This window comes from Adiantum capillus-veneris, chromosome 19 (genome assembly GCF_014529385.1).
Source record: "Adiantum capillus-veneris isolate H3 chromosome 19, ASM1452938v2, whole genome shotgun sequence".
Lineage (NCBI taxonomy): Eukaryota > Viridiplantae > Streptophyta > Polypodiopsida > Polypodiales > Pteridaceae > Adiantum > Adiantum capillus-veneris.
In genome coordinates this window covers 73,890,089-73,962,177 of record NC_140949.1, presented here as the reverse complement: position 1 = coordinate 73,962,177, position 72,089 = coordinate 73,890,089, and positions in this window count along the sequence as shown.

The following is a 72,089-nucleotide window of genomic DNA, read 5'->3' as shown; positions in this document are numbered from 1 at the left end:
TGGTTACAATGCCATTGGGCTTATGGAAAATGAGATACATAGTACCTGCACGAGAAGACTTAAACAACCAAGTTGACGGTCGTGCTCTAAGAATGAAAAGCACAGAAGGGATATGTAAGTTCCTCGTGGATGATATAATCAACCATTATGGTTGTGTGGGACAAATAACAACGGACAGGGGTGAGTTGGATGCTGACAAGGGAGCTTTTTACTACTACATATAGTTCTGAGAGAAATGGTAAATCAGAGCCTGGGCATCCTCCTATCATTAAAGCTTTGGCTAAGGCGTGCAAAGGTAAAATGTGAGAGTGGCCTAGGTTGTTGCCTTAAGACTTATGGGTTGATCGTACAACTCATAGCTCAGTTACTTGCTATATGACTTTGAGTTGATGTATGGTCAGAAACCTATAATGCCAATTGAGGATGTAATTCCCACATGCAATGTATTGCCTTGGGAAGATGGACCGAGTAGGGAAAACCTTCTTGCTTTGCGTATAAAATAGTTAGAGAGAAGGCCCCAAGATATTGAGATTGCAGTATCACGATGAAAGATGCAAGGTTAAAGAATAAAGACAGATTTGGCAAGAGGCATAGGCTCCGACCTAAAGCTATTGAAGAAGGCGATTGGGTGTTGGTGTATGACAACAGTCTTGACAAGCAACATTCAACAATAAGAAAGATTTTAAAGGAATGGTTTGGTCCTTATGTGGTTCAGCATGTACATGGGAATGCAACTTATACCTTGTATGAATTATATGGGACAAAAATGAAGATTCCCATCGCATGGAAAAGAATCAAGTTATTCAAAAGAAGAGGTGATACAAATCCATTTGATTCTCAGGAAAATGGTATGGATGTGGATGAAAACCAAGAGGATGATGCGTTAGATTTTGTTGAAAGATCGACCTGTATGTGGACTTAAATGAAGACTAAAACTACAAAAGATATTTATGGCACATGCCAAAGGATGTGCAGGTTTAGAGGGGGTGGATGTAGTGTCGTGGCACTTTCATAATGTGAAACTAAAATATCTACCTGAATCTCAATGCTTTTATCATGTGGGACCAAATGCTATAATGTACATAGTGTGAAGTATGCGAAAATACATACCACGGCTATAGTTGTGTACATACCTTGCCGGGATGACGAGGCCCTAGATGTGGCACTATGGAATGATTTTTCACATAAGTATATGTCTATTTTGATTTAGAAATGTACAAATGTCAACTGTATCAAAATGGCACGCTTGTTTTCCCTAGAAAGTTCAATGCGGACGATATTGGCCAAAAATAGCAGGTTTCATGCGCTGGCATAAACGACGTATCCAAAGTGCTTAGCAAGTGGAAAAATGAGGTCAACATGAGTCCAAGGGATATCTCCACACATTTAGAGATTTTTCCTAGCTCGTTTGGGCTTTTAACGGACAAAAAGGGATATTTTTGGACTAAAAATGGCTAAAAATGGTCAAAAATAACTTAAAAATGGCTCAAAATGCCACATCAATGACCGTTCTGTCATTGCTCAATTTGTGTGGAAAATTTTAGAGTCAAGAATGATATCATTTGAGCACATGATCAAGGAGATACAACCATTTCTTTACAGGGTGCTAGTGCAGTCCCGTGCTGCTTCCACTACATGGTTGAGGCTGTGAGGCCTCCAATTAGGGTTTCCCCTCCTCAAATAACTACTTGGACTTCTCCAATGAAGTACTGAAGCTTCCATAAAATGGTCACGACAAAGAATCAAAGCGTAAATTTAGGGTTTTTAACAGGTCGAATGAGCACTGCATCTGTGTAATTGGGAGCGAGGCTACACCTAATCTTCACACACACAAGAGTTTTGAGTTGATCTTGGTTCCTTTTCAAAGTGAAGCTTAAATGGCTAGAGTTTTGTTCTTTTTTAGTGTGGTTTTGGATTCAAATCATCTATGCCTTGCTTGAATTTACTATGAATCCTCACAGTCAGACGCCCCACGCTTTCCTAGTCACACTGCGCACTTCTTGACACCAAATTTCAAAGAAACATGTGCATCGTGACAAGAATTCATACATCCCTAGAGGCACTTAGAGAAGATTAACTAATCAATATTGAATTTGGGTAATATCTTATGATAAACATAGACGAACTCAAGACAAGATTGGTTTACTATGAAGGCTAGCTTGCTCTATTTTAGTGGTGAAATCCTTGGTGGTGTCTTACAAACGTAAAAGATGTCTGCTATGTTCACATTCTGCAAGTCTATCACAAATAGCAAAATAAGTGCAAAAGTCGTAATAACTATCCACTTTCACAAATAAAACACTTTTTCCACTTATTCATGCTAGCTCCCTTGTTTATTGTGCCCACAAATTATCAATGCATATTTATTGTTCCCACTTATTCATGATATCTTCCTTATTCTTAAATTTCACAAAACAGTTAAACAATTTCCATTTTCATATTTTAATTTCCAGATTGTTGCTTGCCTCTATTGAATCTTCTCACAAATGGTAGATGATGTTCTAATAGCATGTATTGATGACTCCAATGGTTTGCAACTTAATGTTGAGTGTCTCCCATGTACCACCGTTAACCCACCAATGGCTTTGTACTTCAAACTGCAAGAAGAGATACTAAAGCTATTTCAACAGGTAGTTGACAAGGATGGAGATGAGGTTCTATTTGAAGTGTTCATCCATGTAGGTCACAATGGAAAAGAATTTCATTTGGGCATTGCGTTTGATACTAAGTTTAACATTTTTGGATTCCCACATATTGGTTTGCAAGAAAATACGTCACTTTCTAGCATTATTAGAGCTTAATTATAGGGTTACTTTTTAATGATACTCTACATATATAGCCTTCAAGTTAGTTTCATCATTTCACGCACGGATCGATGAAATGCTAAATGTATAGAGAGAACATGAGAATATTGTGCACACAGAAGCTAGGCCCAAGTATAGAGAAGGCCAAAACGTTATTACTAGAAGATTAATCAGTAAGGACATGTGGAGTATAATTGGTTTTTCAATGTCACTGGAATATGAGTTGCTGCATGGACATGTTATTCATCAAAGGAAGTATGTTAAGTTTGTTTTGGACACTCCTGGATCAAGGAGGATAGGTACTCCATACACCGTGACAATATATGTGTTCCCATCATGTTCGTGTGAGGAGTTTATTTGTAGGTGTGGACCAGAGCATTACATGCCTTGTAAACATATGTATTGTTTCCTTCTATGTCACTTCCTTAATGTGGAAATCCCTAAACTAGTCCACCAGGCTGCTTATAGGAACTCCACACAACCCTCTCAAGAGGTTGATAACCTAGACAGTACTAGGTTTGGCACCTTGGTGACTTGGCCATCTTTTTCTACTTCAAATCTCCTCTTTTTTGTACATCAAATTCTCAGGTGATATAATTAGAATACCATTATGTAGTTACCAATTTGGGTTCCTTGGCCACTGTCCATCTCTTTTACTTCAAATCTCCTATAAATTTTTTTTCCTCAGACTCCAGGCTAACCAAATTAGTATATCAGTGTTTACTATGAAAATGGGTGTTTTAAAGAAACCCTTTACTATCCTAATGAGTAACAAATTTTATTGAAAGTTTATGATAGCTTCTACACTCAAAGGTAATGGCATTTAAAAAAAAAATCTTTTTTTAAATTAAAAACTCTTTAAACCTATTTTCTACTCAAAATATGATCAATTATGATCAAGATTTTCTATCACTAAAGGAAAGGGATTTTGGCCCTTGGCTCTCTAGCCTGTAGGTTTTAGATCAAAAAATGGCAACCCCCACTTGAAAGGGCACTTAAACATCAAAACAAAACTAGGAAAAATGGTCCAAATGATCTCTATAGTAGTTTTGTGCATGCAACTAGAAACAAGAAGGACAAGCAAACTAAAGTTGTTCAGTAGGTATTACAAGAAGCAAAGGAATGAGCTTCGAAGAAAAAGAAAATGTTGGAAGATTACAGGAAGCAGAAGGCAACTTGAATTTACTAGCTAACGAGCATAGAGGAAGACAACAAAAGTTTGGATCCGTATATTTCTACGGATCTTGGATCTAGGAAGTTATCAATCCATGCACTACTGGATTTAGGAGTGCATCTGAATACCATCAATGGGGATTTATATCACGAGATGGCTCTACAACCATTGAAAAGAATATTTACATTATTCAATGGGACTATCAATGTAGCCCTAGGTTACGTAGAACTTATGTTGCATCTCAAAGGTCTACCATGTCTTTAAAACTTCTTTATGTTGCCTCTAGACTCTCTTGATAATCAACTAATACTGGAAACACCATGGCAATGCAAAGTACCAGGCATATTGGACAAAAAACCAGGTATATTTTACAGTTGAAAATAGAGTACGTCAGATTGCATTCCCTTCCATGGAAAATACTAGGTATCACTTCAAGCATGGTAACAAGAAACCAAAAGAATTAGCCAATAACATCAACGCACGAGAAGAATAACAAAATATTATGGCATTCACCCCCAAAATGACACTTACAACATCTACCAATGGCATCACTGTGCATTTGTAGTTGATTACTTCCCTTTAGTACACGTCCTGGAGACATGGTCACCTTTCTCTGTAAATGAAGAATCAAGAAGGCTGCAACGGATATTTTAAAAAAAACTGGGTACAACAGAGCTTTGATGGAAGCACCATAGTGGTAGAAATCACAATCCAACACACTGATATGGCGTCCTAAAATTCAGTCCCAAGTTGAAACCATTTCGACCCTCAATGATTAAAAAAGTGATCCAAAATTAGAACATTTGTCGCATGAGATGTGCTCATTAACTCAAGCACAAGTAAACCTCGTCGACAAATGCCTTAAGCACCTTGCTTAGGCCCACCTCTTGCACAACATTAAATTTTCCATGCAATGAGTGTGTATGCATACATAGGCCCACATTACAAGGCTTTGCTTAAGGTACGCCTTTTTTTCCATGCACAGCACAACCTTGACGGCCCATTATCATTCAAGAGAACTCCAAATAGGAAGGGGGAGGCATTCTAAATGAGGATCCATTCATCAAACAACAAAAAAGGGTATTGTTTTAAACTTTTTGGTGTTATAATTTGCATTTGATTTTTCTTTTGACAAAATTTTTATTTTTTTTCTTAAAGTGACGAGGTAGGGTCAAATATCAGATATGAGCCACCTTAGACGTGCGTAAATATATACATAATAGCGCTTTTTGTTGATTTATTGGATCATTATACAATACTTTATTATTTTTATCAAAAGAGAGAGAGATTTTTTTCATGATTTAAAAGTTGTTTTTAGAAATATTTTCTTATTTTCTTTATTTTTTGATTATTTTGCTAAGCAAACAAATATTAAAAGGGAGTGTGTGTGTGTGTGTGTGTGTGTGTGTGTGTGTGTGTGTGTGTGTGAGAGAGAGAGAGAGAGAGAGAGAGAGAGAGAGAGAGAGAGAGAGAGAGATATTTTCATGCAACTTTTGCGAGCTCCATACAACCATCATGCTTTGAGCTTTGACACTAGACATAAGAGGAGTGACCCTTACCTATCAAAGTACACTTCTTCTGGGTGTGGTCATAGAAAAAGTCACCAAAAAACTTGTGGGGAACAAACCTTGCAAAACACATACGAATCTATAACTAACACTTTCACACACCCTCCCCCCCCCCCCCCCCCCCCCCCCCCCCCCACAATTACTACCAAAACTTATAGGCATGGTTCCCATAGATAGGCTAACATCAGAATTTGCAAAAGTCATAGGAAAAACCCCTATAAGAGAAAAAAATGATTTTTTATAGGGTCCAATGGGTACCAAAATTATCAGCAGCTTGCAATCAACATATCTACCAATTCTTGTGAAGGAGCTTTAGTGAAAACAATTGTATGCATGACCTAGCAGGCAAGAACGGCTTATGAGTAAGATAAAGCATTAAAATGATAATGGGCAATGCAAATGATGTCAAAATTATTTCAAACTTTATATACGGCTTCTACATGTGTACTTCTACAAGTTTATGTGCATTGTGCCAAGCAATAGCATGTGGTTGACTTCTATAGTTAGAGACTCTTCTAGAGAGAAAATGGTTAACAATAGAGACATTTGTATCTAGGTATTGAAGTGACACCTCAAGAGGTCTCAAATGAAGTATATGATCATGCTATAGATAAGTCCCATTCTTGAAAACTCGTGCTTTTGTATAAGATAGAAAAAAATCATGATTTTTTTTTTGGACCCATCTCATTTTGACCTATTTGATGTTACCAGTGTGATATACAAGCTTGATTACCTTTGTCCTTGAAGTTTCACCTCTAGTGAGAATGTTTATCATCACATACGTGGTATAGGTCACAAATATTGCATTAAAATGACCTATACCACGTATAGGACATGTCCGTTGCTCTATAAATTGTGTGGCTCTATAGCTGGTGTTTTCACCCTACTAGAAGTCCAAAATTGGTCCAACCCTTGTTCAAAGTGACATATTGGTGATACCGGCTATCACACATCACTCATATAAGGAGAGGATGCCCACACAACACGTAAATCAACTCAATCATATTTCTCATGTTGAGAATAAAATTGCAATTTTTTCCCTACATGCTTGGACACGGCCAAATTAGGTTTTTGGCCATATGGAAAGTTTGTTATGAGTCTCTAGACCACTTCTTTATTGCCAAGTTTATGAAAAAAAACATATCTCTTGTGAATAGCATCCAATTTTGAGTGTAGCCAAGTGTGAAAACCCTTGTTTCATCAAGACTACTTTTGCAAAGTTCATCATATTTGAATAAGAGCCTATTTCTATAATGTTTATCAAGCTCATGTAGTCAAAATTGAGGAAAAGTCAATATCTACAATAGATATGAAAAAATCACGATTTTTTCTTGATTTTTAATGAATTATAGTTTTTCATTGTTTTGTGAATTTTACATGAATCATATAGTCATTCTAAGTCACTTGGATGATCAATAAGTCAAATGGATGCTTGAAAGCATGAAAACTGCCAATTTAGCTCTAAAAGTCATGAAAAATGTTATCATCATGTGATCATTTTATAGGAGCTATGAAGATTGACAGCAAGGGCACACCCAAAAAGTGGAGTGGGAAGAAGAAACTCAAACAATTTCCAGCTTTCACTTTCGTAAGAGACTCCCTCAGGGATAGAAACTTTGATGATAGGTCCGAAGAATGGAAAGAGTGGAACTTTTTTGTACCTTATTTTTTTACCCTAAAAAAAAATAGTGAGGCAAAAGTAACCATATATTTTGATCACCAACCCATTGAAGTTAACAGAGAATTTTATCTCATGCCCTACAAAAATCCCTACTTTTATTTATATGCAATCAACCATAAGAAATGGTTGTTTTGGGAAAAATTCATTGGTCCATCAGCTTTGGAGGCTTGTTGTGACCAAGGCATGAGAAATTTTACAAATTTCTCACTTTTGCCATATGTAGTATTCTTTGAACTACAAGCTCATGAAAGAATTTTTCAAAATGAGTGGATCTACTATGGTTTTGGAAAACCTTTCCAAAACCCTGAAAGGACACCTTTATGTCCTGTTAGGTTACCAAACTAGTGTTAAAGATAAGAGGCCAGCCCATTTCACAACACCCAATAATAAAGTGGCTACGGCTTACACTTGGGTGTATCCTCAGGGGGGTTCATTGTTCAATACCCTCTATATAACGTGCATTCGTGGGGTATTAACAAAACCCCTCTTTTAACATGTGTGAATGAATAAAATGACCTCTTATTATAGGAAAATTTTCAAAATTGAATATAAAAACCCCTTACTTTAATGTATCTTTGTTAAATTTCCTAAAAAATTTTTATTTTAAAAACCCTCCTTTTGAACTCAAATTATACACTAACATGATTACATAGTGCACCCCCCGAGGGTGCATCAGAAAAATCAGGCAATCACTATCAATCACACACAATATATGTTGAAAATTCTTACCAAGAAGAAGTAGAACGCCACAATCACATACCTGGGTCTCTAGATACCAAGAAGAATTAGAACGCCACAATCACATACCTGGGTCTCTAGAGATCATTTCATCATTATCAATCACACACAATATATGTTGGAGCTTCTTACCAAGAAGAATAAGCATGCCACAATCACATACCAAGAGGAATGAGAACGCCACAATCACATACCTTGGGGCTCGAAAGATCCTCACAACAATTGCCTATCAAGAAATTGGAGCATACCAAAGGCTTCCCAAAGCACCAATGCAGAATACTTGTCTCATACTATTTCCAGATTCAATATCTAAGAGAAGACTTCAAGTATCATACTTAGATGAGGAGTAAGAAGAGAAAAAGGGAAAGAAGCCAATGATAACCACCCAAAAGGCTCAAAAGCAAGTGAGGTTTGAATGTCAGGATGAGTTTAAGAAACAGAGAGTCGATGAAGGGGATTGCTTCGATAAGTGGATCCCAAAGAAGCTTAGAAGAAAGAACCCATCAGCTCCTCCTACCACTCAAGAAGAGTTAGAAGAGATTTACACTTAGATGGAGTAGGAAAAGAAAGAGAAGGAGGCAAAAGAAGCTACAGAGGCCAAAAGAATGAAGGAGAAATTTCAAAAGGTGGAGTCAAAGACCACAACCTAGCGTTCCAGCTCAAGAACCACCTTTGATGAGAAGCTACAGCCGATAGTGCAAGAGGAAACATCACAGCCCAAGGCATCAAAAACGTAGAAGAAAGTCTAAGAAACACAAAAAATATATCCTTGCAGAAACAACAAACTAAAGTGGTCCAAGAAGATATTCAAAGGCCTTGAGCAAGAGGCCGAAGAAATTCATCCTTAGATCATACCTCAACAGCATGCCTTGACCAAAACCCAAAGTGCTCTAGCCAAGGAAAAGTTATGTATCAACATACACAAAGACACAATTGAAGGATTAGATGAATTCATGAAGAAAATCTTAGAGCGCTTGGAGACATTGGAAGGGAAGCTAGCCATAGAAAAAGTGTAGATAGAGACCATGGAGGAGGGGATGGCATCACAAAAGTGTCTAATTGAGAGTACTAAAGCTAACCTCAAGATTTCGAGGCTCTTTGATGTGGGTGTGACATCTTCTGCAGTTGAAGATAGGATCAAAGAGGTGGAGAGAGTATACAGATAGAAGAAAGGATGCGATCAGACACCATAGTAGTAGCACTAGCTCAAGAAGATGAGTTATAGAGAGAGAATGAAGCCTTTAAGAAAGAAAACAAAGATCTAAAAGCAATGTAGACAAGAGTAGGGAGTCAACCACAAGAGTTCCATCAAGGAGACAAACATGAAGATGGCAATGAACATAGGGAAGTGGCACCTCAAGGACCACCCACACAACCACAAAGTGAAAGGTGAAAGGTCCCCCACCCTAATGCCTCTAAAGTTGGGATGGGATCCTTGAAAAGTTTCTATGCCTTAAAAAAACTTATGTCTTTAAATCTGAAAAATCCGAGGAATGGACCTTTGCCATTGGCAATGGCTCGGGACTATAGCCCAAGAAAAATACATAGTCCTATCTTGCAAGCAAAAACAAGAAAAAATTTAAAAGATCCAAAAACAAATTTGGCCTTTTAACCTCTGCAAATGGGCTAAGGAATCCTTGTCCAACACTTTTTTCTCTCTACGTGAGTGAGGGTACAGCCGTTGGTTAACTCCTCTTCTACTGAAGAAGTTACTTAAACTTCAATGGGCCGGAATGGATAGTTACCAGACTAATCCAGTCCACTTGTCCATGATTGAAAACTTTAGTCAATCCCCACTTACCATCCGACACTCACACATGTGTCTTTATTTTCTAATTACTACCACATTTTTTCTACACTTACAATATTGGTTCCTTTTATTTTTCAGTAGCAATGATTCCTTAAAACAAGTATTGAAAACAACATTGGAAAGCATTCTTTAACAAACAAACATCTTTGGACTTAAGACAAGGTACATTCACTTATAATAATCCTTGAAAACTGGACTTTTACTTAGCTTGCCTCAAGCACACCTATACATGGGTGAAAAAAGACACCCTTCCTTATTCATAGTCCAGGGTGGAAAAGTCATCATCGAAAGTTTGGAATGCCCATACACCAAAATAGTTGCCAATACAACCGGGCAATTCCCCTAAGATAAAAAACGGTATCCTGATATATATAAAAAAATACACATGCATGGAGTAAAAACTCTTCATACATGGGGGTAACTGACTTATTATTGCCTAAAAAGCCTTCATTACTCATCACCTGAAGTGAAATATTTCAAGGAATCAGAGGTGTTTTAAAACAAGTTGTCTTAAGAATGATCAACCATATCTTTCCTAGTTCAATTAGGCCAACCCAAACATTTCTTTCCTAGTTTACAAACAAATACATGATGTTTCTTGGAATGTACCCTTCCATTTTTTGTAAGTTTAGTAATTTTTACGTAACTTTTGACTCTTTAACGAATGCAGTGTTATCACATAAAAATAAATTGAGTTACTTATGAACTTTATTTATAACCAAGATCTACATGTGACCGATCAAGAATTTGTTGAGGCTCAGGGGCACGAAACACTCTCATCCATCGGCCTGCTACTCAGACCAGCCTTGTGGTCGTATGTGTCCCTAGCCCTCTTTGTGTTGCTATCATCCTCTTTGGGTTACTGACTTGTGCGGGTCCTTTTGGGACCCATGGTCTTTATCCTTATAAAAGGATGCTTATCCATTAGGTAAAGTGTCAAAACTCAAACTTACCATAGAAATTTCATAAATTAATTTCACTTTTCTAACACTATAAGAGGAGTTGTCTATAACTGCTAACATTGCCGTAGAAAAACAAATGAAAAAGGAGAGAGAAAAATTTGCAGGGGCGGCAATAACCGGGGTAGTGGTTTCTCAACAGTAAGCGCGATAATAGTCGCTGCAATATACCCGCTGCTATTACTGCGACCTTTGCTAATGTTATTACCACGCTTATTACTGCTACACGCCAATTCAAAAATAAAGGTGCTCATTTGGGGGGGCCCAAATGAGAACCTTTATTTTTTACCTGCATAAAACAATAAAATATCAATTGTTTTTTGGAAGAGTATAAAAAATACCAAAGAAATGAAATTGAATTTACTTTACCTTGATAATTAAAAATGTAGAAGATCAACTATTTAAAAATTTTACAATAAAAAGTAAATAGTTGTATATATACATTGTGCCACATCGGGACTTTACGAAAGTTTTGACAAAACAATTTTTTATCTAATCCTCGACGTCGTCCAGAGGCACATATGGTGGATCACTTTGACTCTACATAAACCCAAACCAATTAAACAATTATCCATAGCTCAAAACAATTGATACAGTTTTATGTCCTTGGACACTTTTGTGTCCTGTTAAGTGACCATTTTGCTTGAATTATTTGAAGAGAATGAAAATGAATTTCTAGGTGCTATATATCCACAAAGTTGCCTTATGAGCTAAAAAAAACTTAGCATTTATTTTTTAGTATCGATCTCACCATTAACCTTACTCTTGCAACGGGTCCTGTTTTTGGCTTTTTATCAATTTTTGGAAACTATACCACTCTAAACTTCATGTTTGTGAGTTTTAGATGGCTACAGGTTAGGCCTTCATAGTTCTCAACATGTTTTGATGCTTGTAGGGAGAGCTAAGTGTTAAAATTGAAAGTTATGACCAATTTACAAGAATTGCATAATCCTGTTTTTTTGGCCAAAATTAGCACTTTTATGATTTTTTTGGTGGCTTTCTTGATATCCAAATTCAATTTTGATTGTGTAAGTGTAATGTATAACATAAAGCTAATCTTCCTTGAGTTTTGAGGGACCTAATATGCTATATAGCATAGTATATGATCATGGTTGAGTTTTTTGATTGCTGAAGAATACGATACATTTTAGAGTAGCAAGTATAACTTTCTCAATATTGCTAGTTTCTTAGGCCAATTGTGTGTATTTTGTAGGTAGTAACCATATCTAACCATAGAGTACAAACTTGGCTAGATATTGAGTAGTTTCTATGGGTTTCTAGAGGTCATAATGCTAAACCCAATTTTTTCATGTTTGCTGTATTTAGCACTTTATCATTGCCCGCAAGGTTCCAATTGTAAGAGATCCATTATCCTTTTGACATGCTCCATGGCTCCTTTTGAATCCAGAGGCCCAAAGGAAGCTAAGAAAACATGTATATAGTATTTTTATTGAGAGTGACTATAGAAACTTTGATGATAGGTCTGCAGAATGGCAAAAATGCAAATTTTTTGTACCTATTTTTTTTGCCCAAAAAAAAAATAGTGAGGTAAAAGCAACCATATGTTTTGGTCACCAACCCACTGAAGTTAACGGGGCATTTTATCTCATGTCCTACAAAAATCTCGACTCTTATTTATATGCAATCAACCGTAAGAAATTACTGTTTTGGGCAAAATGCACTGGTCCATCAACTTTGGAGGCTTGTAGTGACCAAGGGATGAGAAAAATTACAAGTTTCTCATTTTTTCCATATGTAGTAGTTATTGAACTATAGGCTCATGAAAGGATTTTTCGAAATGAGTGGATCTACTTTGGGTTTGGATTTTTTTCCCAAAACCCTGAAAGGACACTTTTATGTCCTATTAGGTTACCATTCTAGTGTTAAACTTAATGCTTATAGCGGTCCAACCGCCATGTTGAATTTCTTGCGAGAGATGTGGTTGTTTTCGAACAACCATCGTCAAGTATCAAATTTTGTATGCCAGTTAATTCCCAGCTTTGGTAGAACTCCAGATTATTACTTTTGACCACTCAAAAACCTTGGCTAAGGTATAAAAGCCAATTTTTGTAAGTTTTTGGATAAGAAATACAAAGCGTGAACTAGCGGCCCTCACTTCTCTCCTTCTTGTGCTTCCTACTCCCTCTCCGGTTGTCACATTGCGAATGTGTTTGTTGCATTGCAATCGTAGGTAAGAACTCTACGCATTGACGTAAGCCATTCATAGTATTTTGTAGCTTCTAGCGTCGTCGACCCGTGGACTAATTTTATCATTACTAGGGATTTACACTTTTAAAACAAAAACTAAGCATAGACGGGGTATTGGGGCATCATTGCTAAGCATTTAGATGCATTCTAGGTCGAAAACAACTAGGTCAAAAATCCACTGTTGTTAATAATCACGATTTTGGAACTTGACCTAAAGTGGGATTTGAGACCATAGGCATATGTGCTTAGGTCTTATAAACTTGTCTTAGAAGTTTCGTTACATTATGATGTCATTTGATGTTGTAACGGATGTGATTTGCTTGCCGATGAGCGATTGGCTTTTGGTGACTTCAGTCACTTGAGTGTAGCTTGAGTTAGATGCGAGTTGTTAGTTGTTTTCTGAGAGATTGACAACCTCTTGTAGCCTCTATGCACTAGTCGAATGAGCTTCGTCCCATGGTTTGACAAATTAATCGTGGTTCTCGCTAATACTGCAATAAGATAGGATGGTGAGGTTAGACATTCGTCCCACATTTGGCGCCGCTTTTTGGGATCGAATAGACCTAAACTAAAGAAAACATGAGCGTCTTGTGTAATTGTCCTTTAACTTCCTCTAGGTTCACATAGAGTAAAACTTTCTCTTTTAGAAACCACATAGCTTAAGAGTGTCGTCTTTTGCTGTGTAGAGGTAGCTTGGAAGTAATTGTACTCGCTAAGTGCCTTTAGGACTATAGGATTGTAGATTTAGATTAGGAATCGAGGAATGATTGGAAGACGAGACAAGTCTTAAGATCAAGACTCTGAAAAACATAAAAAACACAGAAAAACGAGTGTTTGTGGACACTTTCCACAACCCCATTGCATGAGAAACTAGGAGTAGGGTAAGTAGGATCCGAGGTGGATTTTAGAACATTGCTCTCTCTGAGGGAATCAAGTGTGAGTTATTATACAAAGTTGTAGAATTTCAGGTCTATGGCTAGAAATAGCTTGAAAAGACTCAAATTCACTCAATCCGACTGGACAATAAGCCTAAGAGTTGTCCGAACCAGTGGGTAAGCTCAAAGACACTTCGAGGTAAATTTTTTGAGAAGTTGACCAAAACTCAGATTATTTACTTTTTCTTGATATTTTAGGCCAAATTAAATTTTGACTTGATTTATAGGCTTAAAATACATCATGTAAAGACTGTCTTTGAGAAAATTGCAAAAAAGTGCTCATTTCAAGCTTAAAGTTAATATACGTGATTATTAACTTTCTGCTCTAAATTGGCCAAGACTTATACCATTGACTCATTGCATGTGTACAAACAACTTTTGTAAAGGCCCAAGAGATTTGGATCACTAAACTGGCAAAAAACTAGGTAAAAACTAAAGTTTGTACTGACTTTTTGAATCTTGAGTGTGAATTGAGGAAAAATTGATCCAAACTTGTTGAAAATTGATTCATAGGCTTATATTGATGTGATAAAAATGTATATATGCTCAGTTGACCAAAAACTTGTAAAATTTTATCAAATATAAATAATCACGATTATTTAGATCTGCCCTAATTTTGAACTTTTTTGACCAAGTTGGCATACCACTAGTTTTACCATGTTGTAATAAGCCCACAGACCCAATTTGGTAAGATTTGAATCATTGGATTGAAAATTGTGACTAAAATTGCAAAGCAAGTCTGCGAACAGATAATTGATGACCATTTGACCAAAAATTATCCAAACTTGATGAAAATTGGCTAGTGACCTTAACATAAGGTGCTTAATAGATCTGTGTCAAAGTTGGGATAAAAATTTGCAAAAAATTGTCAGAAGTAAATAATCGCGATTATTTACATCTGCTTCAAAACTTGGTGATTTTGCAAATTTGAGCATACCAGAAGGTTAAGCACATCAAGTAGACCCCACAAATCAATTTTGGTGAAATTTGGACCACAAAAGTGAGACTTAAGTTAGACTCTCGAAATCAGAGTGTGCGGACACCAAACAATTGATAAACTTGATCAAATTTTGTCAAAACTTGTTGTAAACTTTCTAGAGACTCCAAAAAGTTGTATACTTGCCAAACCTATCACAAAAGTGGAAAGAACTGACAAAAGTAAATAATCACGATTATTTACTTCTGCTATTCAGGGACTTGAATTTTGGCTTTTAGACTTATACAGTGTTAGACCAGTCTAAAATAAGGCCATAGGGCAATTTTGGGTTCAATCGGATCAAAATTGGTACAGACACACTCAATTTACAGGTTATAGATTAGACTTTTGATTTTGCTAAGCTGAATCTTAAAGTCAAAATCTTGACTTCCATAGCACGAATTGAAGTGATATACAGAGACCGATCATGGGGGTTCTCAAGAGCTCCAATGTCCTTATAGAAAAATAGCTAATTTGATTAACTTTGTACAGGAATCAGGTTGCAGACGAGGAATTAGTGGCTTGATAGAAAGTTGCAATTGAATCGAGTGGAAATTGACGACAAGTCAATCCAAGGTGAGTACTCTATCCAAGGCTTCATAAGTATATATGAACCTTAGATCCAGTTGTGTAATAGGAAATCAAGGCCTATTCATAAAAAACACCAGTAGAGTATCCACTGAAGAAAGCGTAAATCAAGGCAACTCCTTGCACACAATTCCTGAAGAAGTCTCGGACACTTTTTCATGCTCAACATCCGAAATGTCTTCTTACTCCAATCTGGAAGCTTGTAGCCCCGGCTCATTAATTACAAGGTTTACCAAGAAAATAGGAGGTACAATATTTTTGATTTATCAAAATAATAATTATTTTACAAGGAGAACTCCGAAAAATGGTGTCTGCGTTAGTTTGCTGCTAACAGTATTCCTTGTGGTATATTATGATCTATAAAACAATATCAAAACATGCATGGGTTATTTTTTATTTGCGTACAATAGTTTCAAGTACTTTAACTGTTTCTACAAACCTTTTTGTGGTTAAAATGCCCGATCTATTGAGACAACACCGCATCCTTGCCTTGCACTCCAGTGGCAAGTCCTTGCCTTGAGCGTCCTGCTCTTCTATGAAAACTATCATCATACACAAGCATCTTTCAACAATTAGATTTATCACAATATTGCATATTGAGACATGGGCAAAAGCATCTCCATGGCGTAAAGAAGTTATCATCTAATTCTTGTCCATTTCTAGCATGGCTTCCCCATAAGTGAATTGAGTGGCTATTCGCTATCTGGGCCAAGGGTGCCACGAGGATACCCATGTTTTCTAAACCCAAATGTCTTCTGGTCAATTGGAACTGCTCCTCTATTGGAAAATTGGCTTCTCCAGACTTTGCTTCATTGAATAGATCTTTGATTAGTTGACCCCCTGAAGTGAACTGTGTGTCGTACACAGATGTGTCAGCAAAGTAGATGTTTTTTCCACTCCATCCTCCACAAATCCCATGTCTGTCTCACAAAAATTAGCAATTGCAGCTAAGCAGTAGTCCTCTCATATATTCAACTCATGCATAATATCCGTGAGGACAATGTAGTGCACCCCGTCGGCCATAGAAAAATTGGGAGCACAATTCAGAGGCAAAGACCCTTTGTCATTTGGGATTTCTTTCTTGCTTCCAAGTGTTATATTCGCAAGAGAAGCAAGGTTTAAGCCTGCAGCAAACGTCTCCTTCATTAACTCTACCCACTCTTCTTCTGGGTCAAACTGTAACTCCACATCTCCTACCTCTTCCTCTTGTGCTAATGGGCAACTACCAAAATATGACACCTCGGCAGTCTCTAACTCACCATCTGTCAACAGGTACAAGTAACATACAAATCCATGGTTGAATTCCACTAAGCAAAACCTTTTAGAGTGCTTAGGACATATTTCTTTGACAAGCAGTGCATTGGAGGGACACTTTCCCAGACAGCGATTCAACCTTCTTGGAGCATGCTTGTTAGTATCAAGATCCGTTGGATGCACAAATCATTTACCATCAATTGATAGAAAGCTATCACAAATGACTACTTCATACTATTGCAAATGTGTTTGTAGGTAATCCATTACGCAATCAATAATTAAACATTATTGATAGCTCTGGTGCACGGTCATGAACACGGGCGTGAACAATTCTTCTTCACATGTATCCTCCCCTACATCGTCCATCTCTAGTACTATGTTCCACATGTTTGAAAGAAACATCAAGACAAAGCTATTATTATATAATGACCATAACCAACGTAATCATCTCGATACTATTCATGGTGTACCCACTCCCATTTGGGGTCAAAACCAAGCAAATAGAGGGCTTGAAGGATTCTTTGGGCCCTTCTTTTCTTGGTTTTGACCCAAGATAATCAGTACAATTCATCGTATCTCCGCATCCATTTGGCACAAAGGATTAGAACCAAGCGAAGGAGTCCCTTGTGAGATTATTGAGGCCCCTATTTGTTGGGTTCTGAGCCGTGCATTGAGAGGCCTAGTCAGAACCGTGCAACAGGCTTAGTTTTTCATTTAATACTTTAAAGGTATTTACTCGCTTGGTTTTGACCCGCTTGTTTAGTAGAGTCGAGTACATGGCAATAGTAAGAACCAAGCGAGTAAGGGCGTAAAGAATCCCTTAGGGCCCATATTCGCTTGGTTCTGACCAAAGTGATTGTCTTGGTACCATCACGCATATTTGGGGTCATAACCAAGCAAGGAGAGGGTTTGATGGATTCTTCAGGCCTTTCTTCGCCTGGTTCTAATCCCAAACTCTTTGCTTAGTTATTCATTTAATACTTTGTCGATTTGGCTTAGTTATCAATAACTGACAACAAAGCCTCGTGTGCCCATAGTCTATCTAACCCATTCACTCATGATGCCTGAACACAACATTAAATGAGCAACCATAGCCTTGCAAGGTCAGACAAGGGGTCGTTATTACACTATGCTTTGAACCTCACAACTATGCATGCAGAAGCTCAACCCATTGTTACCGTGCTCCGACCTTAACGACTACTCTCTCCCTGTGCCCTAACCCCGTGACAAAGGTGCACATAGACGTGAAACACATAGGCAGAGTTGGGGGGGGGGGGGGGGGGAGAGAGAGAGAGAGAGAGAGAGAGAGAGAGAGAGAGAGAGAGAGAGAGAGAGAGAGAGACCTATCTGTGCAATATCCAATGGCACTGAGGTGGATGGGGATGCCAAGGTAATAGCAAATGCAAGGCTTTGGAGGTCACTAAGAGCACGATTGCAAGAGGTGGCTGAGAGCAAGATCACAAAAAGGCAAACAAAGGGGCGATGGAAACCTAGCAGACTCAAAGATTTGGAGGTCATTGAGATTAATATCGAGAGAGGTGGTTGAGAGCATGTTGGACGGGAAGCTACTCACACACCCATGAAGTGCATGCAAACACTACCTAGATCAACATAATGTCAATCGAGGACACAGATGACACGATAGGCACACAGAGGAAATCTCTTAAGCTTGTCAGGCTGAGACCATCCTACACATACAACACTCAGGAAGGCCAACTAAACCACAATCAATAACCTCATTGCTCTCAACTACACCACCTAGCCACATACACACATACAAAAGGTAACTCACCTAATCATGCCCGATTAGTACGAAACTTAAGGAACACCATCCCCTCACTAGGATACACCTGCCCCTAAGCTTCTACACTCAAAACCCTCACTCAAAACCCATCTACGGAAAACGCGTAGGATGACAGAGATGAAATTTTAATGTGCCCGAAACTGAAATTTATGAGTACCTATGCGTAGCTTATGTCGCCACAATTCTATAGACTACTAGCACGCAGAAAACAGACATCGTTTGATACACTTACGGCCACAAATAGCTCATAGATGCGTCGGCGTGTGCGCTTCGTCTCGCGTGGAATGCTTGGCGTTGTCGCGTAGCTCTCCCCGAGCCTACATCAATGGTGCAGTCGGATCTCCAATGTGTTGAGCGAGCGGGGTGTAGCAAGAGGATGAAGCTTTCACTCACTCTCTTTCTCTCTCACACACAGTAGACAGCAGCGCTAAAGTTTTTGATAATGAAAAAGTCTCTTTAAAAAATGACCTAGGTACCTTATATACTAAGGCTACCTTGGGTTTAACCAGAAATGGGGTTGAAAGGGTCAAATGGCATTGTATTTACAATCTGGAAGTGCCATTGCACCCCGGCTTCTAAAACTAGAATAACTACTCATTACAAATGACGTTTATAGCCATAATCCGCAACATTTCATAGCTCGGAAAAGATAAAACTTTGGTATGAAACTTGAGTTATGTTGTGTTGTTGACCCAACGGTCAACATTCCCCCCTTCCGTGTTCATGTCGTCCCCGACATGACCTGATTGTCGATGGCGATGTGGTGTTTGCTTTCGTTTTGGCTTCATCTATCGCACTACTTGTAACTTTGTCGAACCACAGCAAGAACTATGATCCATTAGAGCAGACGTCTATCATCGTAACCATTCATCTTTTAAGATCCTCTGATTACTTTTATGTCTGCTCTTCTTCATTGGTAACTTCTTTGTTGTTAGTGTTGTCTGCAGCTTTGTCAATGTAGGCCATTCTTAGACTCGCCATTGAGGAGAAGTATGCTATGATCTGAAATTGGTGCTCCAATTCATTTGTCAATTGATTTGAGTAGCATTTCCTTATGTTTGATGTAGAAGGAGTATGTACAAGAGAATGGTGATAGGTGTTTTTAGATTAGGGTCTAAAGTCTGGATGACCAAAGGGACAAAACCCCGTGGGAAAAAAATGCCTTTGGTATACGCTCTTATTGGAGTTGAGCAGCTGAACATGAAGTACATGTTCATGAAAGGTGAGTGTTTGGGTGAAACACGGAAAGAGTGCCTGATGCAAGTGCCAGTTATGGGACACTCTATATGCATATGAGAAATTTGTCAACAAAAGCATGCCATGTGAATGAAGGAAATGATGGGTGTTTCGAGGAATAAATGTAGCACATGTGAGATCAAAAGATGTCTCAATAGCTTCCACCTTTCCAAGAAGGGTTTTCGATGTAGAAGTTTCTCCACTCGTATCTCACTGTGCTTAGTACGTGAATGTCTTTTGGACCTTCTCCTTCACTTCACCAGACTTAAGTACTTAGACTTTGACTCTTTTGCTCACCTATACCAGCATGAGCGACACAACGTAAATATGCTCAACTCTTCCATCTTGAGCAGTACCTAGAATAGCTAAGACGCTTAGACCACAGATAATATTACTTGAAGCTTTGGGACTAACAACTCACTCATTTTGTGGCTAAGCTACTCGACTCTGACTTGTATGACTTGCTTTGTGACAAGTTCTTCGGCGGTTGTAGTGGCTGCTGAGACATACTTCGTGAGGTTTCATCGTTTCCCTGTACCTTCTTCTCTTTGTAGTGCTCAGGCCTCTCGTCAGTCTTTTCTTCATGTGGATTATGGATTTTTAAATTTTTTTTCTTAATAATAAAGAAAGAAAATCTTAAAACAACTCAACAAAAGAAAAATCATTCAAATAGAAATCTAAATGCTATGTACACTATACACATGTCCCTAGGGGCTCATATATGGATTTTGTCCCCATACACCTCTGTAACACTACTATGAGGGCATATACTCTAAATTTTGTCAAAAAATTATCACAATACAATGCAAAAATTCAATGCATCTCACAAAACATTTCCCCCTAATAGTCATAATATTAGGTCCGCATTCAGAATGCCTCCCCCCTTCCTATTTGGAGTCATCCTTTACGACAGGGTATCGTAAAGGGTATGTGTTGTGCTTGGGCAATTAAAAGTTGTGCCTATGCAGGCCTTGTAATGTAGCCTTATCATGCATACACAGTCAATGCATGGAAAAGATTTATGTTGTGCAAGATGTGGGTATAAGCAATTTGCTTATTGGCATTTGTTGGCGAGGCTTCCTATTCTAAGCAATGTAATAGTCTTTGAAGCTCCTGTATCGTTGCTTGATTGAAGCGACTTGCTCTCTTCTAACTGTACTGTAGTCGTAGGAAGAATTGTAAGAATTCAAGCGGCAATGCACTGACAACAGTTTGGTTGTTCTTCTTTGGGACCCATTTCTTAGCGTTTATTGGCTGTTTTGTTGTTGCTGATGCTCGTTTGGGAATCCATACTTGCCCGTGCTTTGTTTGTGTTTGAAGAGACTTCTTTGGGATCCACCTTTTTGTTGTGTGATTCGAAAGTGGTTTTTGCTTCAGCCCTTGTACGCATGGTTGGTGACTGGATTTAGGCTTTGAAAGTTGATACTGTGGTTTTTTTGGAATCCAAATGAACTCCTGACTTTTTGGTGCTTGAATCAACTTCTTTCGAGCCCAAACCTGAGTTTTGAAAGCTTGCGACTTTGTGATATTCTTACCCGTTCGTGCACGCTTTCCTTGTTTTTGTTTTGGTGTTGGATCTTGTGATTTGTCATTAGAGATCTTTGTCTTCTTCATCCATATCTGTTTTTGGCCGATCTGGTTTTTTGGTATCCACATTTGTCGAGATTTTTGGCTTTGACTTGTTGTCCTGTTCTTTTGACATGTCATGGTTGTTGCTGAAAGGGTTGGTGATAGTGATGGCCTGAGTTGATGATAGGGGATGTCGTAAGATTCATCACTATCGCTACTATCCTCCGCAAGGTTGATTTCTTGTACTTTCCTTTGATTTTTTGGTTGGTAGTGGAAAGTTACTATCTGTTTGCTCATGGGTGGTAGTTTCTTGGAGGACTTTTCTAGCCCATTGATTAGAGCATTGTTAGCTCGCTGCTCTAGTCGTATTCCTCCTAGCTGAGTCTTTGCATCCTTATTAGGAGCCATGTATGAGGATGTTTGTGGTGGTTGTGTCTTCACCGAGGACTTTGGAATCCACTTTTGATGCATTTTACTTGTATAGCGATGACATTGATTCCCGGGTCGTTGATCTTCTTGAAGCTCGAAGTGTTCTACAGAGTCATAGAACTCGTCGTCTTCTTCATCTTTTGATTGTCTACATTTCTTTGTTTGCTCCTTAGTTCGAGAGCTTGTTGATGTCTGGACCTCTTGGTTTTCCTGGATTACACTCACTGCAAAATAAGGAACGACATCATAGCCATTTTCATCACAAAACTTTGTTGTGGGAGCATCCTTCACGGCGTACGCGTCCAGAGTAGCCAAGAAGTGTTCCCATACAAAAGGCTCTAACTCTTCTTCAGGAAATGGTTCTGGGATATAGTCCTTATCCTCTATAACCCGTTCTAGGATACATTCCTCACGTTTCAAGCTACCACATTGTGAAGCTCCACACATCCACAGTTCTTTAGGCTTACCCAACCAAGCTGGAAGTTCTGATCCTGCTACTGTGGCGGAATCAAACTCTTCAACCGGTGTTCTCGTCACATCCCTATAGCTATGGTCCCTCAAGTTTATCTTTGTTATGGTTTCCATATGTCTCACGTATATATGGTCATAACCCCAATCTTGAACCATTTTCAATTGTTGCATGAATGGTCTTCCCAGAATGATTTCATAGTTGTTCTTCTTGCAAAAGTCGACAACAACAAAAGTGTGTTCATATTCAATGCCACAAGAAGTAACAAGTACTTTATCTAGCAGTCCTATGGGCTTTTCCTTGTGTCTGTCTGCAAGCTGCAGGGTCATTCGTGTGGATCTCAAGGTAGGTTTTCCCCATTTTTTCCAAATCTCTTTGGTTGCAATGGCCACACCAGCTCCATTGTCAAGGATTTCCATGGTTTTTACACCATTGAATTCCACAGGAAGGGTGGTGTTTCTATCTTCTCCCTCGTAATACTCGCCTACCTTGTTTAATGGCACTGGCCTAGTATTTAGTTGAGGCACTTCAAGCTCTTTGATGCCTTCCTCGATTTGAGTCATTGGGGTTTTTACACCAAATTTCTCTAGACATTTACCCAAGTTAGCCCACATGTTTGGTATTATTCTGAGCAACTCGGCTAATATTATTGTACAGGTGACGGGGGGTAGATAGAATATCTACTAGCCCCTTTGAATCGATGGCCTTGTTGGGAGACAGTCTCTTTGATGGGACTGCAACCACATCTGACTTGGTCTCGTACTCTCCCATGTAGGACGGTAGTGTTCTTAGTGAATGGGGTTGACTATCCATAGATTGTACAGATCCTTTGTCGCCCCAACACGATTGCACGTCTAAATTCATTTGAGATCCAGTCTCAAATTCCTCTATTGGTAGTAGAAACACTCCTTGTTCATCAACACTCTTAGGTCATCGGCTTCATTGGCCTCTCTGACTTGATTCCACAATTCGTCAAGACCATCTATCTCTTTACAATCCTCAGGTATAGCTTTGTGAAATCCCTCGGAAGAGTTATCCGTGGTTTTCAGTACTATCCTTGGTTCTAATGCTGGGTTTTTGAGGTTTGGTTTGTGCTCATGACTAGAATTTGGCTCTTTTAGTTTCTGGTTTGGTGGGATTACTTGTTTAGGCCTGACACGGCTCACATCCTCAGGTTTTGCAACTGGTGGTTCTAGTAAATTTTGGGCTGTTTGAATCACTTTCTTGCACATTTCAAACCTTTGCTTTTCTAGTTCTGTATAGGGATATGTCATCCACCTTTGTTCTTGGGTTTGGTTGTTTTTGAGCCTCTCATCATAGGCTTTCAAGAGGTCATCTAATGTCTCGTTACCCTTCTCTGCCAAAACAGATCCTCCTGAACTAGCACTTGTCGGTTTCTCATCTGTGGATGGTTCTTCGAGAGGTTTAACCATCTGTGTAAGAGAAGGTGCCTCCTTTTCCTCATGTTGTTTTATCTTCTCCTGAGCTTCGGTAAGCTTCTGAGCTAGGGATTTTTCCTACGTGCTTTCATCCTAGTCTTTCTAGCTTTCCAACTATTTCGTTTGCTCTTGGTTTTCTGACTAGGTGCGTCCGTCATTGGTCCATCATCTGTCTTTGGACTCGTGTCACTTTCCGTGTTCTTTGTCTCTGGATTCTCATCAGCTTTCTTTTGGGCTTGTGCTCTCGTAACCACTTGAATTGGTACAACATTTTCATTTTCTGAGCTACTAGGGAGCTGAACAATCCCTGATACATTTGTCGTGATTTTCCTGATTTGGTTTGGGTTTTTCGGGCAATCGGGGATCAAGTGAGTGATGCCACACTCAAGACAAAAGGCATTTACTTCAGTGATCTCCGTATGAGGACATTGTTTGACCAAGTGGTTGTCACGATTTTTGTGACAATCTGTCTCTGGTTGAGGAGATTCTTTTCGCATTTTCTCTTGGCTATAAGCAAGCTTTGACCTTGATAAGCTGCTATTTGCAATGAATCGCAATGTCCTTTCGTCCATTTCATACCTTCTTTCTTTCGACTGAAACCCAGGAGGTGGAGGTTGTATCGGCCTCACCACTCCATGTGTTTCTCTCACATTTTGTTTCTCCAAAGGGTAGTACCCACTTTGGTTGCTATACCACATTGTAGCTGGTACTAGCGTTGGTTTATTTGATGCTTCCATCATTGGCATGTATCTCATGTCTACCTGCATTCTAGCACCTGACAGCGGAGGTTGTTGTCCTAAGACAAGCTGTGGCCTTAAAACTCCTACTGGTCTTGGCACATTCCCCGTAATGTATCTAGGTGGAGTAGGTGCTTCTGGAACACGTTATACATACCTCTCCCTAGCATTTTCCATGCTATAATAGCACTCTTCCTCCGTATGGTTCGTTCATTTTCTCTCAATTTCACACCACTTTGGCTCTCCCGAATCAGACCTTACAAGACGAATCAACCTCTTGACCAAGTCGTCGATAAGCTTTTCTTGATCAATAGGTGCCGTTGGCTTGGCAATGGACTCGCTTATCTGTGAAATACTGTGCTGAGAGGATGTGTCATCTCCTTCACTCTTTAAGTCCTTTTCTTTGTACGCCTCACGGTTATCCACTAGATAAAGAGCTTCTTTGATCAACTCGTTTAGCGTCATCCTCCTTATCATATGCACATCCTTCTGAAGGCCCTCATCTCTCATTCCCTAGATAAAGATCAGCATCAGTCGTGATTGCGTAGGTAATTCCTCTCTTAGACACAGCTAAATATATCTCTTGAGCCGTAATGATGCTTTGCGTACTAATTCATTCTCTTTCTGTTTGAATCTATGGATTTGCGAGATCGTGTTGTGAGCGATGCCTTTTGGCGAGAATTCTTCAATAAACTCCTCAAACAGCTCGTCTAGGGTCTCAAAATCCCATTTTTCCACTGAGTCAAACCATGTAGCTGCATCATCTTCTAGAGTCAATCCAAATCCAGCAAACTGTGTCGCAAAATCTGAAACTTCCTCTGCTCTCATCACTCTTCTAAAAGCCGCTACGTGATCTCTCAGATTTTATCTCCGGAGTATTTTCTATTTACCCATGTCTGGACTTGGGATGGTCTAACTCGTCGATTGTCTACAAGTCTAACCAGAGACTCTCCCAATCCTTCTCTCGTTATCACTCTTGAAGGGAATCCTGGTGGCTCTCTTCTTGGAATTCCTATAGGAATTCTCATGTTTGGTGGAGGAATTTGTGGTCCTTCATTGACCAAATATCCACCTCTTTCTAGTACAGTCTGTGGATTTGTGCTTTCTACAACTCTATATTCTCGTCCATACTTGTCGACAACTATAGATCTCCATTGACAGTCGACTCCATATGTGTAGACATATAAGAGCTTGTAATCCGTTATCTCTTCTAGGTATGGATCTGAGCACCTATAAAGATTGACCTCATTGTCGTCAATGTATCTATATAGTCCTTCACTCTCATGACCACTCATCCAAACTCTCTCAACAAGATGGGTCTTTATCAATTGCAAGTTTGGAAGATCCATTGTGGGAGGATATTCCTCTATCGTCGGGATCTCCAAGCTTGTGTAAGCTGAGTTTGAATCTAGGGTAGACATGATTTCTGGGCTTAAGAGCTTTTGCTTGGTTCAAGTAGACTTAGTCCACTGTGTTCAAGTGCTTTGGTTAGGAAAAAAGTCGAAACTATGTCCAAAACCGCAACCGTTTCGTCACAATTCTCGCAAATTGTCGCTTTCAGACACCCCTAACTTGCAGATGAATTTTGAGGCCTTAAACGATGTTTTTTTCAAAGTTGAACTAATTGGTTGCCGTGGGTGTACACTTAGTTCAAGTTTTGCTCTAAGATCTGTAGAGCTGCTCTCAGGCTACGTTTTGATATAAAAACTTTTCCGATCTGATACCGTTTGTGAAAGTTATGGCCAAAACAGTGAATTGCAGTTTAGAATGGTCAAAATGAGTCCAAATTCAATTTTAAAAGAAGATTTGGGATCTCTGTGACACTGTGAACACTTCTGTATGGTCAAAAGTACAGTTGGACCCTAAATTTGGTCTAGAGACATCCTACGCGTAGGATGTCTATATGCTCAGAATTTAACAAAATTTGGTCCAGAGAGTCCCCTTAAGTCCAGCAACACAATGGTATGCTCAAAACTTTATTTGGATTTAAAAATGGCCTTGAGACATCCTATGCGTAGGATGTCTTTTTGCTCAGAATGACTTGAAATTTTCACCCCAGCTTCTCCTTGATGTGCTGATCACAGTGGTGTGCTCATAGGTTGGTTTGGAGTTCTAAATCAAGCTGGAGACATCCTACGTGTAGGATGTCTAACTGCTCAGATTTTGTCCAAACTTGCACTGTAGCTTCCCCTTGATGTGCTAAACTCACAGCTATTTTTACTTTTTGATTCTGACACCTATAGGTTGGTCAAATGATCAAGAATCTGTTCCAAAAGCCTAATGTCTGTCTTGATTAATTCCCAAGTCAAATTAACTCCAAATTGGACCAAATTTTTCTAGGAGGCTTGCCTAAGGCTGTATGACAGCATGGTATGGTTACAGTAGAATTTTGGTTTTAGAATTATGCATTAGACATCCTACGCGTAGGATGTCTTTTTGCTCAGAATTGCCCCAAATTTGAACCATAGACTCTTCTTAGGGTGATGATCACAGTGGTATGCTCAAAATTAAGTTTGGAGTGCCAAATCACACATATGACATCCTACGCGTAGGATGTGTTTCTGGCCTGTTTGACCCCAGACTTGTCCCACAGCTTCCCCTTGATGTCAGTAACCCAGTGGTATGCTTAGATTTGAGTTTGAATTTCAAAAGTCCCAAATTTAGCTGTTCTAGTCTTTTTCAGTCAAAAGTGCTAAAGTCCGCTCAATCTTCCCTTTCACTGACCCAAATGAGATGAAATTTATCACATGCACTCAATACAACATTTAGAACATGCCTATGGAGTCACCCTATGGTTTGGTCTCAAAAATTATGCCTTGGGCACAATTTGGGTAGGATGTCAGGCAATTTTCGTCTTTTGGCTTTGATCTGTCAAAATTTGGTCAAATTTCCACTTTCCAGGTGAAAATAGGATAAAACCTACCTTCTAAACACACTGGTAACCTCAGATTTTCAAAATTTCCACCATATCACCCTGTAGACATCCTACGCGTAGGATGTCTACTACTGATTTTTTGAGACTGAAGTGTCTCTGATGCTTCCTTATGCTCTCAGCAAGTGCAAGTTTGCTTCACAATTCCAAAAACATGCAAAAATCACTCAATTTAAGCCTTTTCTGAAATTTTACATTCTCTGACTCCGCCTTTTGGCTTTTGGTCAACAAAAATAGGGAAAAACACCCAAGTCAATATGAAAATAGGGTAAAACCTACCCTCTGAACCCACTGGTGCAGTCAAAATTTTCAAATTTGGTCTCCAGAACCCTCTTGAGACATCCTACGCATAGGATGTCTATGTTTACAGAATTGCAGGTTTTCTCCACAGAACCCTTGCAAATGCTGTTTTATATGCACAACATTAGTCAGTCATACAAAAATATCCACAAAAGCTTGTTTAATGCATTTTTACCCTCAAAAGCACACTTTTTTGTGATTTCAAATGCAATCAAGTACTTTAGCAAATAATTCAGTGTTGAATAGCTCTAGATCAGAATCGGATCACTGACCTAAAGCTACTCCTACAAGTCATATGGGGTTTTGCATCTATGAGTAGAAAAACGCTTCACTGCCACACACGGACTAGTAAACGCTTTTATCACCTCACAAATCACTCGACCACCAACAACTACTCTAATCCACAGATCCTAACTAAACCTATCTAGTCGCAGACCCTCGGCAAGACACACGCTTCCTGGCTATCCACTTGATCGTGGAATATCCTCTTCCAGATCCACTTAAGAAAAATGCTTTCTTCAGTCGAAACTAAATCAAGCAACCATCACACGAGTGTTAGTAGGAAACCTACTTAGGTCCTTGTGTCCCCGACAACGGTGCCAATGTTGGATGGGAAGCTACTCACACACCCATGAAGTGCATGCAAACACGACCTAGATCAACATAATGTCAATCGAGGACACAGATGACACGATAGGCACACGGAGGAAATCTCTTAAGCTTGTCAAGCTGAGACCATCCTACACATACAACACTCATGCAGGCCAACTAAACCACAATCAAGAACCTCACTGCTCTCAACTACAACACCTAGCCACATACACACATACGGAAGGTAACTCACCTAATCATGCCAGATTCGTACGAAACTTAAGGAACACCATCTCCTCACTAGGATACACCTGTCCCTAAGCTTCTACACTCAAAACCCATCTGCGGAAAACACGTAGGATGACAGAGCTGAAATTTGAAAGTGCCCGAAACTGAAATTTATGAGTTCCTATGCGTAGCTTATGTCGCCAAGATTTTATAGAATACTAGCACGCAAAAAATAGACATCGTTTGATACACTTACGGCCACAAATAGCTCGTAGATGCGTCGGCGTGTGCGCTTCGTCTCGCGTGGAATGCTTGGCGTTGTTGCGTAGCTCTCTCCGAGCCTATAGAAATGGTGCAGTTGGATCGCCAATGTGTTGAGCGAGCCGGGCGTAGCAAGAGGATGAAGCTCACACTCACTCTCTTTCTCTCTCACACACAGTAGACGGTAGCGCTAAAGTTTTTGATTATGAAAAAGTCTCTTTACAAAATGACCTAGGTACCTTATATACTAAGGCTACCTTGGGTTTAACCAAAAATGGGGTTGAAAGGGTCAAATGGATTTGTATTTACAATCTGGAAGTGCAATTGCACCCCGGCTTCTGAAACTAGAATAACTACTCATTACAAATGACGTTTATAGCCATAATCCGTAGCATTTCATAACTCGCAAAAGATAAGACTTTGGTACGAAACTTGAGTTATGTTGTGTTGTTGACCCAACGGTCAACAAAGCAAGATCACAAAAAAGACAAGGCCGATTTGTTTCTCCTATTTGGAGATGGTGATGCCGACCGCTAACTCCAAAAGGACATGTGGATTGGCCATCACACAAGGAAAACTAGTGTAAACCCAATAAATGGACTCATATTCTCATGCAATATGGTCCCCCAAACGTCATGAAAATAGAAACTATGCACATGGTCCAAAGTTTAGAGGCAGGTAGCCCCGCCTTCGAGCGTTATTCTGCTCTCGACTTGCATTTTAACTCTACCCCTATCCCAGCTAAGCCTTCGCATAGTATGAAAACAGTAAAAGGACAAGTACTCCCGCCCACTTGCTGCATCCTCTTCTGCCTCAACTTGTCAATGTAGATCTATCTCTACACAATTCTCAGGTATCCTATCATTCTTTTTTGTAGTTCAAATTTGAAAGGTCACAAGCGAATAGGGGCGGTAGAACTGTGTTTCAGGTTCTGATTCGCTTTTCGTACTAACCATCTTCCTTACAGTTGTGTTCCCATTATTCTATTTGTAGATCTTTTATTCTTTTCGTCAGTTCAAATTTGCAAGGTCAGTGCCAAGTGAATAGGGGCTTCATTATTGTATTTGATGCTCTGGATTGCTTGATACTGACCATATTTGTAGTTGTGTTTGACGCATGGATCCCCTTATGTGAAAGTAAAATTTGCTCACATAATATGGTTGTTTCTTTCTTAGGTTGTTTGTAGATATGTCTCATGGAAAGGCCATATCTAGAAGGGCAACATGTGAGTCCTTGCATGATCAAGCAAGAAGACGCCGATACGAAGCCCACAAATGCATCCTACAGGAGTTGCGTAGGATCAAAAGGCACATGCAACCAGCCAGTCCAAGGATTCTCTTTCAACAAGTGGTGCGAGAGATATGCAAGAATTAGAGAGTGGACATGCGATGGTCCAACAGTGCTCTTCTCTGCCTGCAAGAGATTGCAGAGGATTACCTCGTTGAATTTTTCCGTGATGGCTACATCCTGGTGGCCCATGCGCATAGTGTTACGATTATGCCCAGGGATTTTGACACCCTCTGTAGGCTGTGTTTTCACTAGGATAGGCTGCTTTAGCCAGTGCCAATCCGGAACAACAGGACAATGGATATTCTTAACATCCCCCCCCCCCTCCATCCTCCTCCACAACACGAAAAGCATTCAAGGGGTGATAGCAACAAACAGACAAGGTCACGTGTCGAGAGGGAGGAGCCTGAGCACGTCACGGAGGAGCCTTCACAGGTAGAGACAAAGCCCAAGCCCGCACAGGTAGAGACAGAGACCACCAAGAAAGAGAAACCGGGTTAGAGCATGAGCCAATGAGAGAGGAACTTGCAAAGGTAGAATGAGAGCCTAGTAGGGAGGAGAGAGAGGATCGCACAACCCATCAACCAGAGTCGACCAGGGAAAAGCCCGCCCAATTCAGACCCTGAGCCGATAAGAGAAGAGCCCAGTGAGGTAGGGCCAGAGACTTCTCAAGAGAAGCAACAAGCAAATACCTCTTTGATGGGTCCAACCAGTGAAGAGCAAGAACGTGTCCAAGAAGACTGGCATATTGTAGATTAGATCAACAAAGAAAACAAACAGTAACTACAAATTCTTGTCAATTAAGCACCTCTTTGAGCACATAATCCTCTTCTCGGACGATCAGAGGAGGCCTCCATTATCAACCTCGATGGACAGTATTTTCTCTGCATGCATGACTTCTCCAATGCCAACGCAACGGATGTAGTCGTCCACACTGCTATGTGGTAAAGATAAGGTTCATTGTGTGACGCTTTCAAGGTTAGTACCAATTGAATAGGGACCCTTAAAAAATTTACAAGGTTGCTATTCGCTCGGTATTGACCTTAGTTTGAGGTCAGTACCAAGTGAATAGAGACACTTGGATATCTTTAAGGCAACTATTTTCTTGGTATTGAACTGGGTCAGAACCAAGCAATCAGGGACTTAGATGACTGTTTCAAGATCCATATTCGCTTTGTTATGACCTATCTCTATATATCCAGTAACCAATCTAAAGAAAATTTCTTTTTCATGTCAGGCATGCTATCTTGATTTTGCCTGCAAATGTGCAGGACAAAATCTATATAATAGATCCACTTATATCGCCTATGCTTCAGAACAATGGAATGTCATTTCTAACACTGTTGGGTTGGTTCAGCAGAGTAAACTGGGATCTAGCATGCTTTCTGGTCACTGCAGTAACCAATCTAAAGGATAGTTCTTTTTCATTTCAGGCATGCTATCTTGCTTCTGCCTGCAAATGTACATGACAAAATCTATGTAATAGATCCTTTTATATCGCCTATGCTTCAGAAAAATGGAATGTCATTTTTGACGTTGTTGGGTTGTTTCAGTAGAGTAAACTAGGATCTAGCGCGCTTTCTGGTCATTCACTACCTACAATCAAACGTGGGTTTTGTGTCGGTATGCAAAGCTATGTTGGATTTAGGGTCTTGCTATTTCTCATTGTTGATAGTTTTGATGTTTTCTTTTTGTGTAGTGAACGTTGGAGTCTACTATCATTTGACATTGAAGCGAAGGTCATCTAATACAAAAACTCGGAGAAAAGCAGGGGATTCCATGGGCGTATAAAGGCGTAAGGATTATCTTTATGCTTTTGCATGTAGTGTCTATTTCTAATGCCCTACTGAGCAAGTGCTTATGTAAGTAGTTCCATGAGAAAATTTATTTGTTGTGTGGAGCACATTTTGTTAGAACATGATGTAGGTGCTGGCCCCACTGAGCATCAACGCATCAGCATGTCCACTCAGATTGATGATTTTAGCTGTGGATGGAGGATGTGTATGAATGCTATGCTCCTTCTAAGTCAAATTTTGGATGTACCAAACGTAAGTAGGCATATTGTTTAAGTGTTGTATCATTGCAATGCCTTTATGAAAAGAAGATACTTCTTTACTTACTTTCTCATTATCACGCATCTATAGGACCTTCAGTTACACAACTACAACCCTTATGATGTGCACAATTTTTTTGTATCGCCATTCAACATATTATAAATTTGGTGCATAGTTGGTCAAGAGAAAAAAGCGCACGAGCTGAGGAGTTTGAACAAGCCCACATCGAAGAAATGACGCAGAGGTATCAACAGACTCAAGATGAGGTTTGAGACATGGAAGAAGCAATCAATCAACATTATGTGGACACCACAGAAGTAGAGGATTGGGTTACACATCAACGTCAAGAGAGAGAACAGAGTGAAGCTTCACAGGTTCAAGATGCATGGGACGCCATGGACGAAGCCCATGCATCCAAGAGACATGAAAGGGCACCCGATACCACTGTCCCCCGAGGGATAAGGAGCAGCAATCTGGGGAGAGGGCAAGGGAGCAGTGGTAGCAACAGGGGACGGGGACAGGCGAGTAGTGGTAGCAACCGAGGCAGAGGGGCAGGGGAACAGTGGTAGCAACACGTCCAGGAGGTAGTAATCATCGCCCCTTTGTATAAATTTTGAATAAAAAATTACAATGTATAAAGCCTTGAGAAAATAGAGAGCTTGTGATCTTGAGACAATGTATGAACGTCACAAAATGTCTTTGTATTAATCATTTTGGGGTGTACATCTTGGGTGCACTCATTGCCTGCACATGGTTTGTGACCTAGCCTCCGGTTGAAGCAATCAAGTGAAGTGTATTTGAGAGGGACTCTTTGCACAATGTTTTTCTCTCCTTGCGTCTTGGAACGTGAGGAAATCAAAGTGCTAGTATATATAAATTTAAGGCATTGAAAACAAGTGAAATTTCTTGATTTAGTTAGAACCTTTCTATTGTTGAAACTAAAATGCATACACTTGTGGCAGCAGTGGCAGATCTTCATATGTAAGATCTACCCTAATCTGTCCATTAGTTGTACTTGACATTGTGTCCATCATAGTAAATAGGCTCTCTCGAAAGTAGATCTCCATTGCTAAAGGTTTGTTCTCAGTTAGACTCTATATCTTGGTCAAGTGGATTAAGATGCCCACTAAGAAGATGATGTCTAAAATAGTAAAATGATACTATGAAATTATGAGAGATTATTATGGACTTCTTTTGCAAAATACAGATTTTGCCATCCGACTGTTTTCTATCCCATTTATCATCTAAAAATTCTTAACAGCTCTCAGACTTGAAAATGAACATTGTTGTGGTCCTTCTTATTTGCTCATCAAAGAATAAATCTACAAACACTTCAATAAGCATAAATAAATTGAGCCTAACAATCTTTGTAGCAATCGAATACTTGAGGGACTTCTGTATATCATGAAACAACCTATTCTTGAAGCTTTCACTAGTTTGGGATGCTGGCAAAGACCAATCCTCCACCTCTTAGACATGTAAGTTACCATGTGATTTCAAATGAATGGATTTTTTTAGTTGCCATAATTTCAAAATTCTAATAGGATTATATCAACAGAAGGGGTTTTTTAATTGATTTTAGAGAAAAAATCATAATTTTTTGAAGAAAAAGGGGTCATTTTTTTTAACCTTAAGCATGTAAGTAAAAGTTCTTTTTAATACCCTTTGAACGCACGTTATATGGATAGTTTCTTAAAGGTGCACCACCCCGAGCGTAATCTACTCTCCTCTCTAATCCCAAGATGAATGGTCATAACCCAAGTAAAGGTTTTGAAATCTATTCTTTGAAAAATATTTTGGGGTTAGAAATCTTTGTTCTTGTACACTTATCTAGATATTACAAGTCATGTCAAGATTGGTAATAGTCATATTCTCTTGATCATCAAAGGAATTGACTCTTTCATGGGTGAGAAACTAAGATTCCTCCATCCACTATCTAGATAAGCAATCCAGCATAGTAATTGAAGACAAATGACATGCTAAGTTGCCTCCTACATATGACTCTAACGAGAGAATCAGCTATCATAAGGTGGCCATAAATAATACTCCTTTGCCCAATTCCATACTCTTAGATAGGCATGCACAACAAATCTTGGACAAGCAAGATGATCTGACTCATCTCGATTAGCCATGCCAACGTGAGTGATTCCCCCATATAGGTAGCACAAGTTCGGGCCATCAACTAAAATTGTCCAGTAGTAGAGTGAGACTGGACAATAAGGCCATGTTCAATATCCCACGAAGCAAGAGCAAGCTCCTCAATATGTTGCAAGGGATTCTAAATAGGGTCAACGTCCTCAAGGGCCTCTTCAACATTGTCATCCTCTTTTTTTGCACTTCTGAATTATCCATAAACACCAAGTCGCTAAGATACTTACCATCCCCTTGGCTACATGCAACGTTTCCTTCACCTCTTGATGAGACACCACCATTGGTAGGCTTGGAACCCTACTAAGTGGGGGGATCACTAGGGGTGGTAGATGGTAGAGATTCTAGTGGGGCTGGATGGTCACCACAATAGCCATTGTATGTGGTGTATGCTCCATGTCATGTGAAAGACATGTACTTATGCATCAAAGATAGACGGTGAAGTTATGACATAGGTGGGTGAAAGATAGAGAAATGTGTAATGGGTGTGTAGCAAAAAGGTGGAGGTGGAAAAGGGAATACAAGGTGAGGGTGAGGAGAAAGGGGTTGGTGCAACGACAGATGGGGTAAATGTACGGATAGAGTGAATGGACAATGTGAAGGAACTGGTGGGAATGGTAGGGATGGAAGTGGAGCAAAGAAGAGGTGGGGATGAGCGGCAAGTGGGTTGGGTGGAAGAAATAGGGGAGGATAGGTACTATGCGGAAGAGATAGGGGAGGAGAGGGACTATGTGGAAGGCAAGGGGCATGAGGAGTTGTGTGATCTTCCTCATTTCATAGAGTTTGAAGTAGTCGTGACTTGTACTTGACATTGAAAAAGTGAAATTGGTATCTTTTATATGATAATTTGATGCATATTTGCAAAACAAATCCAAAGCAACAAGCCAAATTTGAAAAATCAACATTTTTGGCAGTGGACAATAATCACGATTATTATCATCTCTCATAAACCTATACCTAGGACAACATCAGTGCATGTTAGAAAATTGTACAACACCATCCATGAAGTTGGTGAGTGATCATATACCATATTTAATGTGCTCAGTCAATATTTGTTTAAAACGACCTAGTGGCATAGATTGCTTTTTTGTAGAATAATCAATTTGCATAAAAAGTTGATTTCTCTTCACAAAGGGTGTTGACAAACACAAGACCAAGCTCCATACCAAACATGGTTCATATTTTACTCTAAAGAAATAACTACAATTATTGTCTTGAGATGAGATTTGACAAATCTTGATCTCAATGGTTGTCTACAATGTTTGCACATCATTTGGTAGGGTGCTTGCAAAATTGTTTGTCAATTGGACATTAAACCAAGACAAAACACTAAAAATTGCAAAAAAGAGACAAAAGTTGGGAGAAAAAGTGCATTTCAATAACAAAACATGGTCCAAATTTAGTGAAACTTGGGCAAAGTGGTTCATTAGGAAGAGAATGGGGTCTGGGAGGGCCTCTTTATTTGGCAGTTTAAGAGAGTCAAATCTTTAGTATTAAGAAAGCAATCAAATGACAATATTTGAATTTAAACAAACAAAACGGCTAGTTTATTTGAATTCAAACTTCCCCCCCAAAATGAAATTTAAAATGTAGCGGGCATAACCATATCATGTAACATATCTATGGAAAGAGCTTGGCGTATAGAATACAAATTATAATCTCCGCTCAAATCGAAGATCATGTGAAGGAGTTATGGAAGGCTAAAAAGGATAAAGTTGTTCGCCCCACCCTTTTTGGGGGGAAAAGTGCATCCTTTGACCACTCTTACACACCCACCATTTGTGCACACATGGCATGTTTCTATTTGTCAAAATGTTAATCACCTACATAATCTCATGGCAAATAAAGAGGCCCTCCTAGACCCCATCCTCTTCCTAATGTTAAACGTCAAGAGAAACTAGGTGACATTGTTTGATTGTCCATATTTACGAATGTAAATAATCATGATTATTTATAGTCCTACATGGTAGCATATTTTGACTTGACAGTCTTGTACACAAGATCATTACAAGTACCCTTATAAGTTTGTGGGTCATTTGGAGTCAAAAATCAATCCCATACCCTAAAGGTTAGACAATTGTAGAGTTTTTGGAGAGACACTTTTTGGGTCTAAATCTAGACATTTTGAAGTCCAAGATCTGTGATAGTTTGTACAAGGGCTTACAAGGGTAGTGCTCTGTAAAAGGTGAATATGACTTGACAGCAAGGTAGTATACATTGAGACAAACTTGTGGTGAAATTTTGGGATTCAAAAGAGAGAAGCTCTAGAAACTCAACCATTTTTTTAAAAACTATTCAGACAAACCATAAAAGGTGCATAACTTGAGATCCAATTAATCAAATCACTTGGAAATTTTCCAAGGCCATATACTAGACCTAAGGAACACCATGGTGAAGTCAAAACTATGCATTGTGTGTAGAGACATATTGGCGATTATTGTCAGCTCTACATAATGACCCATCTAGACTTGACTAGAGTGTTTCCCATAGTGTATATAGCATGTGGTTCAACTTCAAGTCAAACATACCAAAAGGAGAGCAAGTTACAAGCAAAAAAAGCTTCAAAGAATTTACAAGAGAAACAAGTCTAGACTTGACTAGAGTGTTTCCCATAGTGTGTATAGCATGTGGTTCAAATTCAGGTCAACCATGCCAAAAGGAGAACAAGTTACAAGCAAAACAAGCTTCAAAGAATTTACAAGAAAAGTAGTTGATTTTGCAAAGATTTTTTGTATTTTCTTGTAAATAATAGGTGTGCGCTCCTTGCCGCACTGTCGAAGCAAGGGACTTGCCAATACACCGTATGCGAGCCACAAACGGCTCCAAGCACACAACAAGCCTAAACTAGCAAGCTCAAGAGAGCAAAGGGTGTGTCACTCACCGCTCCACGCTCGCCTTCGTGGTGGATTCCTCGCCGCGATGAAGAAGAAGCTGCAGTCGTGCCACGCTCAACCGCTTCGCCGCCGTCGTGCCTTCGTAATGCTCGATCGCACACACACTCTCCCTCTCTCTCTCTCTCACACACACACACACAAGGAGGTGAAGAAGAAGAAGATGGAGATGGAGATGGAGCAAGAGCACTCTTCTATTGCACAAATGAGAGAATGAGTAAAAATTAGGTTTAGTTGGCTTTTATAGGAGCTCATCCCATTCACACTTGGGCGCCCATGCTTAGCCAACTAATCCCTTGAATGTCCCAGTTAGAGTGCACCTGTCATCGGCGATCACTCTTACCCTTTTCCTATTGGTCCGACAAGCCCGGTACCTGACTCTAAATAATACATAATACGCGTCCATCGTAGGCGATAGGGTGTCCGTGTGCCATGAGGGTTAACATGCCCCCCTTCCTGATGTAGATTCCATCCTCGGAAGCTATTGAGTTGAAGCTAGTTCGTCGAGGTGGAAGAGCATTTGAGATGAATGTCCTTAGCCTTCTTCAGTCACTGCAAAATCAAACAACATTGGCACAGTAATGGCATTCTCTTAAAAAGCATATGCAGTTTTAGGTAGAAAAATTGATTGGTCAAAGAATTTCAAACAATTTGTTAGCAATGAACATTAAATTTCAATGTAATCAAATGCATAAACAGATGTAAAGGTAAAAAATTAAACAAGTATGGGGTCGCTAATTTGACGGTCGAAAGGCACTAGAGATCGAATATTAATACCATGGGTAAGCTTCTTAATTTTCTGTGGTCAATTAAATTGTTTAATCGCGAGAGCCAAGTATTCATGTTCGAGGGCTGACTAGAGGCTATATCTAGAAGACCTTGTAGTTAAGCTACCATAAAGGGAATTTCTCATGAAATCATCGCCTGACTGATTACTTTTTCTTTGACCCCCCAAAGTCTTTTCACATTGATTCAATTATGATGTGTGTGCTTATTTTGTATGCCTTGGGTTTTTTGCTTTTCAAGGAAAAGCGCCCACACTGGGAACCTCTAGGGCTCTAGTACCATAGGCAATACACGTGAGTGAAGTACCAAATCAAGCTGAGATTTCTCTTCCAGCTTAAAATTTTACATTGTGACACTTTGATTTTTTGCTTGTTCATTTTCAACATTTTAATTTTGTAACTTTGGGGGGTCATATAACACTGTTACCCTCCCCAGGCTCATCACATTAGTAAACTCCCTTTATAATACTTAAGCTAAAGGTCACTAGGGTTAAGCCCACTAGAAAGCCCTAGTACATTTCATACAATGCTGCCTAAATCGGATTAAGAACCTAAGTAACCATTGATTATTAGGAAGGCATTCCCCATGGTATTAAGAGAAGATCTCTAACACCTAGCTTGGTCAAACTAGCTTAGTCGGACTGCTTGATTTTTACACCTAAACAAGTGATTATGACAAAACATTACATTGAATTAAATGTTTGACACTAAGCCAATGCGTTGAATATTATGCTACCAATCACAATCAAGGCAGACAAACATGGATGCAAAAAGATAAGGGCAATGCTAATGGACAAGAAACACCTGTTTGTGTTGATGGTCGCGCTTGATCTGAAGGTTCCATGAAGGTCCAAATCCTAACCACAGCAACACGTTCCTGTACACACTATGAAACACAAACAATACCTCTAGGAGGCACATCAGTGGGAAAAGAGAACTTTTCTAATCACTCAACTCTAAAACAGAAACACTCCTATCGTACTAATCTTACCTACCCTCCATTACTCAAGTGATGAGGATCAAAGGTGTTTCATGGCATAGGTTTCTGTTTCACTGTACCAGATGTGACATGTGTAGGTCTGAGTCAATGTTTTGACTTTTAATGTGCATACTCGTTTGCTAATTGCTCTTGCTCTTTATTTTTTTGTTTTTTGTGAGTATAAAGCTTTATATGTACATTCCCTAAGATCGGAGATTAAGAGGTCAGGGAGGAAGGTTGAGAGGGAAGCAAGTGAATAATGGATGTCCACAAACACTCCCCCCTTCCTTGGGTAGATCATACCGTTTGAAATGAGCTTGTCACCCTTTGAAACCAATTGTTCCAGTTGGTAATAGGTGAGGATTTTTGCCAGTAGTTTTCTATTACCCTAGGTGCCTTGTCAAGTTGCAAGGGTGGTAAGGTACTCTCCCAGGATCGAACTTGAAGTGGTTCATCAGGTGATTCTTGAACACTGGGAGGTGTGGATTCTTTGGTAGCTTCATGGAGGTCCACTACTATAGATGGAGGCTGTGTAGAAGCTTTTACCTCTATGGATGTATTACATGAGGAGCTAGAATCTTCATGGGACTCCCCCCTTCCTGAGCTAGGTGGAACAAATCGTTCTTTCTTTGGTACCCAAACTAGCTCGGGAGCGGGTGTGTAGCATTCTGTGATTTTTTTCTTTTCACAATCATTGATTCGTTTTGGAGCGACGGGATTGGGCTCACTTGGGTCAGGTGATAGGTAAGAGCACAATCTACGTTTTGGCACCGAGATTTGATCATTTCCTTGATAGTAGCCTTGGGCTTCCAATAGTCGTTTAGGGATCCATCGCAACATTTTCTTACTTTTATTGGAGCGAGTGGTACGTTTCTTACAAGGCTTCTGTTTTTTAGCACTATCTATGGTCACTAAAGAAGCTTTAGGGACCCACTTGTATGTTTTCTTTGTTACATTAGGATGAGTCTTGTCGGAAGGGATATGCATTGCTTGTAGCATATTTAAGGGTATAGGCATTTCATACCCCTCAGGTGTTACCCAGGTCGTCCCCCTGTTTCCCCAAGTGTCTATGGTTGATGCTAGGTGTACCCATTCTACGTTGTCTAATTCCGTCATACCCGGTAACACATCCATGTAAGGAGAATCGTGGCCAATGTCTGTATCCTTCTTACAAGTGTAACAATATTGTAGTGGGGCCGAGTGAACTGTGGTGTCAGAGCGATGATCAATAATGGTTTTACTCCCTAAGGGGTGTACCTTACCAGTCACCAAATCCACTCTAAGGACAGAGTCTTGGAATTGCAAATAGACATGATTTTTAGACCAATCATGAACCATTTGTGCTTCCCTCATGAATGGTCGTCCTAAAATCATTTCATATGACATAAGGTGTTTAGAGAAATCCATTACAATGAACGTATGTCGTACCTTGTGTCCTAGAACTTTGATCTTAAGATCCTTGAGCATCCCCATAGGTTTGGCTATGGTACCATTTTCCATCTTTACCACAATGTTAGTAACACTGAGGCGGGGTTTTCCCATGGATTCCCAACAATCTTTTGTAACGATGCTAACTCCCGCACCACCATCAAGAATTCCCTTTATAGTTAATCCCTTGGTAGTGATGGGTAGGGTCGCATTAGACTCGACGCCTTCAAAATACTGCCCTTATTCGTTAATGGGTACCTCGATCACAGACTCATGTCCATCTAAGTCAAGTGATTGCACATGATTTTCCTCATCAATCATAATCGAGTCAGGCCTATTTGGTTGCGCAAACTGCGGTAATCCCGTTCGTAGCTCTCCGTTAAGGAATGCTCGAAGTGCAAGGAATAACTCAGGATCTCCATACAGCTTTGCTATGATCGTGGTTCGGACCTCAGAAGACATGAAGTCCACTAGTTTGGCAACATTCATTGGCGTTTTGCAGGGTGTAGGTCCTTGACTAGGAACTGGTGAGGATGGAATCTCATATTCCTCAATGGGATCAGGTATTCCTTCGTTAAACATCCTTTCCAACAAGAAGGGTGTATGCTCACTTTCTGATGTCCCATCCTCACTCCCTTCTTGGATGATACTAGATATGGCTAACGGTCTATGGTTCATGTGGGGTGGATAAACTTGCGTGGGAAACACTGTGTCATGAATTTTGACATGCATGGGTTCTGGTTCTAGTTTCCTTTGAGTCTCCTCCACTAAACCTTTTAGATGTTTCACCTGCTCAATCTCGTCTACTGGGTTTGGGTACGTCCCAATCTTCTTTTTACGATTTTTCCCTTTTTGCCCCTGCGGTTTATCTTGGGGGTCTTGGATTGGATTTGGAAACACTTGTGGTGTTTTCAGAGGCTCTTTATGATTTTCTCTTATTCGGTTTTCATTTGGTTCCATGTTACGGTTTTCTTTGTCGGTCTTTGTCTTTGTGGTATTGGTTCTAGTCTCCATTGTCTCGACTGAATCTGAATCATCCTCAAGGTCATTCATATACATGGGGTCATCTCCTGTTCCTATGTTTGTTTTGGAACTTGGCTTTGAATTTTCCGTATTCTGCGACTTCTTCCTTTGTGTCTTCTTTTTCTTTGCTTGGATAACTGACGCGGTATCTCTCTCTTCGAGGATATAGCCTAACCCTTGAAGCATGGACCGTGTAATCGCATAAGCGGGTGCGACGGGTGGTATTGGCGATGTCACACTAGCAATTTTGACCAAATTCAAGGGTGTGATTTTAGGCGCATTTGGGTTATAAGGGCATTGGGCAATCAAGTGATCTATGCCACAACGATTACATGTGAGTATTGGCATTGCAGACGTGCTCCCTTGATTCACTTGCATCTGTGCAGCATTCTTTTGCAGCCTAATAGGGCACTCCGCTGCTCGATGTGGTCCACCACACTCGTAGCATTGAAGAGGTGTCCTCCTAGCCTGGGTGTTGATATTTTGACCTCTGGATGCGAGAGTAGCAGCTTGATAAACCGGCTTGACTTGCCCCCAACAATCTTCCATGTAGTATATAGGACACTCTTCCAATGTATCAAGTCCGTAGGCAATACTAGTGTCTATTTCCTCCTCACAGCCATCTGGATAAGCATTTGATGGCTCGCAACCCACTTGGTTATTAGGGGCGACTCTTGGATGCGGGGGCTAAGGTCCTAGCACAGGAGGTGGTAGCGGTGTAGCTTGTACAACATTTTGAGATCTAGGGACCATGTGTTGCGGTAGTTGCTCAACAGGTGGAGTAGGCATCAATACAGGAGCTCGAGGCGCATCCGTCCAGGCTACAGGTGGTCTATTTGCCATCATACGTTTGATCATTAAAAAATCCTTAGCTTGGTGACCATACCTACCACATGCGTTGCAAGTTCCATTAAATTTTACTCTAAACGTAGGGCACTCACTAGTGCTATGTGGACCTAAGCAAGTGGAACACCATTGTTGCTCCCTTCTTGGATACAAGTGACTATTTTGAGGGGGTCGATTATCCTTAAGAGACTCTTGGATTGCCTTGGTGAGGTCTGTCAAGAATGTCTCAAATACCTTTGGCTCATTGGCAATGGGCTTTGCAGTCATGGGTTCATACTCAATGGCTTGTGAGCTAGTGGATCTCGTGTCAGTAGACACCCTCATGCCTGCTATCATCAAGTTGTCCTCTAATTGGATTGCATTGGCAGTGACATCTTCCCAGGTTGTGATACCTCTAATCACTAGTCCATTATAGATTCCTTCATTCCTCAACCCTCGAATGAATCGATCAAGCAGTTGGTTATTGTTGAAGCGCTCATTTACAGGGCAGCGAGAGTTTAAGTGCTTTAGACGACTAATGAAGTCCCTTACTGTCTCTCCTTCCTTACGTTCGGCCTTCTGTAGCTGAGATGCTACACCCCAAAGCACACCTTCTCGTATGTACTCCTTTAGAAAAAACCTTCGAAGGGTAGGGTAGATTGTTTTCTCGTCCACCCTTAGGGTTCTATACCAATCTCCAGCCTTCCCACTTAATGTCAAGCTTAAGGCATTGCACTTATGTAGTTCGTTGCGTTCCCCTAAGGAATCACATACTTGTTCAAACACTTCAATGTGTTTTCTAGCATCTTCTTCCCGATTGAATTTTTGCGTGAGTTTGGCAATTTGTACTGCCTTCCTTCTAGGCTCTCTATCAGATGCGTGACGCATATTTTCCACGATAGATCGACCTATGGTTTGAGCAAACGCTGCCAAGTCACCTATGTGAGGAGGCAGGGCCGGTGGAGGTACTCTTGGAATCATATGTGGGAGAGGGACGGGTGCCGGTCTTGGCATATATGTGGATGATGCAGGATATGGAACATAACCGGGCATAGGTCCACTCGGATAAGGGCTAGGGAGCGGCACTCGAGGAGCATAAGCAAGTGGTACAATTGGAGGTGTGGGGGGGGCCATGTGTGCATAAGGGGCTAGAGGCACATATGGTCGAGGCCCCATATTAGGTACTACGACACTAGGTAGTGGCACTGCGCTAACCGTAGATGTCATCGGTACATTCTCTGTCAGGCTTATCCCTGGAGTGAGCACTGTGTTTTCCTTAATAGAGGGTTGAGCCAAGTTAGGAAAGCTAAAGTTGTCGCTCGGAGGCTCAGATTGCATAGAGATCCCAGGTGAAATGACGTAAGATGGGTCCATGGGGCTCATTAGAGGAGTCTCCATTTGTGATAGAGTAGGCTGTTGAGCCTTGCTCGTATCCAAAAATCTCATGGGGCCAGTTGAGAGTATATTTACCCCTCGGTTTTGCCTTTCTGATTGAATAATGCCATGGATAACATTACAGATCATTTTCTGTTGATCTTCGATGCTCGTGGCACTAGAGGTGGATTGTACAATCTCTATCCATCCTACATGGTAGGCATGGCCAGAGTGTAGATCCGTCAACACCTCAATGTGGAGGTCGTATGTCCAATGGTCATTAATGAACAATCCTTCTAAAGTCGACGTGTTAATGGTTTCTTGTGAGGTAGAAGCAATGTTGCTCCCCGTGGTTTTACTTGTCACCAACGGTACTCTAGAGGGAACTTCTGAAGGAGGCAGCTCAACAGGGCCTTCTTGGTAAGAAGTTGGTAGGATATCCATATGGACACTCTTTGGGGGTGTGGGGTCCACGTGCGATGTGAAAGGAGAGTCCACTTCCCCACCCCCTTCGTGTGCTTCATTTGCATCAGGTTCCGAGCGAGTAGCTCTACCTAATGTTTCCATGAAACGGCTAAACATACTAGTACTAGGCTGTGGAGCTTCGAGAGGTGCATGGCCTTCTCTCTCAGTGTTTTGGGTAGGGCATGCTTCCATGATTTCTGAGTCGGAGGAGGAATCACTAGCGGCTATTTTAGGGTCTTCGGTGGTGCTACCTTGTGTCCCCGCTGAGGGTCTAGAGCTTATCGTGGATGGGTAATGGGTGTCCGTATGAACAGAGGCACCCTCAATATGCTCGTGTTCTAGCACCCGCCCAGAGCGTAGGTGCATGTGCTTTTGATACCCTAAGGTGTCAAAAAGCTGCTCTAAGAGGCCTTGTGACTAGTTTTTAGCGTGTTTTTTGTTTGTTTTTTTTGCTAGATTTTTTAGAGCGTGTCGTGGAATGGGCCGTGTGATAGCTTGAAACGAGCGTATCGGTCAGAGGGTCGTGCCGTGCTTTACAGCCCTCCGTTTGGTCACTCTATGCTCTCGGAATCCCTAAAACTGTCAATTTCCAGTAGGGAACTAGGCCCAAACTAGAAAGTCTAAGGGTGCAAGTGGGAAGAGAAAGGAGGAGAGTGGAGGACTTGTCCCACATGCTCTCATTCCCTCTTGAGGGAGTAGGGTATATATATAAGAGTGAGTCTAGTATACATCATAAGACTGAGGCCTGGGCCTGGGCCTGGGCCTGGGCCTGGGCTTATGATCACGATCCCGATCTATCTTTTATACAAACCAACCCGTCCGTTTAAGAGTCATGTTTTTTATTTTCGAAAAATTTCACCGCCCGCTCACTCGCGTTTTTATTTTCCGATTTTTTATTATTATTATTTATTTATTTTTTTCAATTTTTTTTTTCAATTTAAAATGCAGAAAACACAGAAATTGTAGAAAATTAAAAACGCACAGAAATTGCAGGAATTGAAATGCAGAAATTGCAGGAATTGAAATTGCACAAATTGCAGAAATTGAAATGCAAGAAATGCAGAAAATTGAAAACGCACAGAAATTGCAGAAATTGAAAAAACGCAAGAAATTGCAGAAAATTCGAACTTGACAGAAAATTTAACACAGAAAACCCAAAAAATTGCAGAAATTGAAACTTGACAGAAAATTTAACACAGAAAACGCAGAAAATTGCAGAAATTGAAACTTGACAGAACCAGAAAATGCAGAAAATGCAAAAACGCAAGAAATGCTAACTGTGCAGTGCAAACCAGAAAATGTAGAAAACGCAAAAACAGAAATCTCCACACAACTACACACACTCATTCCTTGCCTTTCCTATGATAGAAATTGCACCACAAGAAAGCGTAAAGTGCTAACCGAGCTTGGTGTAGGGCATATTCCCGGCAGCGGCGCCAAAAATGTGCCCTCCTTGCCGCACTGTCGAAGCAAGGGACTTGCCAATACACCGTATGCGAGCCACAAACGGCTCCAAGCACACAACAAGCCTAAACTAACAAGCTCAAGAGAGCAAAGGGTGTGTCACTCGCCGCTCTACGCTCGCCTTCGTGGTGGATTCCTCGCCGCGATGAAGAAGAAGCTGCAGTCGTGCCGCGCTCAACCGCTTCGCCGCCGTCGGGCCTTCGTAATGCTCGATCGCACACACACTCTCCCTCTCTCTCTCTCTCTCACACACACACACAAGGAGGTGAAGAAGAAGAAGATGGAGATGGAGATGGAGCAAGAGCACTCTTCTATTGCACAAATGAGAGAATGAGTAAAAATTAGGTTTAGTTGGCTTTTATAGGAGCTCACCCCATTCACACTTGGGCGCCCATGCTTAGCCAACTAATCCCTTGAATGTCCCAGTTAGAGTGCACCTGTCATCGGCGATCAGTCTTACCCTTTTCCTATTGGTCCGACAAGCCCGGTACCTGACTCTAAATAATACATAATACGCGTCCATCGTAAGCGATAGGGTGTCCGTGTGCCGTGAGGGTTAACAATAGGTCAAAGATAGTACTCATACACAGAGAATATATAATCCTAACTTAGTCTTAAGCTTACAATTGAGATATTTGTCTAGTTCACAAAAGAACTTAGACTCTAATCAATAGAATTAGGGCTTGACACGTAAGTTGATCAAGTTTCTTGTATTGCCATTTGTTAAGTCGACAAAAGTTCATGTTTTTGAGTTCAAGAAATCTTTACAAATCAGGAGAAAAGACCACAAGATACCTAGAGAAAAGTATCCTCAAAAGAGAGTATTAACCAAGGTTCTCTTGTAGAGCAAGTGGAAGTTCTAGAGCCCATTGTTGAAGAATATGTGTTTGATACATCATCTGACTTTAGCTTTTATATAATGGCTTCTAATAGAAAGGAAATGGTGTCAATGTCCCCAATAGTAGCAATGCACTTGGTGTAGGGTCCATTGATTATAAGATGGACTTAGTATTCCAGTATCAAAATGACTTGGGAGCAAATATCTATGATGATCCTAGGGGAGCTAAAGCGATAAGGATCGAAGATAGGGTAATGAATATTGAGTACCAACAACTAGTCAATCCAATTGGGAACATGTACACATATAAGAAGGGAGTGACTTATGAAGTAGCCATTAATCTTGATAATTAGACAAAATGGGCTAGGTGATCTTATCAAAACAAAATGCTTTATACATAAGACATGTCCATTGCCACTAGAGGATGGGTCTAAATTTGTTCACTCATGCTCAAATTGATGATCATTTCATGAGATTGTGCTGGATGAAAGCGGACGCTATAGATTCTTTTAGATTCTTCAAGAGGGTTGATGCTATTGTGAGAGTAAAGACATGTTTGAGAACAAGAAGGTCTTGTATGTGTTCCATAGGGACCACGCCAACAAGATTATGTTCTTTTATAATATGGATAGGTATTCACAGAAGTACCTATGAAAGAGATAAGAACTCACACCCAAGGAGGGACTCCTATGATAGATTTAAATACCCCCTCAAGACCGCAAAGTGTAAATAGGGAACCATCAAGAAGAGCTTTGCACTACAAAGTAGCTAAAACTTCTCATGGCCATACATTTGAAGAAAAGACTCGAGTAGCAGAATCTATAGCGAGAATTGTAAGATTTAGAGATACTATTCTAGGGAGAATGGAATTGAAATGTGGTTATGAGTCTAGTACAAGGCCACCTGAACTACTTTATCACCATGAGAGGGTTTTAGAAAGAACATGGTATCCAAGTACATACCAAAACGTGCTAGAATTTTGAGACCATCTCAGCTACAAAAACTGGTCAAAAGACCTTACACAGGCTCACGGAATCCTTATTTTTATGTTGCAATATTCAAAAGAATATGGAGAGGTGAACAAGTAACAAACTTCTATATACATTTTGAATGTTTTTTATTAACTTTGAAATACAAGGCCTTGATGTCATTTCAACCACTGACAATGAAGCAATTCGACAATGTTGATGACCTTATGAGAGAATTTGTCAAAGAGTTCACGAAGAGAGGTATCAAACACAATACTCTGTTTCTAATCCATAAGTTCAAATAGAAAGAGAAAGAGTATGCTAGAGATGCAACCACAAGGTTGAAACAATAGGTGGATAGATGTCCTAAAAACAAACTAACAATGGAAGAGATATTTATGTCAATTTTCCTTAAAGAATTACTGAACAAACATCTCAAAAAGGACATTTAGACCAAGCATTGTAGAACCCTAGAAGAGTGTACCAAGGAGGCCAATGATTTAAAAATAGTTGTGAGATTTATGGAGAGAAAGATCTTTTGAAGGAGCTATGTTTGGGCGGTTTTATAATCACCTATCACATCTTAAGAGGAGATGGACCCAAGAACAAAATGTCAATCTTGAAAGCAAGTGGCTCAACTAGGGCATGGAGGCACACTAAGAGGTTGTCAATCTGTCGTCTGAACATGAGACACTTTGTTAAGACTATCTATGTGCACTCTAACCACAAAAACCTGTTTTTCCATCTCTACAATCCTTCACACATCAACAAGCAAAAACAACAGCAAATCAACTCTAAATGTCACAAAACTTAGTGGGCACTATCCTTGCAATGTCACAAAGATATCTAAATCATCAAATCTTAAATCTACAATATGGAAAAAATCACGATTTTTTTACAGATGCAAAGTATAGGTCACTAAAACTAGAGTTTGATGCACCTAACATGTGCTCCCAAGCGTCAGGAATCTAAATCAATAACCGGATATGCAAAATGACACTCAGTTTAAGAGATATGTCACTACGAAGATCACAAGAGACGATGCTCAAAACTCGCAAAATGCTTGCAATACTGCTATCCACACAAAGTCATTCTCACAACTACGATGGTGTTCTCGGATTCTTGATATGGTAATCATGCAATGTGGTGTGAAGAGATGAAATACAAAGTACGCACGCAGCATGTAGAGAAAACCTTATCTCTACTTTCATTAAGTGTAAATGATAATGGGTTTCAAATAGTTACAAAAAATGCCTTTTATACCCTAGCTAAGGTTCTCATACGTACGGGGTTGAAAGGCTTCTAAAATAATTGATTAGCCTGGTAAGTTATCTAACTTTAGATACAATTTGAAAGCATTTAGCATCAAAGTCCACATAAATAAAATGTTAACAAAAATATAATGGATTTGTGATGAGAAAATTACAAAGGCTTCCAATTACAAGTGTTTATAAAATTTGTGAGACCATAAGTGGAGCATCTTAGTGTTGGAATCTTCCCGTGCTCCCCCCTCCTAATTCATGTCACCCTTGACATGAGTCAATGTTGAGGTGCTTGTTGTATCGTAGGGTGATGCTGTTGATGGCGAATTGCTATCCACTTGAGTCCTTCTCTCTACTCTCGTGCTAGTTGTATATCTTTGGGCGCATAAGGTCTGGATGTAGCTTGATGATGCATCTCCATGGCATGGCAGCTGACAAAACGTGGCCTCAAGGCATTGACTTCAAGCTCAAGACGAGCAGTCTCTAAAGTGAAAAATCTTGTATAGAAAGCCTCCTCAAAGGTACTCATATAATACGATGGCATGAATATCAATCAAGAAAAAAAATCATGTAATACCTACTCAGTTGATTGCTTACTAAGGTCATAGACTAACCCTTTGTTGCCTCCAAAAATGACATCCGAGGGGCGTCGGTGACATGTACCTTATGATACATATTGATACATGTTGTTCGCATTCAACAAATCTTTCTCAGTATCTGACAGGACAAGTCTGCAAGACCCTCATACTACTTAATTCCTCTGTGGGAGTAAGTAACATGTACTTCTCATCTAGTCATTCATCTATTGTTGGGCCTAGCAGTGTTGGGTAGTCATCTTTGCACTGCTTCAAACTGACTCCATGTCTTAAGTCTTAGCACTAGGAAAAATGTCACATCTTTTTGTAGTGAGAAGGATGCTCTTATTTAGTGTATCAACCATTTTGGCTGTTTCCCAAGCCATGTCCTCCACTTTGGCTATCTACCATTGGGTCAGCCATCTCCTATTCAATGGCGGCTTTGCATCCCAGACATTTATATCTAATTGGTGGTAATGGGAGGGTGCATGTGTGCCACTCTTCATTTACTGTTGTAGGTCGTAGAATATAAATATTGATTGAATGTAAGAGACACACCTCCCATTGCATAGCCTTTCTCCAATGGCTTTCGTCTTCTATTATGATTCTGGCTTGAAGCTCTTTAATCACTTGTTTTGCCAATCTCTGTGTCTTTTCTAAAAGTGTTTCTTGCATGGAATGCTCAGGGGCTCCTTCCTTTGCCTATTGAGGAGTGGCACTTGATTCAGGGACATCCGAGTATGCTTATGACTCTTTTGGCCCTTCTTCTATGCCTCTTTCACTAGGCGTTCTTGATGAATCTGTAGTTTGTGTAGTCGTTGAGCGTTGTGCCCTTTTGTAAGGTTTCTAGTTTTTGTAATAAAGAAAAGGTGTACAAAGCCCATTGAAAGAGCCTTGATTCTGAAAATCATTGAGAACTTCCCCAAATATAGAAAAAATTGGTATTTTTAGAATCTTAAGCACCACCTTACTTCAACCAATAAATTTTCTAAATCAGTTTCGGACAAAATCGACCCCCATATCCTTACTAGTGGAAGTTTTCATGACAACTACTTTCATTCAAAGAGATAACTGAAGACTTTTAGTAATTATCAAAACACATGATTTTTCACATGGCCTATCAAAAAGTTTTCCACATGGACGAGATATTTCCTGTTAAAGCAAAAAATTGACCTAAAGATAGCAAAATTTCAAAATTAAAGTGGGGCAGGTGCTAAGGGTGATATGATGAACCTGTGAGGGTCAGAAATAGCAACAAGGGGCTCAATATGTAGCTAGAAGCTTGCTTGGGAAGTAGGGAACTGTCAATGACAGGCCCAGGGTGCCAGAAAAACGTATATATAGACCACCCTAGGCTTCACATTTTCACTTAGACTCGGAGACCTTGGCAAATTCTCTCTAGCATAGAGAGACTCTACACAAAAAACACTAGAGAGCAAAAACTGTAGTTGACTAATCAACGTAATGAACACTAATCCCATTATATTAGTGAAAGACCTATTAATTTTTGTCTATTTTTCTAATTATCTTATTTATTAGGAAATATTAAACCTCTCTCTACTAATAATTACACTCTTATATGTTATTAAACTATTGAATACTTAATCTTTGATTATGATTAGTAATTTAATTAATTATTAACTTATATGAGGACTAAAATGATCTAATTTTGATCTTAATAAATACAAATTATATGAAATATTTTAGTATTTATTTAGGCAAAAATTGTCTATTTCCAATCTAACATTGATGAAACTTTTAGGAATATAGATTAAAAAATTATAGGATACTTTTCAAAGGTAGAATATAGTGCTAGAAACTTGTGATAATCATTTCATAATTAGTTAATTAGTTTTGCTAATTACTATTGTTTCAATTCTCTATTTTTAACAAAAACTTAAGCAAGATAATTAGTAACTTAGCTTAGAAGTTGGTGAGATAATTTTCAAAGATAGACTACAATGTTAGAAACCCATGATAATTATCTCATAATTAGATAATTAGTTTTTTTAATTACTATTTCTTAATTTTTGTAATTTTTAATAGACAATTACGCAAGATATTTAGTCAATTAGCTTAAAATCTAATGAGATACTTTTCAAAGAAAAACTATAGTCTTAAGAATCCGTGATAATTATCTCACAATTAGTTAATTAGTTTTATTAACTACTATTGCTTAAATCCTTTGCTTTTTGTAGAAAAAATGAACAAGATAATTAGTGAATTATCTTAGAAATTATTGAGAATTTTTAGAGAAATATAGCAGTGTATGAAGCTTGTATTAATTACTTTGTAGTTAGATATCTAGTTTTGTTAATTACTATTGCTTAAATTATCTACTTTTAGCAAAAAAATTAGTAAACTAGCTTAGAAGTTAGTGAGATAATTTTCAAAGGAAGACTACTATGTTAGAAGCTTGTGATAGTTATCTCATAATTATTTAATTATTGTGCCAATTACTTTGCTTAAATTCTCTTTTTTAGCTAAAACTTAAGCAAAATAATTAGTAAAATAGCTTAAAAGTTAGTGAGATAATTTTCAAAGGAATATTACAAAGTTAGAATATCATGATCATTATCTTATAATTGGATAATTAGTTTGGCTACTTACTATTACTTAAATTCTCTAATTTTAGCTTACAATTAAGCAAGATACATACTAAATTATCTTGTAATTAGTATTTTATTTAGTTGATTAATTTATAAAAATTCTTCTATTTTTCTCAAAAAGAATAGAGGAAATAATTAACAAACTCTCTTAAAAAAATTTAAGATAATTTCTAGAGGTATAGTATCTTATTAAGAAGTTGAAATATATTGATCTCCATCAGATAATTATGTTAATAATTATTAAGTAAAAAATGAGCCATTTTTTACTATATTTAAAAGGTAAAATTAAGAAGTTAACTCAAAAAGTTATAGGATAATTACTAGAGCTTTAAGAACACCATAAGAAAGCTAAGATAAAATTATATTGCTCAAGTATGTAGTTAAGAAAGTACTATGTCAAAAAGTTACTATTTTTACTGCAAATTAAAGAAAAAAGTTAGCAAAATAGTTTTACAAAAAAATAGACGTGCATTCATATAGCTAAATTAAGATATCAAGAACCTCGAGAATGATATCACACCACTAGAAGTTATTTATAATACTGTAATTCAATGAATAGTCTTAGGTTCTTAGAAAAGTGAAATTAAGTTATGGAAATTCTATGGTAAGTTTGAGTTTTGACACTTTACCTAATGGTTTAAGCATCCTTTTATAAGGATAAAGACCATGGCTCCCAAAAGGACCCATACAAGTCAACGACCTGAAGAGGATGATAGCAACACAAAGAGGGCCAGGGCCAAGGCCACACATGACCACGAGGCCGGTCCAAGTAGCAAGCCGATGGACTAGAGTGTTTGTGCCCATGAGCCTCAATAGATTCTGGATGAGTCTCACATGTGGGTCTTTCTTATAAAGTAAGTTCATAAGTAGTTCAATTTCTTTTCATGTGATAACACTGAATCTGTTAAAGAGTGAAAAAGTACATAGGAATTATTAAAATGATAAAAAACGAAAGGGTACATTTCAAGAAACATCGTACATTTGTTTGTAAACTAGGAAAGAAATATTTGGGTTAGCTTGATTGAACTAGCAAAGAGATGGTTGATCATCCTTAAGACAACTTGTCTCAAAACACCTCTGATTCCTTGAAATATTTTCACTTCAGATGATGAGCAATGAAATCTTTTTAGCCACCAATAATAAGTCGGTTACTCTGGCATGTACGAAGAGTTTTTACTCCGTGCATGTGTATTTTTGTATATATCTTAGGATATTGTTTTTATCCTAGGGGAACCGCTCAGTTGTATGGGCACCTGGTTTGGTGTATGGGCATTCCAATCTTTGGGTGATGACTTTTTCACATTAGACTATGAATAAGGGTGTCGTTTTTCACCCATGTATAGATGTGCTTGAGGCAAGTTAAGTACAAGTCAGGTTTTCAAGGATTATTCTAAGTGACTGTACCTTGTCTTAACTCTAAATATTTCTGTTTGTTCAAGAATTCTTTCCAATGTTTTTTCCAATACTTGTTCTAAGAAATCATTGTTATTGGAAATTAGAAGGAACCATTAATTTAAGTGTAGAAAGAATGTGGTAGTAAATAGAAAATAAAGAAGCATGTGTGAGTGGACAATGGTAAGTGGGGATTGAGTAAGGTTGTCAATCATGGATGAGTGGACCTGATAAGTAAGGTAAGTATCCATTCCCGCACATTAAGGTCTAAAAAAATTATTCAGTGGTGGAAGAGGAGTCCACCAACGGGCTGTGCCCTCACTCACGTAGAGGGAAAAAAGCGTTGGACAAGGATTCCTTAGCCCATTTGTAGAGGTTATAGGGCCGAAATGTTTTTTAGATCTTTTTAGATTTTGTCTTGTTTTTGCTGCGAGATAGGATTAGATCTTCTCCTAGGGCTATAGTCCCCAGGCATTGCCAATGGCAAAGGTTTATTCCCGAATTTTTCATATTTAAAGACTTTAGTTTTTATTAGGACTAAAGACTTGTTAAGGACCGTGTCCCAACTTTAGATCGTTAGGTTGGGGGACCTTTCACTTTGTGGTTGTGTGGGTGGTCCTTGAGATGCCCCTTCCCTATGTTCATCGCCATCTTCATGTTTTTCTCCTTGATGGAACTCTTGTGGGTGACACTCTAGTCTTGCCTACATTGCTTTTAGATCTTCGTTTTCTTTCTACAAGGCTTCATTCTCTCTCTATAGATCATCTTATCGAGCAAAGTGCTACTATTATGGTGTCTCACCGCATCCTTTCTTCTATCTGTATAGCTCTTGCCAGCTCTTTGATCTTGACTTTAACTACAGAAGATGTCGCACCCACATCAGAGACCATGGCAATCTTGGGGTTAGCTTTAACACTAGAATGGTAACAGGACACTTTTATGTCCTTGGACACTTTTGTGTCCTGTTAAGTGACCATTTTACTTGAATTATTTGATATGAAAATGAATTTCTAGGTGCTATATATCCACAAAGTTGCCTTATGAGATGAAAAAAACTTAGAATTTTTTTTGGAGTATCGATCTCACCATTAACCTTACTCTTGCGCAACATTTTTGAACCTAAACTGTGTGAAAAACCGGGTCCTATTTTTGGCTTTTTTTCACTTTTTGGCAACTATACCACTCTAAACTTCATGTTTGTGAGGTTTAGATGGCTAGAGGTTAGGCCTTCATAGTTCTCAACATGTTTTGATGCTTCTGGGGAGACCTAGTGTTAAAATTGAAAGTTATGACCAATTTACAAGAATTGCATAATCCTGTTTTTTGGGCAAAATTAGCACTTTTATGATTTTTTTGGTGGCTTTCTTGATATTCAAATTCAATTTTGATTGTGTAAGTGCAATGTATAACATAAAGCTAATCTTCCTTGAGTTTTGGGGGACCTAATATGCTATATAGCATAGTATATGATGATGGTTGAGTTTTTCGATTGCTGAAGAATACGATACATTTTAGAGTAGCAAGTATAACTTTCTCAATATTGCTAGTTTCTTAGGCCAATTGTGTGTATTTCGTAGGTAGTAACCATATCTAATCATAGACTACAAACTTGGCTAGATATTGAGTAGTTTCTATGGGTTTCTAGAGGTCATAATGCTAAACCCAGTTTTTTCATGTTTGCTGTATTTAGCACTTTATCATTGCCCGCAAGGTTCCAATTGTAAGAGATCCATTATCCTTTTGACATGCTCCATGGCTCCTTTTGAATCCAAAGGCCCAAAGGGAACTAAGAAAACATGTATATAGTATCTGTATTGAGCGTGACTATAGAAACTTTGATGATAGGTCTGCAGAATGGCAAAAATGCAACTTTTTGTACCTATTATTCTTGCCCAAAAAAGAATCAGTGAGGTAAAAGCAACCATATGTTCTGGTCACCAACCCATTGAAGCTAACAGGGCATTTTATCTCATGTCCTACAAAAATCCCCACTCTTATTTATATGCAATCAATCGTAAGAAATTGCTGTTTTGGGCAAAATGCACTGGTCCATCAACTTTGGAGGCTTGTAGTGACCAAGGGATGAGAAAAATTACAAGTTTATCATTTTTTCCATATGAAGTAGTTATTGAACTATAAGCTCATGAAAGGATTTTTCAAAATGAGTGGATCTACTATGGTTTTGGAAAATTTTTCCCAAACCCTGAAAGGACACTTTTATGTCCTGTTAGGTTACCATTCTAGTGTTAATACTCTCAATTAAACACTTTTACATCCCAACAAGATTGTTCTACCGTAGGCAAAACAACTCTAATAGCAACAATCCTTACAGTAAGACCTGCCACATCCTCAACATCGCCTGCATCCTCAGAACCGGGACGTACATCAATGCCTTGTGCAATATTCCAGACACCCTTCGACACAAGAATATGTTGCATCATGTAAGACCACATAGGGTAATTGTCCCCATCCAATCTGTCCTCAGCAGCAGCAAACATCTTGAACACATCTGTGCTATTATCAGCCATGGTACATGTTGCATCTGATGTAAAACCTGCCCGAAAAGAGGAGAGCACAAACTGTAGAAGAGTGTAAGGCACTTGTTATGCAGAAAATGGCACTGACAAAAACTCTGCACAAAATGATGAAATAGCCTGTGCAGCACTACCTGTAGTGGAAATGGAGGCCGAAATGAGCCCCAATGAGGAATCTGAGCATACTAAGTTCTATGAGCCTTCCCGAAATATTTGTCAACCTATGAACGCTCGCCAAAACTCATAGTAATCAAAGAAAGTGAGAGGGTGTGTATTGGAGCTGCTGGCGACAACTAAGCTCGGGAGGACGCAACCTGCTCTGATACCAATTGTTGGAATTAGGGTTGCAAAGAAACGCACACAGCTTGGAGAAGATGAACGAAGCTCAAGGCACACAATAGAGAGTGTGTTACTTAGTGTGCAATGGAAAGATAGAAAGCCCTAGAGTAATGTGCGTATATACAATGCACAGGGTGAAAAAACCTCCTAAAGAGGGAAAAAATGCCTCGACGGTCTTAATGTGTTCACACACATCACTACCACATGTATATGGTAACAGTCTGAGGCTACAGTCTGAGGCTATCCTTGCACCCTACGTCTACACTAGCATATTTTGATGAGGCTCAAACTTAAGTTTGAGCCTAAAAGTGTTTTTCCATGCCCTTGGTAGCCACAAGGATGCCATGAGGCTATCACATTGCACAGTAGTGCTACACTAGCATATACATATGCGGCCTGAGATAAAGTTTGAGTCTCTTTCCATTGGTAGCCACAAGGATAACATGAGGCCATTTACTTAGATGCTAGCCATATATTAGGATATGCACTTGAGGTTCAAGCTTAAAGGTGTTATTCTATGCCCTTGGTAGCCACAACAATGTCATGAGACTAGCCTTCCATGGTCTCAATCCGAGACCATGGCAATCTTGGGGTTAGTTGTGAATCGGGCTGGCCTCTCATCTTTAATAGAGAAGAACCGTATGAACATCCGCATTGGCAGCTCAGCTTCTTTATAGATCATATCTGAAAAATTCCTTTCCCTTCATGGGTGCGCGCCTTCATCCGATAAATGTAAAGCTTTGGCAATCAGAACTACTATGATAAGGACTTCGTCTCATGTTACCATCCTCCTTGATGCTTGTGTATAACTCATGAGCTCTTTCTATGCTGATTCCACAAGGCACAAGTGAAATAATGGAGGAGATCCGTATTTTCTAGAGTTTTCTCCGCCGTTGGTAATCTCTTGTCGAGACTATACACAAGAAGATTTAAAAATTTTCTCATGTAGGAAAATGAAATCTTTTCCAGTGTTTTTCATACAATGCATAACATCATGAGATTCTGCTCGAGAGGCACCGCATACCTAGCTAGGTACGATTGGGGACAAGGGACCACCGCCCCCCCCACCGGGCCGACGGTTCCGAGCCCCCAATTGTACCTAGCTAGATATGCAATGCCTCCCTCACAGAAGCTCATGATGTTGAGGAAAATCACAATGTGGGAATTATTGTGAGAATTTGTCCAAAACTTCTTGTGCTATATGCTTCTTTCAGAATCATGGGAATCAATACCATGTTACTCGCCTCATCTCTGTAGATAGCTTCATAAACTATTTCTCCTTCTAACTCCAATCTCTCTCTTTCAATATAGGTAGAGGACTCCTTTAGAGAATCTCTTAGGAAAGTGAAACCTAGAAATTGTTCGCGTTTCTTCTCCCCACTCCACTTTTTGGGTGTGCCCTTGCCATCAATCTTCGTAGCTCTTGTAAAATGATCACATGATGATAACATTTTTAATGACTTTCAGAGCTCAATTGGCAATTTTCATGCTTTCAAGCATCCATTTGACTTATTGATTCTCTAGTCGACTTAGAATGACTATATGATTCATGTAGAATTCACAAAAAAAAATGAAAAACTATGATTCATGCAAGATCAAGAAAAAATTACAATTTTTTCATATCTATTGTCGATATTGACTTTTCCTCGGTCTTGATGAAACAAGGGTTTCTGCACTTAGCTACACTCACATTTGGATGATATTCACAAGAGATATGATTTTTGTTTTTTAGCTTGGCAGTATAGAAGTGGTCTAGAGACTCATAACAAAGTTTCCATATGGTCAAAAACCTAACTGGGGCTATGTCCAAGCATGCATGAAAAAAAATATTACAAATTTATTCTCAGCATGAGCAATATGATTCAGTTGATTTGCGTGCTTTATGGGCATGCTCCGCTTATATGAGTGATGTGTGATAGCGTATATCACCAATATGTCATTTGAACAAGGGTTAGACCACTTTTTGACTTTTGGTAGGGTGAAAACACCACGTATGTCATAATAATCAATATCTAATTCTCCTAAATGATTTTCTCATGTTAAACTGATCATTTAATATGGGGAAGTGCCAGGGGAGAAAAAGCTAGAATATTGGTTGCGCTAGTAGACCAGCCACAGTAGGGATCCAAAGGAGGGAAAATAGGCATCCATAAGGGGGGCCATCTGCAAAAGAGCAATGTGCACCAATGGGCTTAAAAGACCCTAAGGTTCAGCCCATTAAGACTTCCAAAATGCTAAGGTTCCAAAATTCAAAGTTTCTGTCCAAAGGTCAAAAGTCTAGGGAAATTGGATGCTTTGTATGTGTCCCAAAAGTCTTCAACCATCCCTACATAGGAGGGGGCGATCCCTAGAAGTAGGAGATGAGAAAGAAACTCACACACACACATACGCACAAGCTCCCTTTACACAAAGGGAATGAGGGACACATGTCAACTCCCTAGCCCAGATGCCCACAAGGTGTACTCAGTTCCTATTGGATGGCCTTGAAGGTGGACCAATGAGAATTAAACTAGAGTAAATCTAGTTTAATTAATTTAAAAACACTTAATAAAAAGAACCAATAAGAATTAAGCTCTCTAGAAGACTATCGAACTGTCTCCCAAGGGGTCCAATGAACATTCGGCAGCCCAATGGCTTGCCTGATTCTTATTGGCCAGGAGGCAAAGGGGTCCAATGAGAGTTTAGTTGAATTAAGTAATTACCTAAATCTCTCACAAAAGGGGAAAGGGGGACACATGTGAAAAGACGACCACTTATGCTGCTTAATTTCCATTGGCTAGGCCTGGGGAGGTCCAACGAGGTGGGAGGATGAGCAAATAGCAAGAGGGGTCGACCAAGAGAGAGAGGGGGATGATTTTTGCAAGGCATTATTACACAAACAGCCACACAATCTCATGTGTGAAGCAAAGAAGACTCTCTCTCCTTCTCAAGCTTTAATGGAAAGCTTACCACCTACTCCAAGCTTGTGAGAAGGGAGGCCTACATCAACAACTCTTGGCTTTGTGATGCAAATCCAACCAAGATCCAAGATTCAATGCATGCTCATCTCCTCTACCATGCTAATTACTAAGCTAATCTATGCTAATATGAGTGATTATGTGAGGAGATGTACATCTTTCTTGTAAGAATAGTCCTTCTTCCTCTCAATCTACTCTCATACCCCACTAGCTCTCACCTCCTTCAAAGGTATGTGAGGTGTTGGGTCTGAGACTGTGAGGGAATTGATGTTGTGTTTGATAAGTGTTTTGCTTAGTGCATGAAGTTTCCATCTTTATTGCACTAGCTAGTATTGAAGGAACACAAAGAATTGTATTGTAAAATGTTTCTCTTGATGAAAGAAACCATAATACAAAGCCTTTTGGAGGGGGGACCAGCTCCATGTAAATCCGGTCCTCAACAATTGTCAAATTCTTAATTTCTCTCTCTTTTGAAGTATTGTTCATGCTATCTAACTATGTGTTATACTTTTTGTTGCTCTCTCTACCCAAGCAATCTTGTTATTCTCATTAGGAAGCTATTCTAATGAAATGATCACTATGTTCATGCTATTGTCCGCTACACACAAGTTACTAGACCATTAAATGTTACATTGGTATTAGAGGACAAGATTTCTCTTTTCTTGCTCAAGAAGGGAGGTCGTCAAGCTAGCTATAAATGGTTGGTACTATTAATTGCATGTGATTAAGTAGAGTAGGGATTTTCCGGCCTTGCGGTGCGCCTGCCTTTGTGCAGTTAACGGGGCATCACTGTTGAGAGCTATGGTCTTAATAGTGGAGTCCTATGGGGCTTGCCTACAACCTAGCCACTATTGAGCTATTAGAAGCTTGACAGGAGCCAGTGTTGTTTTGGTGTTGAACGACCCTCTCTTTTATTCCTTGCAATTAATGGTATTCGAGCCACGGGTACAATAGCTTGAGTGCTTTTTATAAAGGGGTAAAGAGGAGTAGCAACTAGGGCTTGAAGTGCCAAAGTACACCTAAAATTTTTACACCTAAAAGTTGTTAGAATGGCTAATAATAGTAAAGAGAGTGAAATCAATGTTGATAACTTTGATTTTGCTAATGAGCAAGCTACTAATGATGCCCCAATGCTTGTTAACTATCTTGTTTATAGACTTCAACAAGCCATGGGCAGTCCATCCCTCCAAAGTGAAGTGCAACGGCAGCTGCGTGCTCATGGGATTCTCCAAGCTCCCCACCATGACAAGAGAGCACCTAGAAGGCCTCCTTGCGAGACTTCCAAAAGAGGCCTCTCTCCGATTTGGGAAGAAGAAGAGGATCCATATGAAGGGCTCAGAAATTTGCTCCTTGATGACACATCTCCTTCTCAAAGGATAATTCTAGAGCCTCCACCGAAGGAACGACAAAGAAGTGAGTCTCCTGCTACCTCGGTGGAGATGGCTCCACGAAGACGGCCAGCTAAACGCTCTCCATCACCTCCAAAACGGAGAAGACCATCGCATACTTCTCCATGCCATACTTCAAAGAGGGATGACAAAAATCAAGAAAAGAAAAAGGCGAGAAAGAGGACACCCTCTTATCCATCTTCTTCATCCTCTTCCTCTTATGAAAGTGATGGTGAAGACAAAGAAGATCAAGGAAAGAAAAAGGCGAGAAAGAGGTCACCCTCTTCTCCATCTTCCTCAAATTCTTCATCTTCTGAAGAAAGTGATGGTGCAACCTTTGAACCATAAAAAAGAAGAGGCCATAGGAAATCCTATGCTGTGTGGAAGAGGTCGTCCAAGCTCAAAAAATTCAAAGAGGGAGGGAAGATAATCTCTTTCCTTACCTATGATGGCACTTTTGGTGCTACGGACAAAGTCTTGGCCTTTATCCAACAATTTGATGGGGCGTTTGGAGATGAGGGCTTCACGAAGTCCTCTAAGCTACGCCATGGAGCTATGAACTTTCAAAATTCCGCCAGGCAATGGTGGTCTAGCCTATGGTCCAACGGTGAAGCTCCACAAATATGGAAAGCTTTAAGAGGTTCCACTATGAAGCAGTTTTTGGCCACCGATGCCAAAGACAAAGTACTCAGTGAATGGCGAAGCTTGAAGCTCTCTCCCTACGAATCCATTCACAAATATGTAGACAAGTTTTGGGATTTACAACTCAAAGCCACTATCTTCAAAAAGTTGGATTTTGGAGAGAAAAAAGCAACAATTTTGTGCGAGCTTAACTGAAGAAATGGTGGAGTATGTCAACTCCCAAAGGCCACGGACCATATCGGCAGTTATACACCATACTATGGTGGCCTCTCGAATCAATTTCCAAACGGGGGCTAAAAGAAATTCTAAGGCCACAGAAAATAAGGGTTCCAATGAGGCTAAGGGGAAGGACAATGTCCAAAAGTCTCCTAAGGGCAACGCCAACAAAGCTAAACAGAAGGGAGTTTATAAAGGTAAAAATAAACTCTGTCCTGAAGAGCTTGAGCATTATCGCAAGGATAACCGTTGTTTCAAGTGCGGTGAGCAAGGACATGCGTACCGCGCTTGTCCCCAAAAGAACACCTGCAATGAGCCTCCTAGAGCTACCTTGGTCGAAATCCAAGAGAAGGAAATTCACCACAAAGAATCTCCTCTATGCCATGCTTGGGGAAAGGTAAGAGAACATGATGATTTTATTCTCTTTGACCCTGGTTCTACTCACAATTTTATATCTATAGAGTTGGCCACCAAGCTAGGCATACAAGCCTACGAGATGGGAGATGTCCTACCCGTCGACGGTGCTTTCAAGGGGCAAGAAGCTTCAATCACTCCCTTAATCGGGAAATTGAGGCTCCATATCCAAAGTTATGTGGACAAAGAGGACTTCTTTATCTCTCCTCTCAAGCATGAGGATGTAATCCTAGGGGCACCATGGTTTGATCGCATGGCTGCCAATGTTAAATTCCTTGAAAGGAGAATCTCCTTTAAGTTCAGGTGAAAAGATATGTATATAGATGCTAAGGAAATGGGTAACAATATACCCATTGTACATACACAAGCTTTCAACAAGTCAATAAAGAGCTCTATTTCCATGTACATGATTTTTGTTAAAGATTATCAAAATGAACCTAATGTTTTAGCAAAAGAAAATTACACAATCAAAAGAAACTAGAGTTATCCAATTTTCTCAAGGGGTTTCAAGATGTCTTTATTGACAACATCCCTTGTAAGCTACCTCCTAAACGAGGCAATGATGCCCATGCAATTGAACTTCTTCCAGGAAGTTCACTGCCTAACAAACCTCCTTATAGAGTTTCTCGAGCTCAACAAGAGGAGATTATGTGTGCATGAGTTAGTTGAGAAGGGCATGGTTAGGCCTAGCTCATCTCCATTTTGTTCTCATGTGCTACTAGTGCAAAAGAAATACGGCACACATCGAATGTGTGTTGACTATAGACCACTAAATAGGATCACTATCAAGAATAGGTTTCCTGTTCTGTGGGTAGAAGACCTATTTGATAAGCTACAAGGATCCACCTACTTCAGTAGGATTGATCTAAAAAGAGGCTATCATCAACTAAGGATAGTTGATCAAGACATTGTAAAGACCACATTTCGCACTACTTTTGGTCTTTACAAATACATTGTCATGCCTTTTGGCTTGACCAATGCACCAACCACATTCAACGCTTGATGGAGAATCTATTCAGGCCTCACGAACCTTTACTGGAGTGTTCTTTGATGATATCATCATCTACTCTAATTCATTAGACGAGCACAAGAAACACCTCCAGGTAATATCTCAAGCTCTAAGAAAGAATAAACTTTATGTTAATCCAAAGAAAAGTGAATTTTTCTTACAAGAGATTCAGTATTTAGGTCACATTATCTCTCAAGATGGCATCCAAATGGATCCATCAAAGTTAGAGGTAATAAAAGGATAACCTAAACCAAGGAATCTTTATGAATTAAGAAGATTTATAGGTGTGTGTGTCCGTACTATAGATGCTTGATAGAAAAGTTCTCACTAATAGAAGGACCATTACATGACCTAACAAAGAAAAATGTAAGGTACACATGGTCTGCCAAGTAGAATAATGCTTTTGAAAACCTTAAAGAAAAGCTTATCTCTCAACCTGTGCTTACACTACGGGAATCTCTCAAAGCCATTTGAGGTCCAATGTGATGCTTGTGGTGATTGCCTTGGAGCTGTTTTTCTTCAAGAAGGGCACACCATAGGCTATGAAAGTCGAAGGCTCGACCGTGTTGAGCAAGCTCTAGGCATATATGAAAAGGAACTCCTCGTAGTTCGACATGCCTTAGACTCATGGAAGCACTATTTATTAGGGACTCCTTTCATTCTGCTAACGGATCACCAAAGTCTTAAGTACTTCATAACACAGACCAAGCTCCTCGACAAAAAAATGAGGTGGGAAAACTTTCTTTTGCAATTTGATTTTCATATTGCTCACATTGCTGGCAAGCATAATCAAGTAGCCGATGCACTCTCAAGAAGGCCGAGAGTGAATGCAGTTTCCATAGCAACTCACAATGATCTATCTTCTATGATAGATGAGTATGCTATTATCCCGATTTTAGATATGTGATTTCAGCCCTTGCACTAGGGAAGAAAGAAGAACCATTTACTTTACAAGATGGTTATCTTGTCTACGGAAATAGACTATGCATTAGTAGCTCACTACATGAGAAAGTAATGTATGAATATCATGCTCCTCCTTATGCAGGGCATAGAGGGATTCAATCTACCCTGAAGGGGATTGAAACATATTTCTATTGGCCTACCATCAAAGAAAACATACAAGAGTATGTTTCTAAATGTGTGGTATGCCAAAAGACGAAGTTTGATAGAGGAAAGCAACCTGGATTGCTTCAACCTTTGCCAATCCCTAATTCACCATGGGAGAGCATATCCATGGATTTTATCTTTGGATTGCCTAAGTCTATCCATGGGAATACGGGAATATGGACGATAGTAGATAGGTTCAGTAAACAAGCTCATTTTATACCTGTCAAAAAGACTATCAAAGCTCATCAAATGGCAACCCTCTTCATTTCACAAATCTTCAAGTACCATGGCTTGCCAATGTCCATAGTGTCGGACAAAGATACTAGAATGACCAGTAATTTCTGGAAGGGTCTCTTTGAGAATTTAGGAACAAGGATAAAATTATCTTTGGCCTATCACCCACAAACGAATGGCCAAAGGGAAATAGATAACCTAACAATTCTCAATCTACTAAAAGCCTATGTAACGGAAGTAGATCAAAGATCTCAATGGGAGAAGTACTTACCCTTAGTGGAGTATGCCTATAATAACATTGTACATACTTCCACGGGAAAATCACCTTTTGAGGTAACTAAGGGAAGATAAAAAAGTCCCTTGCTACTTAAGGTACATAGGAAGATCTTCGCCTGCAGATGAGTATAGCCGAGACCTACAAGAATCTTATCAAAAGATTAAGGATGCTATTTCTATCTCACAGCAAAGGCAAAAGACTCATGCTGACAAGCACAGAAGAGACCAAGCCTTTAAACAAAATGATTGGGTCTTACTCAAATTTCCCAAGGCTCGATTAAGGGACACGACGGGCAAGAATCCTATGGGACACTAGAAGTACTATTCTAAGTTAGCAAAAAGGTACTATGGTCCCTTCCAAATTCTTAGGCCAATCAATGAGATGGCGTATCAACTCAAGTTTCCCAACCATTGGCTCATACAAAATGCTTTCCATGTGAGCCTACTAAAGCCTTACAAAGGAGAGCCACCTCAAGAACCAACTATTTAAGACCCACCGGAGATCAAGGACCAAGAAGAGGTGCTGCTGCCCGTGTCCATTCTCCAGCATAAAGTCAAGGTACTAAGAGGCGGTAAGACTATCTGACAATATCTTGTTAAGTTTAAGAATTATCCTTTTGAAGATGCTAGATGGATGCAAGGCATACAATTAAAGGATAACCTAAACCTTGTCAATGCTTACAATGCTTCCCTAGAGTAAGCAAATGTACAAATGTTAAAAATGAACAAAATTTTTGTCTTATAAGACTCTGTAGTATGCATGCTTAGATCAAGTTTGCGGAGACGACGTCTCCCAAACACCAAGTACAGCTTGTCACTCTACTATGGAAGATTGATGGGACTAATGTGTAGACATGCTTGTGGCAGCTTAGGCTCTCAAGCACCAAATGGACTAGTCATCCATTCTAGAACGATGTCGTAGGGTAACATAGGGATCCTCTACCAACTAGGAAAAAGGACTAATGCATATGCTTTATCTTCTCTACCCCATAGTCAAGGATGAGTATCATTTCAAGAAAGAAGTAATGTCATAATAATCAATATCCAATTCTCCTAAATGATTTTCTCATATTAAACTGATCATTGAATATGGGGAAGTTCTAGGGGAGAAAAAGCTAGAATATTGGTTAAGCTAGCAGACTGGCCACAGTAGGGATCCAAAGGAGGGAAAATACGGATCCAAAAGGGGGGCATATGCAAAAGACAAATGTGCACCAATGGGCTTAAAATACCCTAAGGTTCAGCCCATTAAGACTTCCAAAATGCTAAGGTTCCAAAATTCAAAGGTTCTGGCCAAAGGTCAAAAGCCTAGGGAAATTGGATGCTTTGTGTGGGTCCCAAAAGACTTCAACCATCCATACATAAGGGGGAGTGAGCCCTAGAAGTAGGAGATGAGAGAGAAACTCACACACACACACACACACACACACACAAGATCCCTTTCATAAAGGGAATGAGGGACACATGTCAGCTCCTTAGCCCATATGCCCACAAGGTGTACTCAGTTCCTATTGGATGGCCTTAGAGGTGGACCAATGAGAATCCAGCTAGAGTAAATCTAGTTTAATTAAGTTAAAAACACTTAATAAAAAGAAACAATTAGAATTAAGCTCTCTAGAAGACTCTGGGACAGTCTCCCAAGGGGTCCAATGAACATTCAACAGCCCAGTGGCTTGCCTGATTCCTATTGGCCACGAGGCAAAGGGGTCCAATGAGAGTTTAATTGAATTAATTAATTACCTAAATCTCTCACAAAAGGGGAAAGGGGGACACATGTCAAAAGACGACCACTTATGCTGCTTAATTTCCATTGGCTAGCCCTGGGGAGGTCTAATGAGGTGGGAGGATGAGCAAATAGCAACAGAGGTTGGCCAAGAGAGAGAGGGGGGCTGATTTTTGCAAGGCATTATCACACACACACTCACACAATCTCATGTTTGAAGCAAAGAAGACTCTCTCTCCTTCTCAAGCTTGAATGGAAAGCTTACCACCTACTCCAAGTTTGTGAGAAGGGAGGCCTACATAAACAACTCTTTGCTTTGTGATGCAAATCCAACCAAGAGCAAGCTTCAATGCATGCTCATCTCCTCTACCATGCTAACTACTAAGCTAAGCTATGCTAATATGAGTGATTATGTGAGGAGATGTACATCTTTCTTGTAAGAATAGTCCTTCTTCCTCTCAATCTACTCTCATACCCCGCTAGCTCTCACCATCTTTGAAGGTGTGTGAGGGCTTGGGTATGAGATGGTGAGGGAATTGATGTTGTGTTTGATAAGTGTTTTGCTTAGTGCATGAAGTTTCCATCTTCAATGCACTAGCTAGTATTGAAGGAACACAAAGAATTGTATTGTGAAATGTCTCTCTTGATAGGAGAAACCATAATACAAAGCCTTTTGGAGGGGGGACCGGCTCCATGCAAATCCGGTCCTCAATAGTTGTCAATTGCTTAATTTCTCTTTCTTTTGAAGTAGTGTTCATGCTATCTAACTAGGTGTTATACTTTTTGTTGCTCTCTCTACCCAAGCACTCTTGTTATTCTCATTAGGAAGCTATTCTAATGGAATGATCACTATGTTCATGCTATTTTCCGCTAGACACAAGTTACTAGACCATTAAATGTTACGACGTATGTGATGATAGACATTTTCACTGGAGGTGTAACTTCAAGGTCACCAGGTAATCAACCTTGTACATCACATTAGTAACATCAAATAGGTCAAAATGAGCTGGGTCGAAAAGAAATAATGGTTTTTTTCTACCTTATATTAAATCTAGCATGATTATATACTTCATTTGAGCCCTCTTGAGGTGTCAATAGCTAGATACATATGTCTCTATCGTTAACCATTTTCTCTCCAAAAGAGTCTCTAACGATAGAAGTGAACCACAGGCTATTGCTCGGCACAATGCATGATTAGAGACATAGTCACCTTTTACTGAGAAAGGTAACTATGTCTCTAATCATGCATTGTGCCTAGCAATAGCCTATGGTTCACTTCTATAGTTAGAGACTCTTTTAGATTCTTCATTTACTCTCTAACTATAGAAGTGAACCACAGGCTATTGCTGGGCACAATGCATGATTAGAGACATAGTTACCTTTCTCAGTAAATGAAGAATCAAGAAGGCCGAAATGGATACATACAAAAATTTGGGTACCAAAGAAGAAACCGGCCATAGTTCAACCGCCAAAGCCACAAACACTTTCTAACCGCAAAATTTGGATACCTAAGAATACTCCCAAAATTGATGCAAATTTTATTGTACCAAAAATGAAACTACAAGGGTTATCTCAGCCAAGTCAAAGTCCACAATGAGATTCAATGGTCACCTCAAACGCCATACGAGTTGCAAATTCTATGCCAACTCCAATAATTTATGATCCCAAAACCACAATTAGTCCGATATAAACAATTGTGGGGTGCCCAAAAAACCTATTACTGCGCAACAAGAGACACAACAAGTATGGATTTTGAAACACAAAACTTCCATTTACACCAAAATGATGAAAATCCACTCAATGGCAACACCATAGTGGCAGAAATCACAATCCAACACATCGATATGGCGTCCTAAAATTCAAACCCAAGTTCATGTCAAGAAGCCATTTCAACCCTCAATGATTAAAAAGAGTGATGCAAAATTACAACATCTGTTGCATGGTACGTGCTCATTAACTCAAGCACAAGTAAGCCTCGACAAAAAATGCCTTAAGCACCTTTCTTAAGACCCGCCTCTCGCACAACATTAATTTTTCCATGTAATGACTGTGTATGCATACATAGGGCCAGATTACAAGGCCTTGCTTAAGATACTTTTTTTTTTCCCATTTATAACACAACCTTGATGTCTCATTGTCATTCAAGAGAACTCAAACTAGGAAGGGGGAAGCACTTTGAAATGCGGATCCATTGATCAAACAACAAAAAAGGTATTGCTTTATTTTTTGGTGTTATAATTTTCATTTGATTTTTCTTTTGACAAAAAAATTATCTTTTGCCCTAAAGCCATGAGGTATATCAAGAGTAAGGGTCAAATGTTAGATATGAGTCCCCTTAGCTGTGCGTAAATTATATCTTGAAGCCTCAACCATAAGGCAATACACAAGTTTACAAATTGTTTTTGGGTCATAACCCACATTAATGAAAGAACCAACGTCCTACCATGAAAAAGCCAAAAAAACATAAGTACTCAGCATGATCAATTTATGGATTACAAAGCGATTGATCCTCTCAATGAACATCTCCAGTTTTATAAAAGAAAATGAAATACTGCAAGCCATATTTTTTACCAACTCTCCTACAAACACTCGGTTCATGCACAGTATGCAGTCGCGGTATAATATTAAAAAAAACCCAGTTAAAGCCAGTTCGGTAACTGCTCGGATAGCAAAAATAACCTATCCTAGCTCATGCACGGTATGCAGTTGCGACATAGTATCCAAAAGAAACTTCCTGCAATCAATGAGTTCATGCACAGTATGTATTCCCAGCATAATATTCCCCAAAAAACAATTAAAAGCCAGTCAATAACTGCACAAATAACAAAACATCACCCAAACTAGTAGTAGGACCGACTTGAGATGGTAGTTCAACAACCTCCATATCAGCACAGTATCAAAGCCCACACACGTCACTTTGAAATACACATGCAAAGAAAGAATACGCACAGACTAAGTGAGGGGCTCAAAGCACCCTCACCTTTTAGAGACCATTTGATTTTCTCAACGTGAAAGGCACCCCATGATCTGAGTCTTTAGCGGCTATAGGTTCCCAAGCTGCCTCATGGCCTGTCGTGCTCGCGTACTAGGGGTTGAGAGGGAGAGAGATTGCATGTAGGTGTACACGGTAGGCTGCAGTGTATAGTAGTACAGTCAAGCGAGATAGAGAGAGTGGGGGCATGAAATGTTAGGGTAGTAATGAAGCCAAAGTTTTATGCATGATATACATAGCGATGGGTACCCATGTGAGGATAGCAGGGAGAGGTATGTCGGGGGTATGTCCCCCTAAATAAACTATACTATAATTTTAGGAAATTAGACTAAGGTAAATAGTAACCTTTGTGAGGAAGTTTAAAAAAATTAATATTCTAACTGCTATATAAGTATACATGTGTGTGTGTGTGTGTGCGTGTGCGTGTGTGTGTGTGCGTGTGTGTGTTTGTGTACCCACCTTGTCCCATGCACCATACACAATGGGTCGATAGAAGGCCCATTGTGAGTGGGCCTACTACCTAATCATAGAAATGAGGTTATTGTGGTTGAAATCTAATCCTGGCCAATTGTTTTGAGAAAAGGATTGTGTGATTTTGCTAATTATGTCCTTTCTTTTGAATCCATTAAGGAAAAATTTATGTACAAGTATCTTAATATCTTCCCAAGTTACAAAAGGAGTATACTTTAAGGTATAGGAGGCTGATACAAGTACTATGAGCAGCTTTATGTGGCTGGTTGTTGTTCTTTTTTAGGAATCCAATTGGTGGAATATCTAACATGTCTTTTTCCAAGAGAACTTTTGGTCATAGTTTCCTACACACGGGTTATGCAGTCTAATTGAAAAGTTAAGGAACTGTGAGTAGTGGCAAAAAAAAGCATGTTCGTGTAGTAAACCCATGTTTAAAGGATGGTTCAATTTTTAAGCAATTAGGATAGACATGATTAATCTCATCCGAGAATAATCTATTGTTGAGGCTTAATAAGTCATCCATATATCTGTAAGTATGATTGAAAAGTGAAAGTTTATGATAATTACTTTTGGGTGAAAGCATGTATTGGTGGTACCAAAAACTGGTGTCTTTGACAGTCCTTTGGTAGCACTTTACAAGCCCCATCTTCATGTGTTACTTGTAAAATAAACTAGCATGTTAAATATCAATGGAAATATTTTTCCATGTAGAATTTAAAACTATAAAGTCAGACAAGTTTTAATTTTTTTTGCAAAAATCTTACCGGTCCCCACTTTTTTTAAAGGGTACCACTAAAAGGTGCAAAAAGTGGTACCACCTATACGTGCTGTCACCCTTTTGTCACTCATGGTTTTAAGAAACCATTTGTATTCAAAGAAGGCTAAGTATATATTACATATTATAGGTGAGCATGAAAATCCCATGGGAATCTCCTAGCTTTGATTAAAGCATTGTCCTCCGAAGAGAATTGTACAGTTATCAAGTACCCAAGATATGTTATTAAATAGTTTTACCTCATCAAAGTGAAGTGGATGAGAAGATTGTGATTTTTTAATCCATCTAGGTTTTCCGGGGAGTGATATGTAAGAGAAGCCATTCATCCTAGCATTCTTGAAGGCCAACTTAATCATCTGATATAAAACATCTTTAGGTCCTAATTCACTTCCAAAGGTATATTCTCATAGCACTAAGTAATATTAGTTTTGTGAAGAGATAAAAAATTTATTTGGGGAGGTTTAGAGTAACGTCAGTGGCATTTTTTACCATCCAGAATGTGTTATACTGAGTTTGAAGAAAGTTAGAGAAGATTCTCTGTAGGCATAGACATTTTCAAATTCTGAAAGAATAAGGTCAAGGCAAAGGGTAATATCTTTGGTAATGCTAGAAAAAATACTATTCGAGGCATCAGATATCCATCTAAATTTATGCTTGTTTTACTTATAGGTGGGAAAAAGTATAGGAAGTTTGGTAGTTTGAATAGAATACCCTATACTTTCTAGATTTTTTGAAATATTATAAGGTGACTTCATAGGAGGAAGTATTAAGTGGCGTAAATTCCTTGCTAGAAATCCTAGAGTGGTTTGCATTCCAAGCCAGGTTTTTGCATATAAGAGTGGGAAAATTGGAGCTTTTATCAAGTCCAACAATAAACCAGTTGTGTGAAATTTTTTGAAAATTGTCAACTAGTTGTGTTGTAATCCAAGAGCTATTAGTAGACAACATTGAAATGGTATATGTGAGATCTTTTGAAAGAAGCATTTTTCAACCAATTTAACTAAGTCCAGTAGGACCGTCTTCTCCAGCTGAAGATTAATGACAAGGTCAGTTGAACAACTAAGCAAAGTTGCTAAAGCAAGATATGGGTTTCTAGGAAAAGTGGGTATATGATTAAGTCCCTTAACTATGATTTTTCAGATTGTGGTGTTTTCAATGAGATCCAGATTACAAGTACAGACATGTAAGCCATAAGTATCAAAATATTTGCAGTATGGGAGAAATTTATCACAATCACAATCTGGCATAGTGCTGTGTCGTAAGAAATCATTACTGTAGACCACATTCTTAATAGGTTGTTGATATTTCCAACCAATAAGAACATTATCATTATCAAGTATCTCATGGTTTTCAAACAATAAGTTAAAACATTCACAAAAAAGTGTTTTAGGGTGTACCCAATCCAGAAGTACATTTTGAAAAAGACAATGTTCCTAAATATATTTTTTGCCAGATGTCTTTTTGGTGAGAGACAATCTTCCACAAGGGCCAATAGCAACCTACACAATCATAATTGATCATAAGTCAAGAAGGTGCTTGATAGGGGTGTTCCTACCTCTTCCCATTTCCTCTAGTAAAATTAGAGCAGAAGCTGGGTGTCAAGAATGAAGTGAAAGAATTAGGGGTGGCAAGAGAGTTGGGTCTTTTCAGTGAGGGGGAATCATCATCATCAATATAAGGCTTGAGAAGACTGGTGATAATCTTAACACCCTTGTAATTTGCATAGGTAGTTAAATATGTCCCAGGTTCATCAGCTTTCAATTCTTTGAGGATACCTAGCATAAGTCCACGAAAAATGTTGAGAGAAAATCTGAGCAATAACTAATTGTTTGGACTAGCCACCTAGCCAAGAGCAGATGAGAGACATATGAGAGTCCACCGATTTTTCAGGAAAGAGCTGGTCCAAATGATTGAGGATAAACTCGATAGCATGGTCAAACCACATAATGTTGGAT